Source organism: Lactuca sativa, chromosome 6 (genome assembly GCF_002870075.4).
Source record: "Lactuca sativa cultivar Salinas chromosome 6, Lsat_Salinas_v11, whole genome shotgun sequence".
Lineage (NCBI taxonomy): Eukaryota > Viridiplantae > Streptophyta > Magnoliopsida > Asterales > Asteraceae > Lactuca > Lactuca sativa.
Window position 1 is genome coordinate 183138542 of NC_056628.2, and position 72089 is coordinate 183210630.

General features: G+C 34.0%; 3 protein-coding genes and 1 pseudogene across 3 annotated transcripts; 3 read left to right on the forward strand and 1 right to left on the reverse strand.

The window, feature by feature from the left end:
• Positions 1-6178: 6178 nt before the first annotated feature.
• On the forward strand, positions 6179-13274 carry LOC111878268 (F-box/LRR-repeat protein 3-like; annotated as a pseudogene).
• A 6010-nt stretch (positions 13275-19284) lies between these two features.
• On the forward strand, positions 19285-20421 carry LOC111878269 (uncharacterized). Its single transcript, XM_023874770.3, has one exon. The coding sequence runs from the start codon at positions 19486-19488 to the stop codon at positions 20266-20268; it is 783 nt and encodes a 260-aa protein (XP_023730538.1). The 5' UTR covers positions 19285-19485; the 3' UTR covers positions 20269-20421.
• A 4386-nt stretch (positions 20422-24807) lies between these two features.
• Positions 24808-26885, reverse strand: LOC111878282 (5'-adenylylsulfate reductase-like 4). The gene is made up of 4 exons (XM_023874786.2): positions 26382-26885; positions 25734-25921; positions 25430-25554; positions 24808-25335 (listed from the first exon to the last, which is right to left on the reverse strand). Exons 1-4 carry the CDS (start codon positions 26598-26600, stop codon positions 24977-24979), a joined length of 891 nt encoding a protein of 296 aa, XP_023730554.1. The 5' UTR covers positions 26601-26885; the 3' UTR covers positions 24808-24976.
• A 37462-nt stretch (positions 26886-64347) lies between these two features.
• On the forward strand, positions 64348-67394 carry LOC111878281 (uncharacterized). The gene is made up of 4 exons (XM_023874785.3): positions 64348-64851; positions 65012-66200; positions 66295-66441; positions 66724-67394. The coding sequence occupies exons 1-4, from the start codon at positions 64798-64800 to the stop codon at positions 67227-67229; spliced, it is 1896 nt and encodes a 631-aa protein (XP_023730553.1). The 5' UTR covers positions 64348-64797; the 3' UTR covers positions 67230-67394.
• The last annotated feature ends 4695 nt before the right edge of the window (positions 67395-72089 follow it).

The following is a 72089-nucleotide window of genomic DNA, read 5'->3' on the forward strand; positions in this document are numbered from 1 at the left end:
ACAATAGCTCATTGCACTAATGGCCTATATTCTTTGAATCTCTCAGTGGATTGTACCTTCGTATCATTACCCGTGATACAAAGAAACTGAGTGGGTCGGGTTGGGAAACCTGATGAGTACATAGGGTTTTTAACCTACAATGTTTTAATATATATATATATATATATATATATATATATATATATATATATATATCTTAAAACCTGCAAGATCATTAACACAAATACATTCCATATAAGCAATCTACACCATCCCATCGATCTTCACATATTGATCGTTTATAATGACCTAATCTATACACTCGGATTAACAAATGAATGGCTTTACCTAATCCATACTCTCAGATATGGAATAAATGACTATACCTAATCCATACATCTTGGATCAGGAATGAATAATTGTACCTAATCCATACTCTCAGATCGGTAATGAATGACTATATTTAATCCATACTCTCGGATCAGAAATGAATGACTAAATATAATCCGTACTCTAAATTAGGAATGAATGACTAAATCTAATCCATACTCTTAGATCAGGAATGAATGACTAAATCTAATCCATACTCTCTGATTAGGAATGAATGACTAAATCTAATCCATACTCTCGGATCAGGAATGTCAGGGTTTTACTCTCTACTCATGTCTCACACGTACTCATAAGAAGATGTTACCCAATATACAAATTAATTAAACTTATGCCTCATTTGCAAGTCTTATATTATCTCTTGTAAGACTACAATGCTCAACTCCTAGTGTCAACTCCGCTTAGGCAACACTATCCTACTTTAGTGTATATTTAATGCAGAGTATTCAGGTATTAATAAACCTTTATCCTTCTCTCTAATGATACTCCTATTATTACTATCATGAAATAGTATATATATATATATATATATATATATATATATATATATATATATATATTAACACATATAGAACCATATCTGGTTTGCATATCATATATCGTTAAATACGTTTTTAACACATATTCCAGACAATAAGCAGATAGCTCACATATAAACTCTTCTACAAATATTCAATACTTTTATTAATACTTGTATTAAAATTATGTTTATGAAAGGGACAATGTACTCACTTAATATAATTGGATGCCTCGAAATTTGGGCAAACTTCGCCTTGGTACTTTAGCTTTTCCTCTGACATGACAGAGATTTTCCTAACAAAAGTCTGGAAATTGTGTTGTCAGAACTTCGGTCTGGTAGCTACTAGATGTCGGTCTCTTAGGGACCTCAAAACTAACCAAAAGACCCTTAATATTAAAAAAAAATTGGTTTCTTAGGAGAGAAACTCGAGAGAGATGAATTGAAGGGGTGAGGAGACTGAATGAGGCATTTCTGGTATTTATACAGCTGGAAAGGCATCTACGCTCCACGCCCTAGCTTGGTCGGCCCTCTCAGGTGTTGTCACGTGGCATGTGATGGCTGGAGGAGCATGGCAGGGGGTAGGTATGAGCTGAAACTTCAAAAATTCATATCTCGTCCATAGGAACTCCGTTTTCAAAGTTCTCTATATCCACATGTATGTATTTCCATGTACTACAACTTTCATTTAGATTTTGTCGGCTAATTCTCAGCCGATCATAATTTTAATAGTCTACGAAGATTACGTTGTTAACGACTGTGTAAAACTCATAACTTTTACATATGGACTCCATTTTTGACTGTATTTATATCGTTGGGCTCCTATTAATGAGATCTTTGATTCTCATTTAGATTGTTTTGGCTTAAAATTGACCGATCTAAAATCCAATTTATGTGCTAACACAACTGCACTAAAATTTCGAAAAATCATAACTTCCTCGTATGAAGTCAGATTTTGATGTTCTTTGTATGCACAATCTCGGTTTTACGAATACTAAGATTTTTGTTTATTTTAATTAGGCTAAAATTAATTTATCAAAATTCCACTTTTTACGATACGTAGAGTCGTGTCGGTTTAATCGCGAAACTTCAAAGAAGCATAACTTCTTCATTCGAAGTCATATTTCAGAGTTGTAACATCCCAAGATTTGTTATTTATCGTATCTGGGGATGTAAGGGTAAAGCCATGAAAAGCCTAAGGGCTAAGTTGCAATTTTGGGATTAGGAGGAGTACGTTGCGCGTACGTAAGGGTACGCTAAGCGTACTAGGCGCACCCTAGTACGTTAGGCGTATACTTGTGTATGTTGGGCATACTCATGTCAGCAGGAAACCCTAATATTTAGGGTTGGGGCTATATAAACATCCTTATGGCTCATTTTCTCTCATCATTCCTAGGCTCCATATTCCAGAAACATCCCAAACCCTAGTTTTGTGTGTGAGTGTGAGTTATTGTGTGTTTTAAGCTCTTGAAGGTGAAGGCATTGCATCAAATAGTTGGACAAGGAAGGCAAGCTTGAAGATCTGAAGTTCTCTGGTCCTCTAGAAGCTCCATGAGGTAAAAAGCTTCTAGCTTGGCAACTATTTTGAGTAGATCTTGTCTTGATTAGTTTCTTGGCACTTTTCTTGTCCCCTAAACCCCAATATGGTGCATGATGCATTTTGGTCATATTAAGTTGTCCTTCCAGACCCTAGAAAGGGTCCTAAGTGATAAAAATGATGTCCTAATAGCTGAACGTGTCCCATGCATTTAGTAGGAAGGTCTTAATGGATTAAGACCATGTGTTAAGAACTTTATGGACGTCCAAAGTCTTAAATTTCAAGACTTTGTGAGTCTTAGGCACATTTGATCGATGGATTTGAAGTTTGGGCTTAAGTGCTTAAGCCATTAAGCATTTATGAGAGTTTTGGTTCAGACTTGTGTTCGCCCTGCGTAGAGAGCAGTACGCCCTGCATACCGCGTCAACAGTCCTATTTTTTTAGTCAACACGAGATGGGGTACGCCCCGCGTACCAGAGGGGTACCCCAATCGTACTACCCCTGTTGGGCTTTTGCGATTTGGGCTTTAGGATTGGGCTACCTTTGGACTAGTTGGACTTGGGCCTTGATGGGCTCTCTGGATAAGAGTATTTTGGGCCAGTTTTGGTAGTGAGTCTTTGAATGAGGCCCAATTAGGGAGTGGGACCAATTTGGAAAATTGGGACAATAATAGGCCTTATGTATGTGGACTTGTGGATCATGGATTTGGTATTGGGCCCTGGCCCAAATTAGAGGGAAGGCAAAATGGACTATTATCATAGGTGGGACTCTTGGTAAAATTAGTATTCCCATTTATTGACTTAATATTCGTTATTTTGGATAGTTCGGGATTTTTGATGAGACATCGATTTAGGAGTTCGATTCTTCAGTTCGGATCGACATTGCAAGGTGAGTTATCCTTACTATACTCAAGGGTCTAAGGTACCAAGCCCGACCCTTTGGATTGTTATCCTAGTTATCTTGTGATTATGTGTTGTGATGCTATGTTAGATCTGTATTCTGGTTTAGGATGATGTTATGACCAGTGATTTGTTAGGTCTGTATGACTATCTTTACGTGCTAGCTTACATGGTTTAAAGGATCTTAGGTTGAAGGGTTGGGTTCTGTTTCGCAACTCTCGTCTGAGTCTAGCCGTTGTGGAATCGAATCCTTTAGCCTAATATTGTTTACCCTGTGGGCATGTATGCTTAGTGACCTGTAGTTTGGTTTGACTATCTGTATGCTGATAGGAGATTACATGTTATATGTGCACATGATTGATTGGTAGTTGAGGGTATTCCATCCCGAGGATGATAGGAGCCTAGTATGTTGTCTCTATAGACTGTTATATGATTATCCGATATAGGTGCACATGTTTGACTGGTTATAGGCATTCTAACCTGATGGTTGTGGGCGAAGAGTATTCCATCCCGAGGATGATTGGACTCGTAGTAGGTAGGCATTCCAACCCGATGGTTGAGGGCCTGGGGTGTTCCATCCCGATAGATGGTTGGACTCATAGTATCTGTTGTATATGTATTGTGTGTGGGCATTCCAACTCGATGATTGTGGGCTGAGAGTATTCCATCCCGAGGATGATTAGACTCGTAGTAGGTGGGCATTACAACCTGATGGTTGAGGTCCTGGGGTATTCCAACCCGATGGTTGATTGGACCCATAGTATGTTGGCATTCCAACCTGATGGTTGAGGGGAATGGGGTATTCCATCCCGATGGATGATTGGACCCATAGTATGCTGTTTTTTATTGTATGTGTATTGTTGTTAGTATGGGTATTTTGGGGGTAACTCACTAAGCCTTAAAGCTTACATTTGTCGATTATTATTTCAGGTACAACGGATGACCGCGAGAAGGTGAATGCATGACCGTACACTTCCTCGATTTATGATTATGATTTCCGGGAACTCTGATATGAAACTATTTTGAAAACACTTTGTAATAATCAATGTTTTTTAAATGTTTTAAAAAAGTTTTAAATTTTCATGAATTTTAATGGATGTTACAAGAGTTTTTTTTATATGTATGGAATCATTGTCACATATACTATAACGTTGGTTAAGATTATTCATTCTAAATAATATTCTATCAAAAAGTCATATTTATCCCTTATTATATCTTAATTTTCTAGTCCGAATGCGCAAGTGTTATAGATTTTAGGTATGATCCCTCAAGTATAAATCGAGATGCATGCTAAGTCGTTTGTCTTGTATTTTGTATTCTTTATGAGTAGGACGAATCTCTGTTGGTTGTACTTATAATATATGTTTGAGAACTTTGTGAATAAAGAATACTCATCTCTTGCCCATGCACGTAGGTCACCTTGACCGAACCACGTAAATACTATGTCTTTGTGTACTTTTAGTTTCGTGTGTTATCCATACTACTTCCTAACAAGGGTCATCAGAGCTTGGAAAGTGGCATCAGATATATTCTGAGTCTTGACAAATATCGTTTGTTTTCTTAAACAACACTTAATTTATACTCCCTCCGTCCCAAAATTATAGTTCATCTTTTCTTTTTGGTTTGTCCCAAAATAATAGTCAACTTCTAAAAATAAATAACATTTTTACCAAAATACTCCCTCATTATAACTTAACCAACTAAGCATTTAATAGAACATTAAATGCAAGTAAGGACAAAACTGTCATTTTATTAAATAAAGTTAGTGGTAATTAATGTTTTTCTTAATCTGTGTGTTTTTTGTCTGTAGACAATAATATTGGGACGGAAGGAGTAATATTTTTTCCGCCTTATTTCGCGGCGCGACAAGTTATTCACGACACGAATTTATTAAATCTTATGAATTTTCTAAATCTTCTGTCATTTTGGTGATATTTTCAATTTAAATTATATTTAATCTTTAAGCTACATATTTCTTTCATAAAATGCTTTAAATATCTTTTTTAATCTTTTAGTCCTTATAATTTGTAAAATATAAATTTATATCTTTTAAGTACCAAATATCTATAAAAACATATAATGAAGTATTAAATATGACTCTAAAAATATGTATAATGAATCACATATCAAAATACTCTGACTTATATTTTGCTATTCCTCGAGCAAATTATAATTAAATCAACTAATATTTCAAGATAATCCTTAATATAAATCTTCAAAATATATTCAACTTCAATGCGTATATTTGTGTCTAATCCTAAATAAATTTCTCAACTTTAAATACTCATAATCTTCATAAATTCCTACTCCTTAGTACGAACAATATGTACTTCTACATTCATCAAGTATACCATTTTAATAAGGACATTCAATCTCAAGATATTTCTGTCAAGTTCCCATATTTTTTTCTATTCCAATGGACATTTCTTTTTGGAATACCACCCTCCACAATCCTTTGGTATATACTTTTCATAATACATTTCTACATATCATACTAGATTTATCTCATGACTTTTTATGAGAGATTTTTGGATACTTGTTATTGTTCATCCCAAAGGCCATTAAAAGAAGTCCATGACTTTCTATGAAATATTGAGTGTAAAATCGTATGTAATTAATAAATTGGTTTTCGACAGAGTTGATCTACCAAATAGTTAATAGAAATTTATATTTTGTTACTATTATTTAATTTATTAGTAATCTTGTGATAATGATAGGTAATAATAATATACTTCAAAAAAATAAAAGACGACAACAAAAAAAACATAACGAACTAAAAACAACAAAAAAAACAATTCTTTTTAACAAAATAACAAAAAAAAACATAAAAAACTCTCCTATTTGATTTCTCTTTTAATATTAGATCTCCTCGAAACTAACACATTTAATATAAAAATATTTCTCTAAAGTATCCAAATCATTATATTCAATCGAATCCCATCATCACAAAACATTAAAACTATTTCGTTATACCACTAACAATCATCATCAAGGTCTATCAAATAATCTTCTAAAAGATACCCACTTGTTACCCATATCGATCTATCTTTATGCCCACGAATCACCAATATCTGCTTGTCATACATAATTTGGTAGATATTGATTTGCCTAATGTTACATAACTGAATGTAATTGTAGTCATGACTATTGCGAGTTGCCACAACTTGGAGAGGTTATGCCTTAATCTGTGTAAGTTGTTGAATGATATCGAGATATAGTGGATTGCAATTAGGTGCCTAAATTTGAGGGTTTTATGTTGAAAGCTTTGTTGTGGTGTTGGTGATGTAATCATGTCTTTGAGTTATAGCACATGCAAGTAGATAATGAGCTTGGATCTTTCTTACTTTTTGATATATGACAACTCTCCTCTTTTCTATCTTACTGGGTTACATTTTTTGTTATATTTCTTATGGTTCATGCATTTTATAGTTATATTTTCTTCTAGTTCATGTATTTTTGTATCTTTTTGTGAAGTATTTCTTCTAGTTTGTTTTATCTTGTCAAATGAAACATTTTCTTATTTGCATTGACATAATGTAAAGGTTCTTTGTAGATTTTAATATTTAGTTAATTAAAAACACACCTTGAATCTAAATTTCATTTTGTTTTATGATGTGTGAAAAGAAATGAGAATGCATCTTTGAGTTCCATGTTATTAAGGAATTGATATGCTACCCATAAAGTGGAAAATGATTTGTAGTTATGGGTCTCTTGTACTTACTTATGGTTCCCTTAGAGAATAACAAAGTTGATTCCTTGATGATATCTTTGTAGAAAATTCCAGGGGTTATGACTTATGAGAGTTTCCTTGGTGAATACTTGTCATGTGATGCTCAAAATTAACCTTTTCAATAAGAATACACTTTCTTTTATTATGATTTGTGGTTGTTTGGTACAACAATAAATTATCATTTTTTCTTGTTTGTACAAATCTTCTACAGATCACCAAAATATGTTTACCTTTGCTTTTGAAATTACGATACCTCAATTATTTGGTTTTATAAGGAAGCTCTGCTATCAATAATGAAAGTATGGTATCCCCCAGACAAGGGTGGACGTCACTTAAGGTATTTATTCTCAAGAAAATATGGACTTTTTTAACTCATTCAAGAAACTAGTAAATACATGTGTTGTGTATACTCATGAAAAATGTTAAAAATTTCGTATTATGAGAATGTTACCCACGTAGGAGTGTCTTCATTAACAACCAACACAAGTTGTGTATACATCATTAACTTAACGTACGAGTCAACATTAATTTCTGCACTAATTTATTTAGGGTTATCTCATACATTCCACTAAAAATAACACTTCAACTATATGTCAAGTCAAAGACATACATAGGGAGTAATGACAATGAATTTTTGTATACAAGTGTAACTTCTTTTAAGAAACTTAGGCCCGTATTTCTTTTTTTTTCTCTCTCATAAACTAATTTCTAGATTGATCTGCAAAAGCATCAATTCCTTGTCAACTCATTCTTTTAGCATAAGTAGAAAAGTAACACACATATATAGCTTAACAATAAGTAATGTCCGCATTGAATCAAACAAATTCTAACATGTGGGCCATGTAACTTTTTTTTCTTTTTTAAAGGCTACAAAAGCTTTCTCAATTGCAATCCATCCAGTTAGATGGTTTCTAGGTCACATGTTCGTGACTCAAAAGCATTGGAAATTGGTATGTATCACTTAAGGAGTTAAGCTTAAGTAAGTGTTTGGGGGTGACAGCCAATGATCTTTCATCAATTGTAATGAAACCTGCCGATTTGAAAAGATAGACACCACACGCTGTAGAAAGAAACATTAATCATGTTCTGATTGCCCACATCACAAAATCATGCAAGTCCCTCGTTTATTTGAATATGGGGTCGTGCACCCTTGTTCCCTCACAAGCTTTCTTTCTGATAGGGCAAAGTTTTTTTTTCAGGAGCTTGACCTTACAATTAATGTAGTTGATGACAAAGGTATGTTTTTTTCATCCTCTTCCATTAATCAAATTGATAAGAGTGTTGTATGTATAAATGATGTTGAAAGATATTTGAGAAAATTACTGAAATGGGGAAAGCGAAATGGAATGAGGGAATTTTTTTGAGGAAAGTATGTTTTTTTACTAGATAAATGATGTTTAAAAACATATTTAGGAAAAATAATGACACATTTACGAAAAATAAAATGGAATGAAGGAAATTTTATTAGAAGTTAGGACTCTAAGAGGAAAGCCTCATATTACTGACATACTTTTTCTATTTGAATAAAAATGTAAATACCATATGTAGCTTAAGATATTTAGTCTGTCCCCATTAAGTTAAAAGGAATCAACTTAATAGTTGCTTTTGGTTGCTCCACCCTTGAAATGATCAATATTTCATATTGTGAAAACATCACAAATAGCTCGTTGATATTTAATTTTGTGCAACTATTGGAAGCTAAGTATGAATGTATGTCGAGGATGTTTTCGTACTACATCTTTAGGGCTAAAGGCCATTTCCATTGGATGCAAGAAAATCACAGAGATAGACATCAATCAATGTTGCAATGTAGATAACTCTTGTATGGTTCCACATGCTTGTTTTTCACAAAACCTAATAGGTAACCAAATTAGCCCTCACATACTTGTATATATCATGCACATTGTGATTGATTCATACAAGTATCATTTATGTTGTTCCTAATGAATACTTGCATATTTGGTCATTTTGGTGTTATCCATATTCATTTTTTGTATACCTTAGTGCAGAAGTTGGGCTGACATACATTGGTAGCTTCCAGAGTTTACAATTATAAAGATTTTTCATATTGAAAGGTTGACTCCGGTTGGACTTGTGTTTGTATTGTAGATCTATAGAAACCTAGTGGATGTGGAGCTTCAACATTGGTTTGAAACTCTGCTATTGAGATCAACTCTTAAGATCTTAGAAGTCCGTGTTTGTGTTATTCAATGGAAACATCAAGTCTATGATAACTCATTTTCATCCACAATTTCTTTCATCAAGAACAAAAAGTATGTTTTAAAATTCATTTGATGACATATGCTTAGGTGTTGTTTCTTTCATCACTTAACGAGCTTAATGGGGTTGAAAGTATAAAATAAACCTATTCCAATCTTAAAACTTGAAGAAGAAAAAGTAGGTTGCTGTACTAACATAACCTGCTTTGTGCAGGTTAAATTTATACATGTCTGTAGCCTAATTTATATTGCGAATCCATTTTATAAGTTGCATAATCCTTTGGAAAAAATTTATTTTAACTTCTTTTTCTTGTATTTATATTTTTAAAGGAAATTTCCATCAAACATTTAACCATGTTTTTTAATACGTGAAGGTCTTTTTTGCTAATATGAATTATATAAACAATCACATATGGCCTTGTTTCCTTTTTCCATATTTTTTTTGTCATTTGTTCCATAGTCAGTTATTTTTTCAGGGAGTGCAGAGATTTTCAAGAACATCTTTCTCCTTCAAGGTTGTCATGAACTTTGTCTCACTATTCTTGAGACTTTTTTTAAGTTTCAAAGTTGTAGGATTCGGGACCTAATTCTATTTATCTCCAAGGGTACATTGTGGATTATTGAACCCTTAGTGATATGCATGGTATTATCTCTCTCAAATGACCAAGTTCATACATTTTCTATGAAATTCCTATAAAGTTTTCTTACATAGAGCGTTTCCTCTTCACTATTCAACGTGATGCCTCCCATATGCTTAGCCATAGCTTCTTGGTTGGCCACCAAATTCTCAAACTCTAGAAGAGATCGACGAACCATACTTGACAAAGTTTCTATATTTTAGCCTCTATCTGTGGATGTTGATCCTCTCAATTCAAGCTTTTACAATGAGGGATTTTGCATCTAGTTCATTAATCTTCTGACATATCGACTTGACCTAGTGGAAATATCGAGAAATTGTCATGTCACATTGTAACATTGACAGTAACTCATTCTCCAAAAGTTGTAGTCGCGAATCATTTTTCTTTGAGAAAATTGTCTTAAACGTGTCCTAAGCTTCTTTTGCTGTTATCTCGCCTTGAATATGCTCTAATATCTCTTCTTCAACTGTGGCATTCAAGGAAAACATCAATTTGCTTGTTGTGATTCTCCATTTACACAAGAGGCCACTAACATCTTCCTATGGTGGCATAGTTTTGCTTCGGTCAATGACCTCTCATAGGTCTTATCCTTGTATGTAGGACATCACACATGTTGCCCACGTATCTTCGTTGTTGTTGAGTTTCTTGATCTTTCTGATGACTTGGAAATCACTCGTCGTGTTGGTCGTACCTCAGTAATACCAAACAAGTTGGTTTCGACACAAACTTGAAGAATCACAAGCTACTCACGATACAAATATAATCACTCATTAACACAATCAAGAAACATTATGCTACTACTAGATTGTTAAGCATAACTCTTTATGCTGGAAACACTAATACTTTTTATTAAGACCACTTAAGATGACCATACACTTTGAGAGACTACTACACTTTTCTTTCTCGAGGTGTTTCTTGGATAGTTTGGAGCAAATGAGCTCCACACCTATTATAGGTGTTTCTATCTACTATTGGGAAGTTTCAAGATACTACTATACACTTACTACTTACAAGATACCTCTAGAAATTTATATTATGTCGTAGAGAAGTCTATGATGTTTCCATGCCTTCAAAAATCTTCTTCCATGCTACTCTAAAATATTTTAGATTCTCTTGGTATGTTCTGGAATCCATAGTCTTCCACAATGTTCTAAATTTTTCCATTGCATTTTATTAGGCTAGCGATGATCCTTCAACTGAACGCGACTTCAAATTGGTATTCAATTACTAAATGATTAAGATTAAAGAATCTCTCAACTATGCTTACCCATTCTGGATCCTTACCATCGAAGGTCGACATTACTAATTTTCTACCTTTAATTGCAAAAAATCAAGTAGGATCTGCATTACCTTTACCGATTGATTAATCTTTGAAATTACGACTTTCTGCTACACCAACACTAGTTGGAGTCTTGATTATTTTATATATTAAAACAAATTGGCTTGTGAAAAGTGTAGTTTTATCGTTTTAAACTTTGGCCACAAAAGTTTCTTATCTTAAATTTTGGCTATAAAGTATAGTTTTAAGGTTTTAGACTTTGGCAACAAAAGTTTGTTATTTTAGACATTGATCACAACTGACCTTAAAATTTGGCACAAAAATTTCTTATTTTAAACTTTGGCCACAAAACTTTCTTATGTTGATAGATTTGGTCCTTAGTCTTTTATAGGTTCATATTTCCCACGCTTTTAGTTTTTCGAATGCCACTTTTCACCACTACTTTGTACAATGTCACTTTTACCCCTAAAAGTTCAACATCGACGTTTTCCATCCCTTTACCTTTCGTATATTTGAATGTTTGCAGGTTTGACATACAAGAACATTCCTTGTAATTTATGGAATAGGTCCATGTGTAGAATTATATTTACAAGAATGATGCATATGTTTAAAAAAAACTACATAAGTGCCCCTTCTCAATAACAAATTTACAAAAGCTAGGTTTGGTCCCTACTTAGAAAATAAAATATCAAAAATGGTCCTTATAATTTACAGTAAAGGTCCATGTGTAGTTTTTTTTATAGAAAAGGTCCATGTGCTTAAGAATTTTGTATGTTGATAGGTTTGGTCCCTATGTAGAAAATAAATTACAAAAATTGTCCCTATAATTTACAGAAAAGGTCCCTATTCATATTGTTTTAAAAAAAATGGTCCATGTGTTTAAAAAAATTACAAAAATAGTTCCATTCTAATACAAAATTTACAGATTACACCCCCACAAGGCGGAGGCAATATCGCTATAACTATTGATTATTATTGATTATTGGAGGTAATTCAATTATTTTCTTTAGTAATTGTTCCACCGCCTTCTTTAAGGATCCAATTTACGCATGATATGTTACCAATTTTTGACTGCAAACTTCCTCTTAGTGGACATATCTCCAGTTGTAACGATCACAATATGTTTGGTTCCATGTCATTAACACAATAAATTTTGCTCAGATGTAGAATACATTGTCACCATTGAGAGAAACTAAACTTACGTTGGTATCAATTTGCTATAATCTAGAGTGTTATAATAGGAATTGACTAGCTAATAGTCGAATCATTATGAATCAAAGGATTACATAGTGACTTCTAATCACCAAAAGTCCAGTAAACAAGAATTAGCTACTCATAACTAACTCATAAACTATTTTGAACAGGGTTAGCTAAAAATATATAACATTTTATCAAATAGACACCCTGATTAGTTATTCATTTTTTTATTGGATGAAATTGCATTATTTTCCGAAAAAAAACTAATTATTAGTAGTTAATCATAGCCTGAATTTTGATAAAGGATGCCCATGAAGTATTTATTTAGCAACAATTACAATCACTAATTTGGGAGAAGTCGAAGGGTCTCCATCGCCGAAACCCATCACAAGAATGACATGAGGTTAGAAACAAAAAGAAACCTAATGGTGGTAAACTTATAGATAATGCTACAACCTTCTTCATCTCTAATCTTCTACAAGTATGTTCAAACTCATTGCTTTGGAAGGTTTTTAGGTCATTTGGAACCTTAGTAGATGCCTATGTTGCTTTAAAGAAAGATAGGGTTGGGCACAAATTTGCTTCCATCCTTTTTTTAAATGCGAAAGAAAAGAAGTCATTGGAGGAAAAACTTTGCAATGTCAGGACTGATGGTGCAAAGATTACTGCTACTGTAGCCAAATTTGGTAGGAACAAGAAGATGATTCAACCCAACCAAAGGGATAACAAGTTGGTGGTGTATGATTTTAACAGTGCAGGCAGAAGTTATCTCCCTCCTTGCTCCCACCGGGCAAACTCCAACATATCTTTTAAGGATGTTACTGCTGGTAAAAAATCTCAGTCTACTGAGATTAAGTTTAACATCCCAACAATAAGGTATTTCCAAAATTAACTCTTAAGTATGAAGGTTTATGATTTTTAGCCCTTGGGTATGAGAAAGTTTGCTAAATGGTCCATAGTGGCATTTTCGTAAAATGAAGCCAGGGATTGGTACGTTGGGCGTACGTTGTTTACGTTGGGTGTATGTTGTGTACAATAGGGCATATACGCGTGGGCCTTAATATGTTGGGTGTACAACAGAGTAAGGGGTGGCGAAAGTAACAGTGTTTGTGGATGGAGTCATGTGTGAAGTTGCGCCAGAGTCCATATACCAATCTGGATTGCCTTGCATAACATGACACTGGGAGTGAAATGCTTGTGCCAAGTTTGCATCAGTAGTGTTGGAGTTTGTAGCATAGGTGTGAAGATTAGGACAATAGGAGGCGTAATGGCCATTAGTGCGACATAACTGACAGTTTGGAGGACGAAGACCCCCACGACCACGACCACCACCTCTTGAACTACCCCCTCCTCGAGAAAAGGAGCGTCCCTTGCCTTGAGTACTACCGTGAGAACGATTCTGTGAAAAGAAGGAAGCAGGCGGAGTGGCAGCATCATGGAGAGATTTTAGAAACAGTTCATGACTCTCTGCTTGTGACAAGAGATCACGAAAAGTAGGGGAGGATTTGTTGGTACGAATAGCTGTGGAGAAGGTCTCAAATGATGGCCCTAAGCCACAGAGAAACCAGTGAATCTTGTCCATGTCATCCACTGGTTGGCCGATTGCAGCCAGTTTATCACATACACCTTTAAAAATTCGACCATATTCAGAGATGGTGGAGGTATCTTTTGACATGGTGCGGAGAGAGTGAACTCATTCAATGGACGAGTTGCTGTAAGCACTTTCAAGAGCAATCCATATGGATTGAGCGGTAGTGAGACCAATCACTTTAGAAGCGGATTCTTCTGTTAAAGATGAATTGAGAAGGATTAAGGCCTTCTGATCAAGATCGAGCCAGGTGGTATACAGTGGATTTGTGGTCATCTTGTTATCAACCTCAATAGTCTCGGATGGCTTTTTAAAGGTACCATCAATATGAGAAGATAGCTTTTGATAGGAGACGAGAGGGAGCATCTGGTTTCTCCAGAGAAAATAATTGGTGGAACTCAGTTTGATTGGGATCATATGAAGAAGGGTATTCATAGGGAAGGTTCCATCATTAGAGGCGGACATCGTGCAGGTACCAGGAAAGAAAACAAAGCAGAGGTTCTATAGGGTTTTAGAGAAGAGAACGAGAGAAACAGAGGGAGGAAAATGAGATTCGAAATTTTAGGCTGATACCATGTGCGAATGATATTGAACGAACCACACAATAATGATGTGTGTTGTGTATATTTTTATTAAAAGATTACAATTGTATCTCCTAAAATAATGAAGAGATAATACACAATAATACATTTGAATATAATTCTAGATTATTATCTAATAGGATGTATCAATTCGATTCGATCCTTTTCAAGTGAATCCAAATTAATTTTGGTTTTCAAAACATGAATCTAAATAGTCCGGTCTAAACATAACATTGTTTATTAGGATGAAAGGTATATCTTTTTCATTCATCCTAATCAATTTGTCACATTCTCATCCCACAAGATATCCAAACCTATATTTCTCATCCCTCAAAATGCAATCATTTTATTTTATTATTTATTTTTTTTAAAATTAACTTTTACTAATTTAAAACTAAAAATATTAAAATAAAATTAAAAATAACATTTAATTAAAAAAACACACTACAACAAAAAGTAAGGTAAATCCTAAAATGAAAAATAAATGAAAAGAGATACTTTGAACATGCTAAACAACAAAATTAAATCTAACTACAATCACTATTTTTTTTTAAACGTAGGGTGATTTTTTAAAATATTCTAGATCACCTTGTAACGAAAATCGTTAATGTTATAGTATTCGTGACACTCATTTTTTGTTGCGTTTAAAACTTATTCGTCGAAAACTATGAGCTCCTGGGTAATCATCTTGTGAGTGAAAATAACATTAAACTCCTTAGTTTTTTCTTGCATATTCCATTTGATGTGTTGTACGATCTAAACCCTCAAATTGTTGTGCAAAATGATCCCTATATGTTCCAAAAAAATGACAATCTTTATGGATTTATCTGGTTATTTTCAAAATTGTCGATGTAAGCTTTCGTCAACGCCCCTTGTTATTGTTCATACCATTCTATGCATCTTTCGACCTATGAATAACATTTGTTTCAAATCAAATTGAATTGAAATTGGAGAAAGTGAGAAAAATTTAAGATAATTGGAATTGAATGGAAGAGGTGTGGTTTTGAAATGATATAAATTTCTTTCAGTTAACTATTTTAATTCTTTTTTTTGGGATTAATTCTTTTTTATTGGAATATTACTTTTAATTTATTGTTTTATATAATAAATTATAACCAAACTTCTAATGGCCATATCCAAGTCCAAGAAGGTGGTCTTAACCATAAAGTTTCCAACTTTATGGTTATGCATGCATCATTAAGACCCAAAACCAACTTCCTAGTTGGTCTTAACCATTAAGGACCTCCACACTTTGCATCCAAGCACTAAATAAGTCAAGAAAAGCATTTTTTATGACTTAACACAACTCAAATCTTCTGAAAAGTTAGCTCTTTTGTCTTAGAGCAACATTTACTCATTAAGACCAAGAAAAGGGGACAAACCTCATAAAACTCCATATGGCTAGATCTCTAAGGAATACAAGTAAAGTTCAAGACTTTATACCTTCTGGAGCTTCCCAAAGAGATGAAGATCTCAGATCTACAAGCTTGAATCCCACACTAAAGCTTCTCAAAGAATCCTTTTTTCTTTCTTCAACACTAAGAACACACACATACACACACACTCAAGCTCAATACACACAAGGACTAGGGCTTGCAAAATCGACTCAAAGAGGGTGGAGGCTGAAAGGGTGAGGGAAATAAGGTTATAAGGGGGATTATATAGGGCTCAACCCTAAGAATTAGGGTTTTCAATGTCTGATGAGTATGCCCCGCGTACGTATACGTACGCCCCACATACTAGGGCGCACCCTAGTACGCTAAGCGTACACACATACGCATGGCGTACTCTCATTCCTTCCAAATTATGATTTTGCCATTAGGGCTTCTCTTATAGGGACCAAAATGACATAAATTAAAACCATAAGGATAAATTTGAAAGTACCTAAATACCGGGTTGTTACATTGATACAGTTGAATATTTATTAGAAATTAATTTTAATAATTATTCATAAACTCTTATAATTAATTGGAAATTATTTATTTGATGGAAATAAGAATTTTCAATGGCAAGTAAAATAATATATATTATTTATTAGAAATTGATTTTAATAAATATTCCTTCTAAAAATCGTAGACATGTTAAAGGAGTTGGGATGACCTTTTGATTTGTCTAATAAAAAACATGCCTCTTGAAAGCATGCTTGGACCATATGATGGAGTATGAGTGACTAGGGACATGGTAGGTCTTAAAGTGCTAAGATCTTATGGTTAATAAGATTAGCTTAAAGACTTAGATAAGGCTTTCATTCATTCACTCTTGCATGCTCAAAACTGTAGACTTTCTTCCTCACTCTCTCATTCCTCTCTTGCATGAAGTGTTAGAGTTTTCGTTAGTTGCTTTTGCTCTCTTTGAGTTATACTTGGGTTTGACTCAAAGCTTAAGAGTTTACAAGACTAACATCTTCTTCAAGTTGGCTTCTTATTGACGTCCACTAAGGAAATGATTTTATCCATATTCTTCTACAGCTTTCATGCCTCCCCTTGAGGAACCAAAGAACTACAAAGGTTGCTATTTTCTTATAACTTCTATGGTGGTTGTTTTTCTTTCTCTTCCTTGCAAGATGATCCTTGGTGGGTGTAAACTTGTTTATGTTTATTTTGAAATTTCAAGTCTTTTGTTGTTATTATCTTGAGTTTTTAAAACTGTTTTTAAATAAAAACCCAACAGGACCATCTAAAAAGAGAGGGGATAAAAGAGATATATAGTAGACAATACGAAATCGGAAAAAAAATGGATGACAGTAGAGAGGATGAGATGGGAGAGAAGAGAATATTAATGAAGCGATGGAATCAAGAAGATTATTAAAGCAATCCAAGCAGAGTGATCATAAATTTTGAGGAGTCGCTAGCGGAGGCGTGACAACCGGTGGTGGCGGAGGCGTGATGTGTCGTCGGTGAATGTGGAGGAAAGGTTGGCGAGGTGGTGTGTAGAAGCTAAAGTCGTGATGAGTGAAAGGATTAAAGGTGTTTTTTTTTAATTTAGAAAATGCCTGCTAAATTTATAAGTGATTTTCTATTTATTCTATAAGAAAAGGACATCCAAACCTTTTTAGGTTTGTAATTCTTTTTTAAACAAACAGTTTTGATTAAAAGGTTTGTCCTCCCTACAAAGAGTAGACCTGACAATTTGATATACGACACGATTAACACAACACGAACACTATACGAGTTTTCCGTGTATGTGTTTTAGAAATTCGTGTTTCGTGTCTTACACGAGTCAAACACGAATTTACCTATTTAAACACATACAAGACACAATATAAATTCGTGCTGACACGTGAGACGTACAAACACGTATATACACATATATACTTTAGGGTTGAATTTTATATTTATAATATATTAGGGACCAATTTCGTAAAAGTCAATAATTAGTTTATAGCACTAGCTTAAAAAAATCATTAAATACGTGTCTATTCAAGTTTTTTCGTGTTTTCGTGTAACACGGCTAAAAAATGTGTCTATTCGTGTCGTGTCACGTGTCACACGAATTTTTTACGTGTCGTTTTCGTGTTTGATACCCCAAACACGTTTTATAATTCGTGTCGTGTTCGTGTTTAACAAATACATGTCGTATAATTTCGTGTCTGACATGAATACACGACACGCATACATGGATTGTCAGGTCTAACAAAGAGGTTAAAAAGAGATTTTGAAAAAAAAAACACCAACATGATGAGGGAGATAGAGGTGGAGGCATATATTTGTTTTTTAATATTATAAATAATAAACCTAGAATAAATTAATTTAAATTAATGTCTTAAGGGTAAATAGTATTTTTCATATATGATTGGAGAGCTGATCTATACACAACAAATTTTCTTCATACACAACAATTGATGTTTTAAAATGTTGTATTATATAATTATATAATGCATGAATTGTTGTGTATGACAAAATTTTGTTGTGTACGAATCACTTCCCGTATGATTGAGATAAAAAAGAAACGCAATAAAAACAAACAATACGAATGATCTGATGTTAAAATAGTTTAGTAACCAAATACATATATTATCAAAAACAACAAGGAACATTTGTGTAATTTACTTAAAAAATGGGGAAAAGGTATTGATTTTCCTTTTATAAAATTAACCACAAGAACAGTAACTTAGTCAATATATTACTTTTATGAAAAATGAATAAATCATTCTTAATAAATGAAGATTTTTTTTTTGTCACGTGTCAATCTCTCATGAGTTTTGACACTTATCATTTTGTGGTATTTTTGAAATAAATATTATGTATTTGTCAATTTTTGATTTGTTTCAATTTTTAAAATTATAATCATATATTCATATATGTAAAGTATTAAATATCATATATATATATATATATATATATATATATATATATATATATATATATATATATATATATATATATATATATATATATATATATAATATTAAATTGCAATAAATACATTTTTCCTTTCTTATTTTAAAATTGTTCATTAAAAAATATTTTATGTTTACATTTTAATTTAATGTTTAATTTTTTTTTAAATCAACCCGTATAATATACGATTCTCACACCTACTTCTAGATATTAAAAAAAATAAAAAAAAAAAAAAAAAAAAAAAGAAAACTTTTACTTAATTTAATGGAGTAAAAACGGATAGATATACGATTTTTGAATTTTGATTAAGCCCTATGATTTTCGTACGGAAAAAATGGATTTACAATTTATATTTGATTACAAATTTGCGTGTTGCACAAACCAAACCTTATTCTTATATATTATTATATTTAGTACAGCCGCATACAAACCTTGGCTCTCAAGTTTCAACCCTCGTTTCAGTGAGTCACTGAGTCAGTCCCAAGTTTTGGTTATCGATCGTCGCTGTCTTCCCACACCGTAGAGAAACCATCAATATCTTCTTGGTTCTCCATAGTGGCTGCTGTCCTTCGCCTCAGAAAGAGATATATAGAGATGGCAGAGAGAAAGGTTTTGAATAAATACCATCCGGCTGATTTTGATCCTGCGAAGATTCCGAGAAGGAGAATTCCGATTAACCAACAAATTAATGTTAGAATGATGCTTCCGATGAGCATTCAGTGCAAGAATTCTGGGAACTACATGTCCAGAGGCACCAAGTTCAACTCGCGTAAAGAAGAAGTCAAAGGAGAGACGTATCTTGGGATGAAGATATTCATATTGTATTTCAAGTGCTCCAAATGCTCAGCGGAGATTACGATAAAGACAGACCCACAAAACTCAGATTATTTTGTGGAGTCTGGAGCCCATAGAAATTTTGAGCCAATTGAGAAGAAGCAACAATGCACCAAGTCCTTGGAGAATAAAAGGCAGATGGAGATTCTTTCTGGACTTGAGGAAATGAAGTCACTGAAGTCAAGACATGCAAGTGTGAGTGTAGATGCAATGCTTGAAGCTTTGCAACAACGATCAACTCCTATGGTGCAGCAGGAGGAAAAGCTTGAAGAGGAGGTTATTAAATCCATCTTTCAAAAGAGGAGGAAGGTTTCTCAACATGTTTCTGATCATAGCCCAACCTTCCAGTACTTCAAAAGATCAAAAACAAAAACAAAAACAGTGTCGGATAGTAGAGTTGATGCTCCCAAGTCTATGACCATGAAGTTGTTGTGTTTTTGGAAAGAGCAATTAGAGGCTGAATATGATCAAGAGACCAGTAATGGACTACAACTGTTATGCCAACACTATGACAATGGACAAGAAGAAGAAGAAAAAGAGTAATCGTATCGGGTTCAAAGTTGAAAACTAATACTATTTTATTATACTTTTATCCCTAGTAGATTAATGTATGTATATATAATTGCTTGTTATTGATTTTAGAGTTGGGAAGACAAATCTACTATGGTTTGTGAACACATATACATCTCATTTGCCGCATCTACAATACACTAAACTTCATAAAATTGAATGGATTGTCACATCATCTTTCTATAATCCATACAACTTTATCATTTTTTTCCCTACAACGGATTAAACTCTACAAAATAGATTGTTACGAAATATATTTATAGTAAATATTTAAAAATTAAAAACTTTTTTTCCCATTGAAAAGTTCAATGGTCATTGAACTTCAAATCCATTGAATGTCAACGTGACATCTCACAATGATGAAGTTTCATCCATTCAATGACACATGAAGTTGTCACCTCATTCAACTCTCCCATTGAACTCACCATTATGAATACTCTTAAGGTTGCATGTTTGTTTGGGATCGGATGGAATGAAATTGCAATGTAGTTATTTGTGCTCTTGATCAATTTTTGCTTTTAATTACTTTTTTAATTTATTATTTTGCTTTTGGATTTTTAAAGGTTTAAAGAAAGTAGGGTGCACGTGGTGCAATTTGGTGTGGTTTAGAGTTAAAACCGCACCGCATATGCGGCTTGATATTTTTGGAAACCACAAACTGCAACGAAAAAACTCTTAACAACATTATGTAGTACAGTTTGGTGCGACAATTTATGCAGTTTAGGTGCGGTTTGTACGGTTTAATGAGTCCAATGTTAATCGTTAAATAAATGTGTATATATATATATATATATATATATATATATATATATATATATATATATATATATATATATATATATATAATTTTGTTTGCCAATTTACACATCTTTTACTTTCATTGTGTATTTGGCTATGACATTTAGTTTCTTGTGATATTATCACCGGCATACATCAAAGCATATTATTAAAAGAAACAACTATCATATTTGAAAAAATTAAAACGATTAAAATAAATGTTGAAACTATATGAAAAACAAGTAAAACAATCATAGAATGAAATAAATGGTGCAATAACGACTAAAGTTTAAATTTTAAGTGGTATTTGATAGTTTTTATTGGATTTAGGTCTCGTTTGATACACATCTTTTCAGGTTCAAACAAATCTTTCTGGCTGAATGGACCGGAAAGACTGTTTGATTTGCACAAAAGAATGAGTTTTTCTCGGTAAGATATGTCTTTCCCAGAAAGCCCCAAAATCATATCTTTCTGGCTGAATGGGCTGGAAAGACAATTATACACCAAACTCCGCCTCTTTCTTTCTTTATTGGATTATTAATTTTTTAAAATAACTTTTTTTAAATTTAATTTTTATTGAATTATTACTTTTTTTCATCATTCAGCACAGTCAATCAGATGTACAATCAAACAGCATGGTTTCTTTCCCAGTCAGAAGACTTTCCCAGACAACACTTTACCAGACAACATTTTTCCAAACAGAAACTATCAAACGGGACCTTAGTATATGACAATGTTTATTTTTATATTAAAAATGTTATACAGATAGTTAATTAACCAATATTAACAACATTTATGGGTAGGAATGTAAATTGGTCCGGAACCGGAATCGAAAAAACCGAAACCGAATTAGTCGTAAACTAAGAACCGAAAACTAGATCAAATATCACTAACTGGTTTCAATCGATTCCAGTTCTGGTTCAGTACCGGTTGAGGTTCAGTTCTACTAAAAATGTGCTATCTAAGAAGGTGTTCAGAACCGGAACTGACCCGACCAGGATCGGAACCGAAAAATCAAAAATCAAATAAGCCGTAAACTAAAAACCGATAACTGTATCTCATACCACCAACCGATTCCAAACAATTCCAAATAGGGTTCCGGATGATATTATGTGATTATATGACAAAAGATTGTATTTGGTTTATGTAGCAACAATGGCAGTAGAAATACCCAAGTTTTAACAGTGTGGAACATTAGTCCGGAATAACTGTATTTTCCATACAAAGATTCAGAATATACTTTTCCAGTTCGAAATGTATGAGTCAGATTCTGGAAAAATCTTCTACCAACCACCGGAAATGACCATGGTCGTGTTTGACACAGAGCGTTTAAGAGCTTTTAGCTTCTAACGTTTGACAAAACGCTTCGTTTTGAACAAAAAGCCTCGTTTGGCATTACAAGTTGCTAGCGTTTCCAAATCCAAATGTTATTTTATATAGCGTTTAACAAAACGCTGTCACCTACAAGTTACCCGCTACCAACTAGTTTTGTCGAACATCCCCATAACTACTCGTGAATACGGTATTCCGGATTAAGTTGTCATTTTTCAAAAAACTTTAAAAAGGTGATTATTTTCTTCAAATACTTCACATCTAATGGTTCGTTTAATAAATTTCGCTTATAAATATGATCTTTTGATGTTTCTTGATACCATGCAATCTGCAAAATCAATATTAATATCACCTTTGCATAGTATTAATACCAATATTAATGTGCCTAATGGAATCCTCATCTAAATAGTCCACTTAGATGACTCATAAAATATTTTGATGATATGATGAATGATAGGTCTCCTTTAATTGTAAACTCTTGCTAAACTTTAGAGAAGACTTTGCAAAGTGAGGTGACTTGATAAGAAAAAAGAAAATGAAAAATATAAAAGTTGAATTTTCTTGTCTGACACAAAACTAAATGTATACAATAGCTGCTTTGGATAGGGGTCGTTGGAGCATGTTCATGAAACCAACTTGTAGTGAATCTAAACTCGAATATCGACGTGGTGTAGTGTCCGAGGAAAACTATTTGTCCACATTTTGGATTTGTTTGTGAGGTGTTGGGATTTGTTCCATGTATATGTGTGTAATAGAGAAAAAAATGGTGTAAAAAGTAGCATAATAATGTAATTAATTTATAAAAAAATTGAATTTGATTTTTTTACATTAATGTTGTTCAAATAGCTAGTCAAAGAATTAGAAGTAGCCAAACCATCTCATTAGTTGTGCTCCCTTATGGTAAACATAACAAACCAACTCGACCGTTGCAATAAATGTTGAAATCGTATTTTCAAGAATGAAATTGATAAAGACTGATGCGTGCAACAAAACAGATGATCAATTTTTAAGTAATAGTTTAGTATCATATATTAAAATAAACGTTTTAGAAAGTATCGATAATTGATACAATTACTAAAATATTTCATGATAAAAATCACATCTGTAAAAACTTTAATATAACTAGTGAAAAATAGGAGATGGAAATGCAAAAAGGAAAAAAAGGAAATACCGGATTTGAGAGGTGGAATGAAAAAATTCATAGTAATTTTAGAAGACAAAATGAAAAAAAAATAAGAGTTTTGAGCAAAAAAGATAGATGATGAGGAGGAAGATAATTAAGTCACTTTGAAAGTTTGAAATATTTTCATACTTTTTCGTTTCCCCTAATTTGATTTAAGCTTATTCCATCCTAACTTTTCATTTTAATTTTAATCTTTGAGTTTGACCCACTAAAAGTCAATATATATATATATATATATATATATATATATATATATATATATATATATATATATATATATATATATATATATATATATATATATATATATATATATATATATATATATTAAACGGATCATATTCGAATTGAAAGTCTCGACTAGGGCTGTAAATGAACTGAATAGCTCAACGAACTATTCGTAAACCGTTCGACGAGAAGTTCATTTATGTTCGTTTATTTAATAAATGAATGTATATGAACACAGTTTCACGTTCATTTAGCTAAACGAACGAATGTGAACAATATTCACGTTCATTCAATTATGTCCGTGAACGTTTGTTTATGTTGTTCGTTTAAGATTATTTAATGTTTATATGTGCTCAATTTTATTTGATTATATTACTATATTATATGTTCATCTATATTCATATATGTTCAGTTATGTTTGTTTATCTCCGTTCATTTATGTTCGTTTAGGATGTTAATGAACAAACCCTCATTCGTGTTTGTCAATCTAGTCTCGATCCTAACCCATCCGTTTAATTTTTATGTTATATCGTGTCAGCCCGTTATTTAAACGTGTTGAAATCGTTTACTCAAACCCGTTAATTTCGTATCGGGTTGTCATGTCGTTTTATTTTTTGTCACGTTTAATATAAACCGACCTGCCATTAGTATTTTTGTACTTTTTTATTTTCAGTTTCAATTAAATAGAGAACACATAATTTTTTTTTCTAAATTTGCCATTACATTCTTTCTGATTTGCTCCAAAAATTATGAATACAGACAGATACAAGAATTTTTTTGATATAACTTGCAAGGAGCACTACCTTTTATTCTTTTCAGAGGTCAATATTAGGTTCATTAAATTAATATGGCCGATCGAAATCTCTAAGGTCAAAACCAAATTCTATAATTTGTTTTATTCAAAAATTAAAATTATTATTTTACTAATACAGATTTGACTGTATTTAACTAAAACTAAACCTAAAAGTTCCCCCGAATGCAAATACAAATCCTTCACAAAAGCATCTCTCATTTTTTTTAATCAGTACATACACTTGTAAGTTGTACCCTATAATTATAATACATAAACCCGAAGCAAGTTACTTAAAACACCAATTAGAACAAAACTTTGGTATATTAAAAAAAAAAAGATCAAATTAATCACGTTATAAAAACCCAAATCTAATGCTTCCTTCCATTAAAGAAATCAACACCCATACAACCTGTAAGCGAACTAAAAAACTGTATAGCCCGATTCAAATACGTAACCGGGTGGTCCCACAAGCTCCATATATTCAAAAACCGTGTCCTTCGGGCATATCGGGCAGATGTCACAATGAACGGGTAGGTCAGATAAACTGACCGGAAAACAACAAATACAGTCGCCAGAAATAGATACGTCTCTTGCCGGAGTAAATTTTCCGGCGACTTTGCCCATGAAAACGGGCAGAATTCCGGCTCACTGCTGTTGTTACTTTTATTGTGCACAAATGTATCCATTTTGTCTAGAGATTTTTTATCCATTGATTCAGCTTTAACACCTATATACCCATTAAAAAAAATTATTACTTTTTCATAATTTTTTTTTTATTATGTTTTCTTTCAATTTGGAGAAAATAAGGAAGCTGAATATACCTGTAACATCCGTGTAGAAAGTCATAAGAGAACTCAAAGTCCGTGGGCCATGATAACGCACACGCATTGTTGAGTTTAGAATAAATAGTGTAGGAAACCCATTAACTCCGTATTTCGAGAGTAAACTACACAAAAAAAATATATATATATTTTAAGTATTATGTGTACTTTATTTGTTACATATTGTTGTTATCGATAAAGAAATGTAAATATGTTGCTATTTTGGGTGAAAAAATGTAAGTACGTTGTTGTTGTTATGTAATGGGTAAGATAATAAAGTAGAATGCTATTATAGGTGACAAACCTCGGCTTTACGCGGGATTCTTCGATTGCAAAATGAGGGATGGAAGGATAGAATGAAGACATCAATGATAAACTTGGTTTAAAGATTGTGGAGAATGGGCACCATGATGCATAGAAAAGTACAACTATGTAATTATGGGTGTTTGCATCAATCATACTCAATGCCTTTTGGATCGATGTGTCGTCTCCCTTCATAAAAAGACGTGAAAATCAAAATTAGTATCATTATCAGTATCAGAATCAGGTAATTAGGTAATTGGTTGATTAGAGAAAGGGATAAGTATGTAATGTTACATTATAAATCGATTTTGTTGTATAAAGTTGTGCTTACAACTTATTCTATGTATGTGTACTACCAAATTCACAAATTCTATGAATGTAAGCAAATCGCAAAACAGATGAGTATACTCATAGATATATCCAATTATGCATTGAGCACAACAAATTCATGAATTAATATGATGAAACTAAAAATCCCCAAATAAGAAGCAATGGTTATTAGTTATTACCCTAATTTTATATGAGCATAGAATTTGACTTCTTCAAAGCCACTCAAGATTGACTTTACCTAGAGGATTGCTAGATTGAAACGCCTAGTTGATATAACTTCAAGAGCAATTATTACATGTAATCATAAGCGTGTAAATACCTCAATAACACCGATGGAATAACCAATTCCACTTGATGGACAGATGGAATCACCAATTCCAAGGATCGAAGCTTTGATCGATTTTGTAGGGCAGACAGGATTGGAAACCCTAGAGAGCTCATCGGCGCACGTTAGCCTACCAAGAATCGCCAATAGAATAAACCCAGTTCGCAAAACCCTCGTTGGACTCATAGTTATGGTTGATCTCGATATATACATACGGATACAAAGAGATCAATCAAATTCATAAAGAGATGAATCACGAATAAAAAAGCCCCAAAATTTGATGGATCGAGTGAGCCTGGGGCTCCGATAAACTGCAATTAATCTGCATATGAACAAATTTCTATAAAAAAATCTTAGCTTCTTCAGAACCCAGATCGGGAAGCCAAACAATTTGGACTTTAAAAGACTTTAGTTTGATGAACGCATAAAATTCGATGGTTTTACTTCCTTTTTTTTTGGTTTTCAGGAGTCCAAAGAGAAAGATGATGATTACACAGTGTTTTCTGTTTTTATGATAATCGACACCCACTATCTTAAGTTATCAGATAGGCCCCTCAACTTTACAAGAACAACTTTTCAGTCAAATTATGTTTTAATAGTATATATAATTTTCAATATTTATCAAATTATAATTGAAAATTTCAATATCTTGTTATTTTCTCCCATTTTAGATATTTTTGTTTATATCCATTCATTTATATATTCATCGAACAATCATTGTCGTTTTTCTTTTGTTATGTATTTTAGTTTTTCTTGTTAGATTTTGATCATACCCATATCTAAAATCTAGAATGCTATAAAAGTCAAAATATAACAAATCGTTTGTTTTGTCCTTTATTAAGCATGTCATGTTCATACAATCGGTTATGGTAATGACGAATTTGGTTGATACAAGTCTCCATCGACAATTATTATGTTTGCAATATTTTGTTTTACACACAAACTTTAAACAAAGTTGTTTGATCATTGATGTTTATAAATATAAAATCCCATAGCTTAATTAAAACATGTTAACAATGAATCTATCTCGGTTTTGTCGCTAAGAGTGAATGTCTTGCATTCCTTTGTTAGTTTGGATATTGACGAATACAAAAAACAATAAGAAAAAGAACTTGGTATAATGGACCAAAGAAGAAAATATGCTTATAACGGAGAGACTGAAAAGAAATATACGTTTTTTTGTCTATGCAGAATAAACATTTTGATTTTGAATGTAGTTTTAACTTCTAATATAGCCTAATATATTCTTTAGTGATACAAAACTTTGAAAACTTATGAATAAAATCAACCATTAAATATTGTTCAAAATAATCCTTAATGCTAGGTTTTTCTTTTGAACGTCAACAAACTTGTATAAAATAACCAGCAAGAAACTAATAAAAGAAATACAACATCAATCATTTTTAAAAGCCAAAATTAGGTTGGTAAATGAAGCTAACTAATCTAATTCATGTCCATGTGATGTGAGTCTAGTGGTTGAAATATAAATTTTTGTAAAATTATTCATGATTTAAACTTTGCATGCTCAAAATATTATTACTGCTAGACAGTTTACCCTTACATGATGGGTCGTGGATCGAGTTCGGTGTGAGTCATCCAGATGGTGTTGTTTACTTTTTTCAAGTTAAGCAATTTAGTTCTAGTCGACCTTAATAATACATGAAAACAAATATTAAAATATTATGAAAAAGAGCATCCTTCCTCGGTGAGAAGATGCGAGAAGAACCTTCTTCCGAAATCTTCAGAACACCCAAAAGAATAAGAAAGTAACATGCTTAGTATTGTGCAATTAATATGATGTCTTCATTTGATTTAATAATCAGATACTATTGTAATTGTGTGGTGTCGAAGAATTTTATACCATAACTCTATAGTAATGATACAATGAATAAATAAATTATCACTTTGTCTCAACCTCCAAATCACAAATACGACAAAGTGTGAAAACAATATCCATTCCACGATTCTTCAAGTTTTCTCACTTAGGCAAGTGATCCAAGTCGATTCTACATGCTAAATATAAACCTTTATTGGAGCTAGTTTTTTTAACATCTAAAACAACCAAATTCCCCAAAGATTGACAACTTAGTACATACGTCGTTGATTGAAGAAACATTAAACTCGTGAAGAAAATTAGTTAGGGTAGTGATATGTGTATTTTATTTACTTTTTTTTTATAGTTTGTTTTAGCATATTTTATTTTATTTTGAGTTAATCACCATGCATATTTTTATTATATTTATTTTATATCCGTATCATAAACTTTCTAGAGTGTGTGTGCTTAATTTTAGGTTTTCGAAGACTATTGAGAGCGGGGATGATCAAGAGATTAGTTGGATTGAATTGGACTTGAAGATTTATGCATTTTGGGCTTGATGAAGTGGATTAGTGGTTTCGGTTTATGAGAGTTGATGGAGGTGATTAGGTTAAATGTTAGGTCTTCTAAAAGGAATTTGTGCCTTTATACTCGGGTATGGAATGTTGGAACAAAGTGAAAACAAAGATCTTGGTGAAAAGGACATGTGTTGGAAGTCAAAAAGAAATCATACATATTCACTCGGTCCGCGTAAGAATCCAAATGGTTCGCGTTAAAGTTGTAGGGACCATTTTATTATTTCATGTTTGACAGCTATTGTGTGGATGGTTGGTGAGCTTCTTTAGACAACTTTGAACCATGCATAAAGGAGTATTCTCTTTGGAGTTTTTGAAATATCTGAAGAGGGTTTTGAAAGGTTTCTTTCATCTAGTTAATTGGATTGATGTTTGGTATTTTTGAACTTTTATTTTTAATCTTAATCATGCTTAGCTAAAGTAATATTTGGTTGATGTTGGTATAATCCACTAAGGTTTCTTATGAACTTGTGATGAACATTAATGAAAGTATTTTCTAGTTAAATATCTCTTCTATTCATATATCTTTATTCATGAGTTTAGATGTGTGAAAGTTTATTAGTTGATTAATTTCTTGATTAAGTAATAGATTTTCAAATTAACAAACAACAAATGTTTTTGGTGTTTGTGTTTGTGTTCATTTCATCTAAGTCATAAAAGTATTTTCTCCAACATAGTAATGAAAGCATTTTGACTTGACTTGGATTTGGTGGCACTTAAATCTTAATGCTAGTTGATTTTTATAAATTACATATTTCATTGATTTATGAATTTAACTAATAAAATATGTTATGAGCTTCTCTAACATTTATACTAATTAAAAAGGGTCTAGGTGACTTAATCTTTTAAGTCACTATAGCGAAGTTAAAGTCACAAGTATTATACCATAACACCTAATGATAAATTAGTTAAATATTTATGGGATAAAATCCACTGTCAACCATTTCTTCTCTATTTATTTACATCAACCCTTACTTGTTTTTATTTAAATTTTCTAGTTCTTGTTTAACTTAGATTTTAAAACAACCAAAACCAAAAGTCCATATTTTTATTCTTATTGTCCTTTTACAAGTATCTTTATAAAGAGATTTATATAAGTTTACAAATTGAACAAATCCCCATTGATTCGATCTCTTTACCACTATACACTATCAAGTGTGTACGAGTTGAAGTTATTTATTTGTTGGCGTGGACAATCACCTGGTAACCACTTTTGTTTCATCTCTACCCCTTTGCAAAGGTCGAAAACCACTCTCAAACCCAATTTCTCACACTAAGACAATCAGATACCTAACATCCTTTAATAATCTCAAGAGCGCAAAGCCTATTAAACATCATAAATAATTATCACCAACCCTCCCAAAAACACATACCAGTATTCTAAAATTAATAAATATTAAATATAATGTAAAAACTAAATCATAATGGTAAAGAGTCTTTTCAATTTTGAGAGGGACCGATTTCAAAATAAAACTTGCTAAATATGGTCTTTCTCGAAAGACAAAACTGTAAATTTGGTCCTTGTGGTTTTCAAAAACCTTTGGATGGGGTCCAAAAAGTTTCCAACTTGCATAGAAGGTCCAAAATCAAGGTTTTTCTGGGTTTTTGGTCCAAAAAAACTTAAAAAGACGATTATGCCCTTTTATTTTCTTTTTTGTATTCTTTATAACTATTCTAATGTTGTTTTAATTAAAAAAATAAAGAAAAAAGAAAAAAAGTATCCCCACCCCACCCTCTCTCTCTGTCTCTCTCGCTTCGTCTCTCTCTCTCTCTCTCTCTCTCACGTCTTTGTTTCTATGGATCACTAACTTTCTCTTTCTGCACAATTAATATGGAAATAAATTATAATTAAGATTGTTCTGAAGTGTAATTCGTTCTTCAACTGGATCAAAATCAATTGTCGGTCCACTGAAGAAGGTTTCGGAAAAAGAAAAAAATACGATACCCACTTCTTCTTCTTAATCATATCATAAGTGGAAATCAAAATCAAACCTTCAACAAATCAAAATCAAACCTCACCATCCCACTGGTCAATACAACCACCAAAAATTTGTTGGCTCCACCTCGAGGTTCTTACCCACCTGCTCCAAGCCTTGAGGTGTTGATTTATAGTCCCAATCTGAACTGAAACAAAAGTTCATACAGAGGTCGTCGATCAAAGAGGAGAGATTCAGAAGGTGCTTGAAATTAAAGTGGATCGAATTTATAGATAAAACGAGCTCATATCTATTCTCTCTGTACCACCGGCGGCGACGCCTTGCGAGAGAAGATGAATACCACTGGTCGTCAGAGCTCTCAATACACTCAGATGCAGGTTTGAGGGCATAGATCTATGCCACACATTCTCCCCACGACCTTCAACGAGCACCTTTGATCGCGTTTTGTAACGAACACCCATTTCAGATGGAGAACGAGATGAGAGAGGGACAGGAAGAAAGTGGAGAAGATTAGAGTTGGAATTTTGGGTGTCGGAAATGCAAATGTGTAGTGGTCGTTGAAGAGGGGTATAACGAAGATGAAATGCATCGATTAAGATGGAGTTACAGTTCCGAAAGTAGGGTTATTGACGGCTCCGGTGGTTTCGGTGGCGGCGAGAATGAATCCACATGTGGTTCAATTTTGAATATCAATTTTCTTTTGAGAGATGGCGTTCAGGAGAGAGGGAGAGAGAGAGAGAGAGAGAGAGAGAGAAAGAGAGAGAGAGAGAGAAAGAAAGACGAAGAGAGAGAAAGAGAGAGAGACAGACAGACAGAGAGGGTGGGGTGGGGGATACTTTTTTCTTTTTTCTTTATTTTTAATTAAAACAACATTAGAATAGTTATAAAAAATACAAAAAAGAAAATAAAAGGGCATAATCGTCTTTTTAAGTTTTTTGGACCAAAAACCCAGAAAAACCTTGATTTTGGACCTTCCATGCAAGTTGGAAACTTTTTGGACCCTATCCAAAGGTTTTTGAAAACCACAAGGACCAAATTTGCAGTTTTGTCTTTTCGAAAACATTTAAAAGTTTGGATTTGACTCCTGAAAAAAAAAAACGCAAACCATAAATAACATTTTTGTAGTAATAATCATCAAGATAGTTTTAACACCTCAAATTGACAAAGATACATACATTTTAAAATAAAAATGTACATATACCATGCATGTATGTGGACATTCTATGTTATGGATTCTTGCTTTTACCCTATTGGTTCTATGTTAAAATTGCATGAGAAATGTATTATTCCTTTGTCCACTCTTAAGAATTCGGTTAGTGATGGTAAAGATACTCGATTTTGGAGAGATGTGTGGATTGTTGTAACATCCAGTTTCGAGACGTCTCTTATTTTAGAATGGAAGACTTTAATTTAGCCATGGGAAGGTCTTGGTATTTAAAGGCATTGCTTCCAAGGTTTAGGTCATTTTCAACCCCAATCACCTCAAATAGCCTCCTTGGAGTAATCCCGGACCTCCATATTGTCCTTCTTTATTTGCTTGAAAGTTTTGATGATCTTTGAAGCTTTATTTGGAAGGTTATAGAAGAATAAAGATAATTTGGTGTTTGGCAGTTGTTTTCCCTAGAGTTCATCTTCACCCAATCAACTTCTAAACCTTGGTATGATACAAAGTTTCCACATTTATGCTTATTTGATGCTAGATCTAGGTTTTGGATTGTTTTATGGTGTCATATTGGTCCCTTTAATGGTGTTCTTGGAGTTTTGAGAACTTCATAACCATTTGAGCAAATTAATCAACTTCCCAACTTGCTTAGTGTTTGAAAAGTGTTTGTGAACGCTTGTCCTTAAACCATGCACTGATTTTTGGCGTTACAAGTAGACTCTTAGACTTAGGGCTTGAGACTTAGAGTTATTAAGCCCTTGGTATAGATAAAGTTGGAAACATTATCCATTAAGTCATTGTGGAGTATTAGATCTAAGAATTATAACTTCTGAAGCAAAGGATTAAGATCCTAATAAGATAAGTTGTCTAGAAGAAAATCATGACACGACATCCTAAAGGTTACTATGAGATTTTGAGTGAATTCCTAACTATTTTGTCATTTAGTGCTTCACGACGCTACTAGTCAAGGTCCATGGAGTGATTGGTCGTTGATGTGTATTTTAACGCACTAGTTTTTCATTTATAATCCTAGTATATCTCATCTAAACCAACACCTTATAGGCAGTGAACATAACCGAGTGTAGTATAGTTTTGATAAGAAAGGGTGTCAAACTCAAGGGGAACAGTAGTGAATTAACATTATAGGTTATACTAAATAACATGAAGCATTGAAAGGGGGTTTTTATTATAATATCCCAAACAAATCAATAACTAAACTAACTAGATAAAGTGATTGGAAACGAATCACTTTAGGTACTTTGATTCAAATAGGATTACATCTCAAAATCATGGATAATTACTTTAGTGCAATAGTCATTTATTCATTATTCACCAATTCCTAAATTGATTTATGTATTTGGTCCATACACAAATGCTAATGACTCTAAGGACTTTTAATGCCATCGTCATGCTATTAATTATCCCTAAAATCATTGTTTATGCAAAATTCGATTTTTATCAATCCTAATGATTATTAGAATTAAATCATGTTAAGAATGGTCATCTAAAACATGCACACACATTAAAGTTCATAACTTTATTAACATAACCCTAGGTTTTGATCCAACACTAGTTTCTATTATTTTACTATAATAAACCACCTATGATTCAAGAATATATAATTAGATTGGTCTTCTAATCACATAGACTTGGCAATAGGTAATAAAGTAACGACCATTAATACATAGGGATCTTCAATCAAACTTGACACAATAAATTAAATAGGAATAAACAAACCAAATTTAATTTTGACCTATAATCTCATGATCCATCTATTCTTAAACTCAAAGCAAAAGGTTTTAACACCTAAATTCAAAAAGTATAAAAAATAGAAAATCAATTGGATTACTAATCATGATTAGAAAAGTGAACCGAATTATTCCTGGCATGAATCCGCTCTCGAATCCTTCAGATCTTTTCTTCATATCATCTTAATGGCCTTCCGGTTGCCTTCTAGACTCTCAAAATCGCAAATATGAGGTTTATTTTTGTAGAAAACGAAGTGGATAAAAGATCTCTCTTTAGGGTTAATTTCCGGCTTTATTTATAGGTTTCAGCATTGCCACAGAGTGGTAATGCATGTTCTGCAACATTGTATTAGGTTTCCATATCGCAAAGAAGTTGTAAACTCCCTTGGAAAAAAAAGAGAAAATATCATAATTTTAAACCGGCGTGACGTGGCTTTTGAGCTTGATTCATGGATGTTGTCGTTTCAGCTATGTTTTCTTCCTTTTTCATCCCAGCTCTGTATGGGGACTAAGGGTTTGCTTTCTTTGAAATCAGATATGTTATATTCATGTTGATTGTCCCAGGTGACCAGGAGGGGTAATGTAAAGGCCAACAACCATCGTTGTCATTGGTATGTTTTAGTTATGTTAATGATGCCTTTTGTATTCTAAGGATTCCCGTGATGATTTATTTGATGGGATCTATGGACAATTTGTGTGGGTAAACCAACAGTTGTTAGCTAAAGAATTGGTGTTATGATGAGTCTTCCAATCTTATTTCTTGAGCATCAGCAGAATGTTATTGAAGTGTTGAGGAAGGAGAGGTCATATGCCAATTCTTTGGGTGCAAGTTTTTGTTGCGCAAATTTTGATTTTTGGATACCTCATCAATCAAAACAGTATCTTGGTCAGCCCTGTCAAGATCGAGGCAACGGTGCAGTGGGAAGTTCCAAGGTCTCCATCTGAGATTTTAAGTTTCCTTAGGGTCGGTTAGTTGTTATCGGAAGGTTTGTCTTTTCCATTTTATGCACTTTGGAAATCAATGATTTTATGTATAAGTTGGGTAGGTTTGGGACTCCAATTATTGTGGACGACATTTGGTGGTAATTCGAACCATAAGTGGGACAGAACCGGTATAATTAGAGGTTCATGGATTGACTTTGCGTCACAGTTCAGAAGAATCTACAGCTTGGGCATGTGGGGTTATTGGTTCATTATTATTGTTGAATGAAGGGTAACATGCTTTCGTTAGAGTGTACACGGTTACAAATTTTTCTTGTTAGGTTTCTTTTGTATTAGTCAAATTTTCTTCGGGTGATAGCAAGAACTCATGGATTGGTTAGGTCGTGGATACGACATGGGTAGCTATCAGGTTTATGTCTTTAGGAAAGTATGAGTTATCCTCGCATCAGGGAGTTTCTGGATAAGGAATTCACAATGGCATGAAGTTTCCTTTCGTAGCATCAAATATGTTCGTAAGAAAGAACTAGATCACCTAGGATGGGTATTGGGTTTCACGGACATGGTTAGCTAACAAATGATATATGTTATCAGTTATCAAGGACCAGCATATGATGAGTAGTTCTGAGTGGGGTATGAGTGATGTACTTATATGGGCTCGTTCAGGTTATCCTCAATTGTGAGAGTAAGAAAAAGGGTTGTCGGGAAGGCAACCTTCGAGATGGATTGTGGTTGTTAAGGTAAGATTAATAACTTTTGGGGATGCTTAAGTCAGTAGTATATGGGACTTATGGATTTTAATGGTTGACTCATTTTCAATTGTTTTTTACTATTATAGTTTTCTTTGTCACTGAGGTTGTTTAAGAATCTTCATCGGGAATCAATGGAGGTTCAGGTAAGGTGATAGACTTTTACCAAATTTGGCCGGTTATGTTCATCTAGGCTCTTGGATTAGTGTACCCTCGATTTTTTTTATTGTGGAATTAATGCTTCTAGCGATTAGCATTTGGTTGTTGTTTTGAAGTAATAGAAGCTCATATGTAGAGTGACGCTTGTCAAAGTTTCTTATGCGTGACGTTGTGTTTTCATGACGTACAGTGTTGAGATGTCACGCCATCGGGGCAGAAGTTTGGGTCGATTCGACCTAGGGTTTAGTCTGCATTATGATAGGTAACTTTGGAGTTTTTCCTTCGAATTTGGGGATTTCTATGAGTTAGTTAGGAATTTTTGGAAACATGTTTAGATTGTCCAAAGTTTGAAATCTTATTTCGGTTGTCTGTGAGAATAGTTTGAAATCTTACCGGATTGAGTTGTGCTTCAGTCTCTGGGTAGAATGCAAAGGCAGGAAATGCTAAGGATCATCGTGATAGGTGTATTTTCTTAGTGAAATATATTGTGGAGGCATGTGAAATGATAGAATATGTAAAAAGGGTCATGGTCAGTCCTTGCTAACTGCCTGGATGTCTGGATGTCTGGGATAGCTTCCAAGATATGTTGGATAGTTGGTAGGATGTGTTCGGTTATTTGGCAAGGGTAGTAAAGGATGTTGACTAGGTTCCTGTAGGTCAGTAAGATGAAGGTCGAGTGCCTATAGGTCCACTGATTTGCTGGTCGTAAGTCTTTAGGCCCATGGAGGAATGATGGCAAGATCAATGTTACACCGTGAGTTTATCATTCCAATGTTTAGATGATGTCATGACATATCGTGTGTAACATCCATAAAATTTTGAAAATTTTAAAACTTTTATATAAATCCAAACACCATCATTTATTACATATTGTTTTCAAAATAGGTTTCACAACAGAGTTTTTCCCATAAATCATAACATAAAATACGAGGAGGTGCACGATCAAGCCTTCGCCTTTCCACGATCATTTGAAGTACCTGAAACACAACCAAACACTTTAAGCCCAAAGCTTAATGAGTCTTCCCTAAAATACCAACACATAAACATAACCAACAATAACATGCACATACGAGCCTTCAGCCTGATCGGACCATCTCACAAGCCTTCAACCTATCTGGACCGCTTACGAGCCTTCGACATGACTGGACCGCCAAATAGGGCCTACAACTTATCTTGCCCGCTCGCCGAGCCTTCAGCCTGACTGGACCACCTCGCAGGCCTACAGTCTATCCAAGATGCCCTAGGTCTGTTGGCCTTCAGCACAAAGCAGGACCGCCTCAACCCAACCACACATACACACTTCGACATATACATAACTCATAAACACATAATCAATCAACAGGCAAGCACATATCATACATATCAATAATCATAACATCATCCTATCTACTAGGATACCAATCTAACAGATCGTAACAACATATTAGCATCCTAAGATAACCAGGATAACAATCCAAAATGGTCGGCATTGGTGCCTTCCACCTATAAGTATAGTGAGGAAACTCACCTCACAAGCAGCACTGACTGATAAGATGCAAATCTCAAATCTCAGCTCCTGACTCGAATGCCTATAAACAACATGTGAGCAATCTATCAAAACCCCAAAATACCCAAAATGCCCCCAAAGTCAAGATTGGTCAACCATGGTCAAAGTCAAAGTCAACGGTCAAGATCAACAGTCCATGTTGACCCAACTCGTCGAGTGCACCTAGAAACTCGTTGAGTTCCCTCAGAACTTAGAAAGTTGGGAAAACCCTAGCCAACTCGTCGAGTTGGCTAGACAACTCGACGAGTTTTCCCCCTGTTAAACACATTCAAATGATCCTTTGATTCCAGGGACTCTAAGGCTCATATCTGAACTCCAAATGTGTCTTAAAGGATAAAGTTTCCAACTTTATCCTTTGGGACTACCCCAAATGCTCAAAAAGCTCCTATCAAGGCTTGGAACTCAAAGGCTTAACCATTAAGCCCAAAACCCTAGAGCTCTAAGACCCATCCTTTCCAGAAGAGATCCTCACTTCAAAAACATCCCAAAGATTGATGCTTTATAGACATGCATGTCCAATGCATGTCTTGAAGCCAAAATGGGGCAAAAAGGGAAAATGTGCCGTAAAATCCATGCATGGCATCAAAGCTTGACAAAAACCCAGATCTAGCCCACTATGGGGCCATCTTGCCCTAGAGATTCTTAAAGTTGCAACCTTTATGATGCCCATGCATGCAACAACCAAGAATAAAGAGGAAAAAGGAAAAAACTTAAGATCTAGCTACACATATAGATAAAAATCGGATCTTGAATACTCACAATAGTCCACAAGAGTGCCAAGTTGGAAACTAAAGGCTTTACTTGCTAGATCCTTGCTTCTTTCACACAATCTTCTCCTTCTTTTCTCCAAAATGCTACATTAAGTCATACTATGAGAAGAAATGAAGATTAAAGCTCATAAGGTCGATATTAGGGTTTGGGAGGCTGATAAGAGATCAGCATCAAAGACTTAAGGAGGTTATATAGGGTGCAAACCCTAAAATTTAGGGTTTCTCATCCAGCCTCCAACTTGTTGAGTTCTTCCATACTAACTCGTCGAGTTGGTCCAAAAAAGTTTGCGGCACAATAGCTTTCTACACGTCAAGTTAAGGCCATCAACTCGGCAAGTTCCAAGGGGATTTTGCCTTTCAAGAAATAAATCATATACCTGGAAGTCGGGATGTTACCTCGTGAGCTAGTGTGTGTATGCCTTATACGGGTTGGACCATGTAACAATTAGTAAAATAAGTCAACAATTGTCTATCTGTCGCGGTGAACGTTACTATAATTATACCTATTGTACAATATATCAATGTTTATTAAGCAAATTTAAGTGGTATTATACTTAATTGTTTAAGAAGTAATTTAGTTTGAACTCAAATACTTTTGATTATCATACGAGTTCATTTTAAATGTTATTCTATTCTGGAATGTCAAACCTTAGAATCTAATGATACAAAACCATGTCATGTTGTCTCCTATCAACACCGGTGTCTGACTAGTGCCAACATAAAGATCCGTTATATTGGTAATTAGTTTTCGGATCTGTTATCTTAGGAATATCGGATATTCTATTGTTTTCATAGATTAAGTGAGATCCCAAGAATGTAGGGATTCTCAAAATATTGCTTTACTATAAAACCATGTACCAGGGTTCATATCATTTGTTGATTGTCAAACCCTAAAAAGCTTTGTGCTTGTTCTCTTTGTGAGAACATTTTATTAGTGAAAAAACCTTTGTGATATATCTTTATGTTTTTTTAGTTATCTTTTCTATTAATTGATGACAATCAAGGGAACCTACAACTGGTATCAAAGCAGGTTACTTTGATCAATTAACAATGTCTTCTTCATCTTCATCAAATCTCTCTAAAACTACTTTTGGCCACAAAATCCCATGGTTTGATGAGAAGAGCTTCATCATATGGAAGTCAAAGGTCATGATGGTGTTTGAAACCATGGACTATTCCATGTTGGGCATTATCAATGATGGTTCTCACGTTCCTATGCACCAGCCCATGAAGAAAAATATCAAGGATGGTAATCCAATAGAAAAACATGCTCATGAATTCAATGATGAAGATAGGAGTCTTGTTGCTCTTGATGTCATAGCACTATAGGAAACTCTCTTCCCTATGATATTTAACACTTTGTTTAGAACTGTCGATCAGCTAAGGGGATGATGGATACACTGATTGTTGCCTATGAGGATACTGATGAAGTAAAGTTTGTTAACAAGCAGGGCCGGTCCAAACGTATATGGGAGCCGGGGCAAAAAAAAGACCCCTCAAATACAAATATAATAAAGTTTCAAAAAAATATCATTTATTCTTCATTATAGACGTCTTCAATTAACAATAACAAGCAATCCAAATTGTTTATCTTTTGAGCTAATTTGAACTTGAACCAACTTTAGGCCCTAACAATCATTTAGACAATAATTATATATATATATATATATATATATATATATATATATATATATATAGGGGGTGAGGTTCAATAGAGAACCATAATTAACCAAGGAACCAATCTTTTTTTCAACTTTTAGAACTTAATTTTTATCAAAAAAAAAACGAAAAATAGAGAAATTCATAACTTTTTATCCTTTTTCCAATGATATAAAATTCGAATTTTTTTTACGTCAAATTCACAATGTGAATCTTCAAAAATTCATGTAACGCCTATGTTTCCGGGCTTGCCATTTTTAGCAATGTAATAGTCTAGGTTAACCTTTGTAACCCGTTTTGAAATAATAGAAGTGTATTATTTGAGTATTATGTGTTTTGTGCTTAATTGCTTAATTATGTGGTTTGATTAATTAAGAATAAAAATAAGCGTCAAAATTAAAGTGTAAAATAAACTTGATATCTTTGGTTAATGTTGTAGTAGTTGAAACGAGGTTTCCGAATATATATAGAACGCCCAAATCTGACTTCGTATGAGAAAGTTATGATTTATCGAAGTTTCGGCTTAGCTGTGTGCAGCCCGAAATACTCGATTTGAGATCGAGCAGTTTTTAGCCGAAGCAATCTAAACGAGGATCGAAGGTCTCGTTGTTGGTATCGAAGCGATAAAAAGTTAGGCAAGAACGGACGTCAAACGAAGAAGTTATGAATTTATAACGAAGTTTTTCTGTCCCGGCCTATTAAAAATAATTAATAAAAAATAAAGTTAAAATTAGCCGAAGGAGTCTAAACGAAAGTTGTAGAGCGTAGTCTCACCTTCGCGTGGATATAAAGAACGTCGAAAACGAAGTTCGTATGAAGAAGATATCAATTTCCGAAGTTTATTAAATATTTTGTATTTAAATTAAATCTTTAATTCGGATGTATATCCGAAGGAGTCACCGATCTGATCCGAAGTACGCCCCGCGTACAGCAAAGCATGACACACCTCGCACTCGAGTTCTTCGGATGACGAACGCCATGACGTTTCGGAACAGTACGCCCCGCGTACTCTGAGGCTCTAGCCTCCTATAAATAGGATGCGAGGGCAGCCGAGTTCTTTTGCTATTTTCTCTCTTCTCTCTCCCGTTTTGCATCGATTTGCGTGCCAGAAATACTCCGAAGCCCCGATATTATTCTCGAGCCCCGAGGCAAGTCCCGAAATCCCGAAGATCCCGAGAAGTGCGGTTCCCGAGCCGAAGCTCTGCCCGCGAGAAGTCCGATTTTTGTGAAGATCTTCCAGATCTGCTGAGGATTACTACTTCTGCAAGTCGTAGTGCTGTCCGATCATCTTCTGATCAAGTGGGTGTATACTACCTTTCATAAACACGATAATAATACAGGTATGGTTTGAGTGTATTAAGTATATTGTTGTTTATATGTGTGAATGTGTATTCACTTTTTTCTATCTCATAGATATGATTATTCTCTATGAAATACGTGTTATGTGTGTGTGTGTGCCTCATCTGTTATGTGAAATAGGTATTGATTAAAGCATGTTATACAAGTTTTTAAACTATGTATAAAAATGTATATTTTTATCTACTAATATGTTGGGTAGAACATGGGTAGATAGGTTGTGTGTAATAAACAGATGAGAGGCCTCGTTGTTGTTTGATTTAGTCATCTAGCGGAGTTTAGATGACGACCACGGACTTTTCTAGACAGTCTTGTGGAAACATTAGCAGGTTCGCCACCTGTAGGTGTTAATGAACTTGGGTGTTCATTCGTTGTACTCCATCCCCCTCATGGTTGCCTTATTTGACTTATATTGCTGAGGAACCCCCGAAGCATGTGTTGTCGCCCCGATGAAATATTCTTAGACTAGGTCCCTTATGTTGGTTGTTTTAGGGACATAAAGTGAGAATAACGGGAATGGGTAATTGGGTTATTGTTGGTTGGTGGAAATTAAATATGATTATTTATTGTGGGTTGAAAACCCTATATGCTCACCAGGCTCCCAAGCCTGACCCACTCAGTTTTAATTTGTATTACAGGAAGTGGCGTGAGGGCATAAGATGGATGAACCATCAAGTTGTTTTGTTTACAAGTCTGTATATGTATATATTTGTTGAATGACTTGTAATGTTATTGTTTATGCTTATTGGTCTGTATCGGAACATGACACCCCGAGTTTTGATTATATAATGAAAAATACATTTCTTTTATGAAATGCTTTGGTAAACATTGTTTTATCATGTTTTGTTTTTGGGAACAAATTCCGCAACTCTTTCAAATCAAAAGGATTTACTCTTAAATTATTTTAAAAGCATAAATGAAAATCGGTCTTTTTCTGGCCGAGATTTTGGGGATGTCACAGTTGGTATCAGAGCATTAGTTTAAGCGAACTAGGAATTTGTAGGATTTCCAGACTTAAACTTAGAATGCTAAGTGAAATTTTGAGATGTGTGTCTGTTATGTTTTAGACACGAGCACTAGTTTATTTTAGGAAAGTTGCCTAAAATGCTTTTATGTGCTAAATGTTATATGTTTCCATATATGATATTATTTGTTCGGATCTATGGTCTGTTGCCGACCGGATCTAGAAACCTTATGTGTGTAGGATTCTAAGCGTACGTCTACAATATTAGAACTAGCATGTAAACGTTTCGGAGTGATAAGGATGATTTGAATATCTATCATGATTAAGGATCTAATTTCACCTTATTCGGTGTGCAAATCAAAATGGTGAGAACAAGAAGTGGAGTTGGAAATGCTGATGAAAACAGGAATCAACCACCAGTGATTGAACAAGTACCTGTCGTAGCAGCAGCACCTGAGCCAATAACCATGGCTGGTGTGCAAATGATGATTCAGACAATGTTGGATCGTCAGATGGATGAAACTAGACGGTTGCTTCAACAAAATCGTGAAGAACTGTCAATTCGTGTGGAAGAGCCTGAATTAAATGAAGGGCACTCGGAAGGTGGAAACTTCAGTGGGTCTGTTGGTCAAGCCAACCCACCGATAGTTAGGCAAAACAACCATGATGGAAGGAATGATGGAATGGGATGCAAGTACAAAGACTTTCTAACTTGCAAACCATCGACCTTCAATGGAAAGGAGGATCCGATTGGAGTTATGGATTGGATCTCCGAAATGGAGTTAGCCTTCATGACTTGTGGCTGCAGAGGCAAGTTGCGGACTATCTATGCAGTGCGTCAATTCCGAGGTGGAGCCGTTCGTTGGTGGAACACTCTAGGGAAGACGTTGAGCCCTAATGAGCCGTTGCAGTTGTCATGGGCAGAGTTCTTGGTGCAGTTCAAGCACAGGTTCTGCTCGGCTCAAAATCTGTTGGAACTAGAGAACAAGTTTCTGACATTGACGAAAGGCAGCATGTCAGTTGATGAATACACCAATAACTTCACCGATAAGATGGAGTTTGCCTTGCGTATCGTTCCAGATGAGCTGACAAAGGGGGACCGGTATGCGAAGGGACTCCCATGGGAGTATGAGGTGCCAGTACGTCAGGCACATACTCTAGAGGCAGCTATCTGGGCTGCCAAGTCTGTTGAGAACATGATTAAGGGAAGAACCACCGACAAGGTTGAGGTTGGTGAGAAAAGAAAGTTTGAGGGAATAGCTGGTTCTGGTAAGAAAAGCAAATTTTCGAAATCTGATTCGAAAAAGTTTGGAGGAAAAGGAGGCGAAGCAAAGTGGTGTGATAAGTGTAAGAAAAAGCACTTTGGGAAATGTAGCGAGGATGTAACCTGCTACAAGTGTTGAAAAGTTGAACATTTTGCCAATGAGTGTCCGAACAACAAAAGGATGTGTTTTGGTTGCAATGAAGAGGGGCACATTTTGAAAGACTGTCCGAAGAAGAAGGAGGCAGCTAGGCCCAACATTCCACCAAAGTCGAAGGCGAGAGCCTTCCAGATGACACTTGAGGCTGCGAAAGATGAAGTTGATGTCGCTTCAGGTACCTTTCTCGTAAACGAATTACCTGCTCAAATTTTGTTTGATTCTGGAGCCAACTACTCCTTTATTTCGCATGAGTTTGGTAGAAAGCTAGCTTTGCCTGTTGATAGACTAGATAATGCTTTATTAGTCGAAGCTGCTAGTGGAAAGTTTGTACCTGTTAGCCATCGTATGAAAAACATCTTAATCGACCTTAATGGGAATAAGTTTCCCGAGGAATTATTGTCTATCGAGCTTAATGGTTTCGACATCGTGTTGGGAATGGATTGGCTTAGCGCCAATGATGCCGAAATTTTATGCAAGAAGAAGATAGTTAAAGTAAACCCGCCTGGGAAGGATTCATTTATGGTGTATGGGGACAAACGTAGAGTAAATTCTAGAATCATTTCTCTAATGAAAGCCAGAAAGTGTTTGACCAAGGGATGTACATCATATTTAGCATTCGTGATCGATGCTAAGAAGGAAAAGAAGGTGATGCAGAGTATTCCAGTGGTGTGTGAGTATCCAAAAGTATTTCCCGAAGATCTTCCTGGATTACCACCTGATAGACAAGTGGAGTTCAGAATAGACTTGTTACCAGGAACCACGCCAATAGGAAAAGCACCTTACCGATTAGCACCGACGGAGATGAAGGAGCTGATGATGCAACTTCAGGAGTTATTGGACAAAGGTTTCATTAGACCTAGTTCATCGCCCTGGGGTGCTCCGGTGTTATTCGTGAAGAAGAAAGATGGAAGTATGAGAATGTGCATCGATTACAGAGAGCTGAACAAGGCAACAATAAAGAATAGATATCCGTTGCCGAGGATTGATGACCTATTTGATCAATTGCAAGGTTCGAGCTATTTCTCAAAGATCGATCTTAGGTCAGGATATCATCAGCTAAAAGTAAGAGAGCAAGATATCGAGAAGACTGCATTCAGAACTAGATATGGACACTACGAGTTCTTGGTTATGTCGTTTGGACTAACCAATGCTCCGACAGCATTCATGGATTTAATGAATAGGGTTTGTAATCCGTTCCTTGATAAATCCGTGATAGTGTTCATAGACGACATTCTTATTTACTCGAAAAGCCATGAGGAACATGGCAGACATTTGCGAGAGGTGTTAGAAGTTTTGAAGAAGGAAGTTGTATGCAAAGTTCTCCAAATGTTATTTTTGGATTCGTGAAGTCCAATTCTTGGGTCACGTGGTTAACCAAGAAGGGATAATGGTTGATCCGACAAAGATTGAAGCTGTGGCAAAGTGGGAGCAACCGAAAAGTCCCACGGAGATTCGAAGCTTTTTAGGATTAGCCGGATATTACCGAAGGTTTATCCAAGGTTTTTCTTCGATTTCTACTCCATTAACAGCTTTGACCCACAAAGGAGCTACTTATGCTTGGATTGATAAGCATAAAGAGGCATTCGAGAAGCTAAAGAAGAAGCTATGCGAGGCACCGATACTTTCTCTACCCGATGGAGTTGAAGACTTCGCTGTTTATAGCGATGCGTCTGGTGTTGGATTGGGTTGTGTTTTGACCCAAAGAGAAAAGGTGATAGCATATGTGTCTCGACAGTTGAAAGAGCATGAAAAGAATTACCCGACTCATGATTTGGAGTTGGCAGCGGTAGTCTTCGCTCTGAAAATATGGAGGCATTACCTCTATGGCACGAAGTGCAAACTTTTTACTGATCATAAGAGTCTCCAATATCTCTTTAATCAGAAAGAATTGAATATGAGGCAACGACGCTGGCTAGAGTTACTCAAGGACTACGATTGTGAGATACTTTACCATCCCGGTAAAGTTAATGTTGTTGCTGATGCTCTCAGTCGGATAGTCAATCTTGAAAGGAAAAGGCCAAGAGCATTGAGAATTGAAGTTGTCTTGACCATTTTGGAAAGTATAAAGAAAGCTCAAGGCGAAGCTTCTGAAAAGAATGACCGAAAGGAGGAACGTTTGGGCAAAACGTTAGTGTTCGGTGTAAACAGTCATGGACTGAAGGTGTTCCAAGATCGGATTTGGATACCTAAGACAGGAGGAGTCAGAGATCTTCTGATGGAAGAAGCTCACAAGACCATGTACTCGATTCATCCCAGTAGCACTAAAATGTATAGGGACCTGAAACCCTACTACTGGTGGCCGACGATGAAGCTTGATGTTGCAAAGTATGTGGCCGAGTGTGTGACTTGTGCGAGAGTCAAGACACAACATCAGAAACCATACAGGAGTTTAGAACCATTGCCTGTGCCTATGGGTAAGTGGAAAGACATTGCTATGGATTTTGTCACTAAACTGCCCAGAACAAAGAATGGTCACGACATGATTTGGGTGGTCGTTGATCGATTCACTAAGAGTGCGCATTTCATAGCAGCCAAGGAGAAATGGTCTATAGAGAAGCTTGTGAATTCTTACGTGAAGGAAATTGTGAGGCTTCACGGTGTTCCGTTAACGATTGTGTCGAATCGTGATAGCCGTTTCACCTCGAGGTTTTGGAAAAGTCTACAAGAGGAATTGGGTACCAAGTTGTGTTTAAGTACAGCTTACCATCCGCAGACTGATGGTCAGAGTGAAAGAACGATACAAACACTTGAAGATATGCTAAGAGCATGTACCTTGGAATTCCTAGGTAATTGGGATGAACATTTACCTTTGGTAGAATTTTCCTATAATAATAGTTTTCACTCGAGCATTAAGATGGCACCTTATCAAGCTTTGTATGGACAGAAGTGTCGTACACCGTCTTGTTGGCTTGAGGCTGGGGAAAAGCAGTTTATGGGACCGGAGATGGTCCATCAGACTGCTGAGAAGTTGAAAATAATTATGGAAAGAATGTTAGCATCTCAAGATCATCAAAAGAGCTATGCTGACAAGAAGCGAAGACCGATGGCTTTTGAGTTTGGAGATTCGGTTTTGCTTAAAGTCTCGCCGTGGAAGGGACTTATAAGACTTGGTAAAAGGGGAAAGTTGAGTCCAAGGTTTATTGGACCGTTTAAAGTTCTTCAGAGGATTGGGAACCAAGCTTACAAGCTCGAATTACCCGAAGAACTGAATGGAATTCACAACACTTTTCATGTGTGTTATTTGAGGAAGTTCACGGGAGAAGTTCCCGACATAATTCCAATTTCTGAATTGGGAATTGATGAAAACAAAAGGTTGATTGAAGAACCAGAGGCAATTGTTGACCGAAAGACTAAGAAGTTGCGACGCAAAATGGTTGGGTTAGTGCTTGTCCGGTGGAAACACACGAATGGGCCGAATCTCACCTGGGAGACGGAGAGTGACATGTTGAGTCGCTATCTGCATTTGTTTGTTGATGTGTGATTCCGGGGACGGAATCATTCTAAGGTGGAGAGAATTGTAACGCATGTGTTTCCAGGCTTGCCATTTTTAGCAATGTAATAGTCTAGGTTAACCTTTGTAACCCGTTTTGAAATAATAGAAGTGTATTATTTGAGTATTATGTGTTTTGTGCTTAATTGCTTAATTATGTGGTTTGATTAATTAAGAATAAAAATAAGCGTCAAAATTAAAGTGTAAAATAAACTTGATATCTTTGGTTAATGTTGTAGTAGTTGAAACGAGGTTTCCGAATATATATAGAACGCCAAAATCTGACTTCGTATAAGAAAGTTATGATTTATCGAAGTTTCGGCTTAGCGGTGTGCAGCCCGAAATACTTGATTTGAGATCGAGCGGTTTTTAGCCGAAGCAATCTAAACGAGGATCGAAGGTCTCGTTGTTGGTATCGAAGCGATAAAAAGTTAGGCGAGAACGGACGTCAAACGAAGAAGTTATGAATTTATAACGAAGTTTTTCTATCCCGGCCTATTAAAAATAATTAATAAAAAAAGTTAAAATTAGCCGACGGAGTCTAAACGAAAGTTGTAGAGCGTAGTCTCACCTTCTCGTAGATATAAAGAACGTCGAAAACGGAGTTCGTATGAAGAAGATATGAATTTCCGAAGTTTATTAAATATTTTGTATTTAAATTAAATCTTTAATTCAGATGTATATCCGAAGGAGTCACCGATCTGATCCGAAGTAAGCCCCACGTAGCCCCACGTATAGCGAAGCATGACGCACCTCGCACTCGAGTTCTTCGGATGACGAACGCCATGACGTTTCGGAGCAGTAGGCCCCGCGTACTCCGAGGCTCCAACCTCCTATAAATAGGATGCGAGGGCAACCGAGTTCTTTTGCTATTTTCTCTCTTCTCTCTCCCGTTTTGCATCGATTTGCGTGCCAGAAATACCACGAATCCCCGGTATTATTCTCGAGCCCCGAGGCAAGTCCCGAGATCCCGAGAAGTGCGGTTCCCGAGCCGAAGCTCTGCCCGCGAGAAGTCCGATTTTTGTGAAGATCTTCCAGATCTGCTGAGGATTACTACTTCTGCAAGTCGTAGTGCTGTCCGATCATCTTCTGATCAAGTGAGTGTATACTACCTTTCATAAACACGATAATAATACAGGTATGGTTTGAGTGTATTAAGTATATTGTTGTTTATATGTGTGAATGTGTATTCACTTTCTTCTATCTCATAGATATGATTATTCTCTATGAAATACGTGTTATGTGTGTGTGTGTGCCTCATCTGTTATGTGAAATAGGTATTGATTAAAGCATGCTATACAGGTTTTTAAACTATGTATAAAAATGTATATTTTTATCTACTAATATGTTGGGTAGAACATGGGTAGATAGGTTGTGTGTAATAAACAGATGAGAGGCCTCGTTGTTGTTTGATTTAGTCATCTAGCGGAGTTTAGATGACGACCACGGACTTTTCTAGACAGTCTTGTGGAAACATTAGCAGGTTCGCCACCTGTAGGTGTTAATGAACTTGGGTGTTCATTCGTTGTACTCCATCCCCCTCATGGTTGCCTTATTTGACTTATATTGCTGAGGAACCCCCGAAGCATGTGTTGTCGCCCCGATGAAATATTCTTAGACTAGGTCCCTTATGTTGGTTGTTTTAGGGACATAAAGTGAGAATAACGGGAATGGGTAATTGGGTTATTGTTGGTTGGTGGAAATTAAATATGATTATTTATTTTGGGTTGAAAACCCTATATGCTCACCAGGCTCCCAAGCCTGACCCACTCAGTTTTAATTTGTATTACAGGAAGTGGCGTGAGGGCATAAGATGGATGAACCATCAAGTTGTTTTGTTTACAAGTCTGTATATGTATATATTTGTTGAATGACTTGTAATGTTATTGTTTATGCTTATTGGTCTGTATCGGAACATGACACCCCGAGTTTTGATTATATAATGAAAAATACATTTCTTTTATGAAATGCTTTGGTAAACATTGTTTTATCATGTTTTGTTTTTGGGAACAAATTCCGCAACTCTTTCAAATCAAAAGGATTTACTCTTAAATTATTTTAAAAGCATAAATGAAAATCGGTCTTTTTCTGGCCGAGATTTTGGGGATGTCACAATTCACAACGTGAATCCGAAAAATATTTTTCACATTCACAAGGTTAATATATGAATTTAGATATTTTTAGATTTTTTTTCGATAGAGAATAAGCTCTAGAAATTGAAAAAAAGATTTGGTTCCTTAAAGAACCCATAATTATGGTTCTCTATTGAACTTTTCCCATATATATATATATATATATATATATATATATATATATATATATATATATATATATATATATATATATATATATATAGCCCATAAAATTTGGGCCCCGACCGGCCCTGTTAACAAGAACAATCTAAATCAACGACCTGAGCATTTTTTTTCAGCAAAAGAATGAGACTCTTAATCGGATCTTCAATCTTTTTAATTGATTAGTGAAGGATATGTGTCGACTTAATATGAACAAGACTAGAAACTCCTTGGTTCTCCAGTTTCTTGATTCATTGAACAATAGTTGGGAACATCATGTATATGTTTTGAAGAACAGTGGGACAATCATAACCATGGATTTAGCTTCTTTATTTGGCAATCTTCGTAATCATGAAGAGAAAAATATTTTGAAAAAGGAAATCATGAGAGATACTCATGGGGATAGATATGTGGCACTCTATTCCAAGAAGTCCCCTCAAAATAGTGATATCGACTTCTCTGATGAATTTGAAGGTGAATCCTTGATAGTTAAGTGTTATATTAGCCGAACTGATAAGAAACTATATGGACCCATAAGGTTTTAATCAATGTTGGACCCATCAGTGTTGAAGGGCTATGACGCTGGAAAAAAAATATGTTGGTGAAAAGAAAGATGGTCCTAAGTGTTTCAACTGTGGAGGGGCTGCTCATTTTATCAAGGAATGTAAGTCTAAGATGGTAGACACTAATGAAGATTATTAGGTGAGGTACAAAAAGTTTTTCGCCTCTCTAAAGAGATATAATATTGATGTGAAGATCCTGGTATTTGAAGTTGAGAACTTGGTTGATAATGAAGAATCGTCTTATGAGGATTAAGGAAATGACAAGTGTTTAATGGTACACATTGACACGCTTTTCATTGATGAAGAGAGCAGAAAATTGAGTTCCTTTAAAGCCGATATAGCTAAATTTGATAAGCATTTAAAAAATGATGGGCTGGGACTCGAAATCTGTGTATCAAGTAAGTAAATTTGCCAACTATTCTCATAATGAGAAATGCATGATGTTTGATTTCTTCTTTCTTAAAATGTCTAACATTAACCAAGAAAAACACTCTCTTAGACTGAAAATTTAATTTCTTACAAATAAATTGAGTGACACTGAGGAAAATATTGCTCAAGTAAACATCAAGGTCGCTAATTTGTCTTTTACCAATATTTCCCTTCACTCTAAAAAGGATACCGCTAAACTGCATGCAAATAAATTACAAGGCATTGTAAAAAATTGGGCTCGCTCTTATTATACGCTAAATAAGATAATAGATGCCTAAATTCCATATCAGTGTGAGAAGATTCTCGATAGAAACATAGATGATGTTGTAGAAATCTATAAACATGTTGAAACTAAACCAAATTTCTTCACTCCTAGTGAACTTGAAGAAGATTTTAAGTCAAGGTTTGTCAGTACTACTTACATAAATCAATCTCTCATTGATAAACATTGCACAACCCATCCTGATGGTCTCACTAAATGTACCACCTGTTTAACTACTTTGGATACCACCATTATACATGTACCTTAAATTTCCCATTTCAAATGGTGAATTTCATTCCACACATGAAACACTTAGTGCTTCTCCAAATTGTACTGTTAGAGGTCATGTTACTTATGACTTTTCCTCTAACACTAAGGAATCTTCATGTACATCAGCGTGTCGTCCCTTTATTTCCACACCCTGTCACGATAATAGATCATTTGTTGCTAAAGCTTTTTCAAAAATTCACAAGATACAAGAAAATATCTCAACTCCCTGGAAACCTAAGTGTTTACAAAATATCAATAAAAGTAAAAAACATGGGTTAAGGGTCTGTTATCATTTTGGAGATACTTATTATAAGTTCAGTAACTATACTTTTGGATAAAACACTAAAAGAGCTTAAAATATTCACATCAAAAAAAATGAGAAAATGGACTAAAAAGAATAACTTATTAAATTGTCTTCCTACTACTTGTTGTGATGTTTTTTCTTTATTGAAAATACCCATTGAAAAATGGGTCAATGTGTTCTAATTAATTTTCTCAACACTTCAGGGTTAGGAGCACGTATGGTATCTCTCCTGAGTAATTTTGCTGAGAAGGATGGCCCTGCAGTGTTTGGAGAAAACCACAAAGAACTTAAGTGCGTTTGGTACAGAGAAAGAGAATTGAAGTAAGAAACGGAAATGCAGAGAAAGAGAATTAAGTTGGAGAAAGAGAAATGAATCCATTGTTTGGTATAGCAGAGAATTCGTTAGATAAATGACATTGAGAATCAATTCTCTTGTTCGGTTGAATTTAGCAATGAAATGAAAATGAACTTTGTTCACAATATTTATCATTTTCAAACAACTTTATTTCATAATAATCTGATTATGTACTTTCTATATTTCAAATTAATTATTTTATCATTTCCTTTTTACAAATTATTGTAACTATCAATCAACATTTTATATATGTAACTTCAATTTTTTTTTTTAAAATATATTGTATCGGAAAACATGATTCTCATAAAAAAAAGATAATCTACAAAAAAATAAAAAATAACTATAAATAATTCTCAACATTATATTTTTAAAAGAAATACTTCATATTCCTACTTCTCTGATTCCATCTTGAGACTTTCAAGCACCTCATTTATAATTGCCATTCCACAAGCATTATCCATATGAGCATAGTATGGTCTCTTTGCCCAAGGAGGGTCCTCAAAGTCAAGATGCTATCATGTTTACAAATTAGATATATAAAAAAAGTTAAAAACAGCCAAACAGATTGAAATAAAATGGACGAAAATGACATAGCCATGCTAGGTTCACACACAAAACCATTCTTTGGTTGTTCATTTTCCCAAACAATTTATTGTTTTTTCAAGTACAGAAAGTATAAAAGGAATGGATTAATCAAAAATTGAGTAAAACAAGTATACATCATCATTCAATTCCAAAAGCATTCAGTGGCATTTCATCAAACACCTTATAGGCTATAAAATTGTCTATCAAAAAATTATGAGGAACCATTTCAGTACAACCAATCCCTCCCTCAACTAGTTCTTATTATCTTCCATCATATACTTCATAATTTTATTTATCATCGAAAGATTCAGGAACATCAAATCCCACACTATATAATCACAAAACTAATGATCTTTTGTTCATCAATCTTGTTGGCTGCCAAATCATATAAGAATATGTAAAAAACAATTGCAGATGATGAGTGTTTCAATTGGTATGTGTTATCTGTTGTATCAATAAGTAAAAAAGCAATTGTGATCGATAATTAAAAAGAAATTTCACTTGATGATTGTTCATCTTTTGAGAGGAAAGAGTTGTATGAGAATCGATAATATTCCTAAATCGATTTTCCCTTTCAAAATCAGCAAAGTAATCACCAAAATCGTAGGAATACTGAAGCGAAATGCGATGAGAGATGGAGTAGAGAGAAAGGTTCGAACTTGGAACGTGAACGAGATTGCAATCTTCAATTTAAATCTCCGCTTTTTTTTTTTCTAATTCTCGGATGTTGATAATTATCTTTTCTCCTCATTTCTTCACAAAATTTAGAGAATTAAATAGGTTGAAAGGGAATCAACTTTTTTCTCGTTTCTCACTTTTCAGTTGTAAACCAAACAAGAGAAGCGGAAATGATTCCAATTCTCTCCCTTCAATTCTCTATACCAAACAGCCCAAGGTTATATTTTCATAGTTATTATTAAAATATAAATATTTTTACTAAATTACGAATTTCGTTACATATGATATCATAATTGATTTTCAGATTTAAGAATCGTTTTTATTTTGAAATTATGTATCATATTGATTTTGTAGCTTATTAACTTTATGGAAATTGTTGGTTGCATGTTGGTTGGAACCTATAAATGGGTATAAAAGCAATCGTTATGCTGACCAAATGTGTTTACTAAACTTATAATGGAACGTTTATGACTAGGATGCCTAAACACATTGTTAGGATCTAACACACATGGATTTTCATATATGAGTTATGGTCATTTCTTAAAGCTATACGAGCTAGGTTCATTTCATAAGCTATATGAGTTGTGTTCGCTTCTCAAAATAAGATCGTAAAGCTTAGCAAAAAACCTCTATTTTATAATCGTTAATTTGTATGGAACGTGGAATGACATGTATAAGATCGGTTGTATAGATTTATACGGGTAGACATCCCACCAACGATTACTAGCTACAACCATCATGTGACGAGTCAAATTGGGTGTTGTCGTTCCTACACTACTTAATCCACAACGTTGATAAAACTTTGTTGTGGACTTTCAGCATGCTCTCTTTTGTGGTGGTGCAGAGGTCTCATGTCACAGGTCGGTTATGAGCTCATAATAGACCCCGATGTTTTCCCTATTGTCGTATAGAATTGAAATATGACTCATATGAGGAATGCTCACTCTTACAAGTTAGGATTTTAAATTGTAAGTGGTGGGAGGATTTTTGCTCTACTAATTAAGTGTGGTTTCTAAATTAAGTAATATAATACTTAATAATCAATACGACACGAAAACACAGTGTTTATGTAGGAGGATTTTTCGCTGCTGATTAGGTGTCGGTTCCCAAATTAAGTAAGATAACACTTAGCAAATACTATGACACAACCATACAAAGTTTATAAACTCAAAATTTATGAGTTATACATATAAACAATACAATCGGTAGTACGAAATTACAAGAGTGAATTTGGTTATTTTATTATTTTTACAAGGGAACTCTTGTTGTTTGATTCTATCTATCGACTAATGGGTAAATTCGTAATGGATTGCATTGAGTTGGTCTTTTGTATTTTAATCGAGATAGATTTCGAGGACGAAATCCAGTTTAAGTGGGGAAGAATTGTTACATTTGGTTTTAGGACATTTCTTATTTCAGAATAATGGACTTAATTAAAAGAATGACATTTTAGGCTAAAAGTAAAAGGATTTTGATTTAAAGGGTTAGTTTTAGACCGGGAATGATTTGGGCTTATATTGATTGGGCCTCATTGGACCAAAATAATCAGGGCACGGCACATAGAGTGTCACGACGTGAATGTTGGTGCAATCCAAGCCCATGATTTTAGGGTTGACCCCATATTTAAAGGCATTTCTTCTGAGTTTTAGGTAATTTTCAGGCCACATCTCCTAAAAGAGCATCCTTGGAGTAAACCCTAGCCTCCATATTGTCCTTCCTTCCTTCCTTGAAGGTTTTGATGATTTTGGAAGATTATAAAAGAAGAAATATCATTTGGTGTTTGGGAATTGTTTTTCCTTAGAGTCAATGATGTGTATTTATATATCACCTAGTTTTAAATTTATAATCCTAACCTACTTGGCTACTTAAATAACTAATTGCACTTAGGGGTCGTTTGATAGTTGTTAACTGGGTTAGAGCTGACTAGGTTAGAAGCTGACTGAGTTAGAACTTCTGACTGAGTTAACTTCTGACTAAAAGTTGTTTGATTTTGTATCTGATTGACTATGCAAAATGACTATATTACCCTCAAATACCATTTTTTTATAATAATTCATTGGGTTAATGGCTCAGGTAAACCACAAATGAAAAAAGATAATTCTCTCAAAAACCCTTCCAAAAAAACAAAGCAAATCAACAACACACCAATTAACTTCTAGACGTTCCATATTGCAACTGTAACTGTTTACAAAAGAAGAAGAAGAAGAAGAAGAAGAAGAAGACTATAACTTCATATATACCATGAGCCTGACCATGTCTTTGCTTTATATAAACATCTCCCCCTTTACATGCCTTCAACACCATACCCACCGTTCACCATTCTCGACTTCATACTCAATTTAACAAACCAAATTTACAAGTAAATAAATAACTATTTTCATGATGGAAAATTATACTAAATTTAGGAACTTTTGGGCTCTAACTTGAAAAACATGGTAAGAATGCCAACAGCTTTTTGAGATGGCTCATCAGGCTCTGTAGCAACAACCATAGCAGGTTTCGGTTCCCCATTGCACTTCACTAGGTTTCTTCATTTCTTCATACTTTGACAAAACTTTCTAGAATTCATCATTCACACTCAATTTAACAAACTTTCTGAAAGCCAACAATAACAAAAAATAATAGCACTCATCATCCACTCATATAAACCATCTTACAAAAAAATTAACAGGAACAACAAACAAATAACAAAACATGAACAAAAAAAAGCAACAACTAAAGCTTTTGTTGGAATGGAAAAAACGGGAATGGAAATCTCAGTTGGAGAAAATCAGAGAAATAACAAACCTCATCAAAAACGCAGAAAAAATCAATACCAATAGAAAATCTCAATTGGAATGAAAAAAAAAAAGCAGGAACAAAATTGGAAGAAACACGCACCTGGTCTTTGGAAGTGCGTTGTCTCAGGTTGCTTCATCGGAGGAAGAAGACAACTATATGCGAAAGGCGATAGCAGTGAGCAGCCCAACAATTTCAATTTGGCTATTCTTCGGTGGAGGCTTGACAAAAGAATAGGGCAATATGGGAATTGAATACTTTTCTTTCTAGTCCATCAATAAAAAGAGGGGACCGAATCTGATGAAAACCTTGGACCAACTCCACATTTTGGACTAAGTCCTTGACTTTCAAATCCTTATTAAACATGCCAATTGGCTTTTTTGGAGCTAATCTTTTTTCGACCCAGTTAAAACCTATATCAAACGACCCCTTAGGCAGTATACCTAGTCAAATTTATAGAATAGTTTAGGTAAGTCAGTTATCGAACATAGGGAATGGATTTAGCTAATAAGATAATTACTAAAAATTAATCTAAATTCAATAAGTAAAGAGGGGGTTTTATCTGATTTTGCAAGTTTAGATTAACTTAAAACTAAGCAAACACTTTAACTAAAAAACAATTGTAATCAAGATTAAGAAGACACTCATGTTTAGTTTCGAATCCCCCTTTTTCCTATGTCTAGTTTCTAAGTATGGATTTATTCGGTTGGTTACCAATTTTAATATAATTAACAATCTTGATCCAATCTTTTAATATTTTCACCAATTCATGAATTACTATGTAATGATCATACACAGGCAAACACAAAATTGGTTATTAATGATAACTGAGCTGTGTAGGATATATCCAATATAATTATTTATGCTCAAGACAAATTATCAAACACATTATGATCAAATTATGTTCTCCAACAAAGTTAAAGTTGTTACATTTATCATTTAATCTAAGATGTGATTAAATCCTAGCTCTTTTAATGATCATAAACTACTATGTAAACAAGTTCATGCAATTCAAATGGTCATTAAACTACACTTAACTTGAATCAAAGCAACAAAGATCTAAACTTTAACATGCTAGGTAATGATAATCAAGCACAAGCATTAACCAACTTCATAAAATCCATAGAAAAGCAAGAAACTAACACATAATATTAGGTTTCATCTACACCAAACGAAAGCTTAATATTTAGCTACTCGTGGTAGAAAATAATCACACAAAAACATAAGATTTAGACGTGATTGATCTAATTCAAACCGAATGTGGTGTATAATCTTCAAAATCTTTATCTTCAATCTTCTTCTCTTCCAAAGGGTTGTTTTTCGCTCTTTTTTTATCTCTAAAATCGAATATCTCTACAGAATATCAATCCAACTCTCTTATTTCGAATGTATCATAGGACATTTATAGTTTCCATAAAACGTATCTCACATCGTGAGAATTAGGGTCTCACGTCGTGCGATTAGTATAATTCGTGTCTGATAAGGAAACTGCTTCTTCGCGTAATTATCTTCTGGAACTTCCCTTCCCACGACGTGATATTATAGTGCTCACGTCATGAGCTTCAATGTTACGTACATAATCAAGATTCTTCCACTTGCCACACCATGGAACTCTGAAGCCACTCCGTGGGACTTGTATTTTCATGGTTTTTCTTCCTTTTAAGCTCCGTTAAGCTCACGGCTTCAGCTCCTGTCCTTTCAGGTTCCAATTTTTGTCATTTTTGGTCATTTTCCTTCAAGAATGTCCTATTTGGATGAAAAAATAATTTAACTCTATAAGTACCATATATCCTTTCAATTAACCAAATATTAGCTTAAAACGTATTTAAATAATGCCTAAATATATGTATAAATATAGCAATACCATTCAACTTCACCCAATCAACTTCTGCACCTTGGTATGATGCAAAACTTCCACCTTATGTTTATTTGATGCTAGATCCAGGTTTTGGATTGTTTTATGGTGTCATATTGGTCCCTTTAATGGTGTTCTTGGAGTTTGGAGAACTTCAAAACCATTTGAGCGAATTAACCAACTTATGGACTTTCTTAGTGTTGGAAAAATGTTTGTACATGCTTGCCCTTAAACCATACATTGAGTTTTGGCATTATAGGTGGATTCTTGTACTTAGGGCTTGATATATAGAGTTATTAAGCCCTTAGGATGGATAAAGTTGGAAACTTTATCCATTAAGTCGTTATGGAGTATCATATATGAATTGGAACTTATGAAGTAAATGATTAAGAGTTTAATGAGTTAAGTTTTCTAGAAGGAAATCACATCACGATTTTGAGTGACTTCCTGATTATTTTGTCATTTAGTGTTTTACGGCCCGACTGGTCAAGGTTCACATCATGATTGGTCGTTGACCGTTAACTTTGACTTTGACCATTGAGTTTTGACTTCTTGACATGTTTGACATTTGGGTCAAACTTGGAGGTTTTGATCTATTGGATGAGGTTTAGCTTGTAACTGGTTTAAGTGGTTCATCTAACTGATTCTTTTGGACTTCAAGTAGTCAAATTCATCTCTAAGATTTACGTGAGTCTTCTCACTATACTATAGGACACTAGGTATCATTGTGTGCTTGTTTTAAAGTTAACATCTTTTGTTGGAGATTAATTTTGTTAAATAATTAATTTAAATCATTTTCCTACTAAGGACAATATGGCAGCCATATGTATTGATGTTCCATGTGTTTTATGTTCGATCTGTTCGAATGAAGTGGAAATTGTGAATCATATTTTCTTCTATTATGAGGTTGCTAAGCAGCTGATGGTGAGGGTTGCTACTTGGTGTGATGTTTATCTCTCCTCCAAAACTTCCATTGGTGTTTTTTATTGTGTTATGGATTCGGTGAAGCACTTGAGTAAGAACAAAATAGTTATAGCGGCTATCATTAGCATTTCGTGGTGGTTGATTTGGAGATTCTGAAATAAATGTATGTTCGATCAGGTGAAACCCAGGAAGGATATGTTTTTTAGGATATTGTTGTTTTTTCTTTTAATTAGGTGATCCATAAAAAACATAAACTCCAAATAGCTTGGAATTTATGACTTCAAAACCCTATTCTTAACATTATTATTTAATGTGTGGTCTCTAGCTCCTTGCTAGGTTCTTTTTTATTTTTATTGTTTTGTTTTTTATTTAAATTTAGCCGTTCTAAAAAAAATTATTAAATAAACAAACCTTCAAAATATAATTGTGCAAAGAGACATAACTACAATTAATTAGTTAAAGACAATGGCACGAGACTAAAGGGTGTCATGTCACTGGTAGTATTTGCCATCTAGACTGATAGAGACATATTTGCCATTTTTGCCCTTTTTAAAAATGGGTAAGGTGTGGTGCATATGTTTACCACTGGCAAAACAAAAAGAATGAGAGGATAAATTTAAATGGTAAAAGGGGGGAGAGAGAGAGAGATCAAAAAATATGTCACGAATATGCCACATTGGTTTACCGGTGGCAAAAAGACTACGATACCGTTTAGCCTAAATATGTGATATGATATAAGAAACAATTTTACAAATAGATTTATATCTCGACTAATATTGATAATTTTATGTTGAATGAGTTGATTATAAATAAACAAAATGATGTAAATTGAAATAGATATAAACGTACACATAACTAATACGATTTTTTTTGTTTAAATACATGAAAAAATATGAAACTATAAAGACTTCTCCAAAATATGAAACTACCACTTTAAATTTTCGTTTTTTTATTTGTTTATCATAATTAACCTTAATACATTTTGATCTATTAATATTCATCCAATCGGATTAAAACGTCTACTTTACCTCTTTCACCCTATAAAGATGTTTGAGCCATCACCTTTAGCACTATCATTAAAATTTCTTAGGATAAAAAGTAAAAAGTGGCTCTTATATTCTATGGCCTTTTGAACTTTTGTTTCAAACTAGTAATAAGATATAATTACATTATTATTTTATTTTGCAATAATACATGCAAATAGAACCAAAAACACTGGTTAATTTTTCTTAAGATGTGGTGCTATTGACATCACATATCTAGCATTGGAACGTCTTGTGGTCACCAGATCACTACCTTTCTATACCAATACATGCAGATCCATGTGGTGAAGGCCCCATAAAATAACAATATTTTCAATGAATAATTGATTTTGTTGTCTTCTTAACTTTTCATTTTAATATTATTCCACTGTCAATTTCACATATCATACCTTACTCCTTCGAATCCATTATGGTTATAGTTAAGGACAAAATAAACAAAAATATATTGCTTTATTTGAAAATCATTAAAATAATATATCTATTTTAAAACAAGTATAATATGATATAGCTGTTTGGCATTTGAGAGAAAATATATGGTTCTTAAAATGTTATTTGAATGATTGTGATTGAATTGTATGTAGACAATTAAGTCATTTAGGAATTTTTAGGTGACATTTCTAGGTTTGTGTTTTTCTTTATTATTTATATTACCTAAAAGTTAAGATATAATTATATTAAATATTTATTAGTGAAATAATAAGTATTCAAACATTGAGAGTTAACATAAAGCTATATTATTTTTTATATATTGTTTTCCTATTTTATTAGCAGCAGTTATTTAAAAGTTATGACTGATAATCACTACACGACAACAATATACAATACAAAACAAAACGAAATTTGAATGAAATTAAATTTCAAATTCATGTTCGTGTCAAGCCTAAAAAATATAATGTTGTGTTCATGTTCAAAATTTGACACAATATTAACATATGTTTGTTGTGTTTATCGTGTTTTGTGTGATTAACTGTGAACTAAATAAACTGAAGTTTTTTTCCGCATTTATCGTGTTGATCGTTTTTATCATGTTTTCGTTAGGTCCTTTTTGTGTTGCTAAAAGAAGTAAAAGATGATGTCATGTCATGCTGCCCATCCCAGGGGGTAGGGGGTGGACGATAGGGGTGATCTTCCAAGACTCATCTTTTTAAGGACTCAAAATTTTTATGAATTTTATTAATGGATATTAGACAATATCGATTTTGAAAATATCATTAATAATTTTACATCTCAAAAAGTTAGAAGACATATATATATATATATATATATATATATATATATATATATATATATATATATATATATATATATATATATATATATATATATATAATCGAAAATGTTATATTTAAAAGCTGGATAAATGTTTTTTCTCAATTATTCAGTTATTATAAAAAGTTGATGAAATTTGTGTGTTCTAAAAATCTATTGTTTCTTCTCTCATCCTAGCCCTAAAAAGATATGTTTGAAACGACTCTAACGTAATGTTCATATTATATAAAAAATTATTGTGTAATGTGATGTGAGTTTAAAACAAAAGACTGCGGTTTACAACACCTATTTTATTTTAAGTCGTGGAATTACAAATGAAATATGTTTTTAATTTTTTTTCGATTAATCCGTCGTGCTTCATGAAAAATAAAAGAAATAAATTTAATGACTGAAAAACAATTAATAATAATTCCATATTTAATAAAGAAAAAGAGAATCAAATCAATTAATCAAACGTTCGAGAGCCGTGTACGATGCGCGTACAACTTTTTTGGATTATGCTTCTGACATTTAACCATGATAATAATCTTTAAATTTGTTACAATATATTCTTAACGGATAAAAGGATAAAAGTAATATATAGCTTTACTTATTTTTATCTTATTGAGAAAAGATAACCTTGTATATAAAACCGATTGGCTGATAACGTATTTTTGAATTAAGAAACAGAAAATAATTGTTTTCACTGAGAAAATCAGTGAAAACAAAAGACTGTCAGGTTGGTTTACCACACCTTTTTCACTTATACTAAGTACAAATAAGAATATATCACTTAACTCATCCTACTTTTACTAGTGGATGAGAATTGCTTTTTTTTTTTTAATTTTAAAATAACTTGATATGGTAAGATACTTTTTAAAATGTATATACTTAGTTATTATTCTTTTTTTATTGTAAAATAAACTCTTATATTTTATTTTTTGTAACAATGCAATCCTTGTGACCGGCTATACCCGGTATACCGGTCATATACGAATTTTCTTTTAAGGAAAATGATTTGATATGGTAAGATACTTTTTGAATTGTACACATTTAGTCTTTATTCTTTTTTTTTTGTAAAATAAACCCTTATATTTTATTAATATATACACATTAGGTCCTTTTCACCGGATTCTACAGGTTTTGCTGATGTGGAAACATAAGTGACACTAAATAGCAATTAATTAGCTTAGTCACCAGAGGTGGGTGATCCTCCAGCAACAAGAATAGGGCGGTGACTCTTCTTTTTCTCGTCTCTCTTCCTTCCGGTCGAACAGCAATAGCCAAACACCATTTACCTGCTGTGTTTCTCCGATCTGTCTTTCTTTGTCTCCATCTTTGAGATATGTTGCCAGAAAAAGAAGAAAGAATCGACGAGGGGGTTAGCAGAGCAGCTCCTCGCCGCCAACTACCGGCTCTACTTCCTCCTACCTCCCCCCTCGACCTTGTTGTTTTTGCCATCATTCCTCCTTGTTACCAGTGATGTGTAAGAACACACAAATGAGTCGTCGGAGATCGGGGTTCTCCCTCTTTTCATGATGAATAAAAGTTGGAAAAATCTCGTTGTGGATATGTGGATGCCACCTGGGTATTTTATTTCAACAAAATAAAAGAAAGGGAAAATGACTTGATAGGGTAAGATACTTTTTGAAATGTACACATTTAGTCCTTATTTTTTTTTTTTGTAAAATAAACCCTTCCACGTCAGCAAAAACTGTAGAATTCGGTGAAAATGACCTAATGTGTACATATTAATAAAGTATAAGGGTTTATTTTACAAGAAAAAAAAGAATAAGGACTAAATGTGTACATTTCAAAAAATATCTTACCCTATCAAGTCATTTTCCCTACTTTTAATGGAAAGTGACTTATAAGAATAATTATGTTTGAAAATCGTTCAAAAAACATCATTCAAGTTTAATTTGTTCAAAAAACACCATCTAGGTAAGACTTTTGTACAAAAAAACACCAACCCAGTACATAATTTTTTCAAATTTCATCTTATGGTAATCGATATTTACGGTAAAAATTTATTAAGGGAAAAAAACAAAAGAAATTGACAAGAGAGTAACTATGTTTCAAAATCGTTCAAAAAACACCTTCAAAATAAGGTTTTTGTACAAAAAACACCAACAAACTATACGTTTTGTTCGGATGTTACCCACTAGTAACTAGCTCTTGTAGGTTACATTATAGGATTCCTTAGTCTAGTTATTGATGACATGACATTAGTTGATATATTCATCTTTTAAAAATTGATATAGGGCTTCTTCATGAACGAAGAATTTGTGAAAACAGGGGGATAAATGTCCATAAGTAATTTAACGGACAAAATTTGTGAAAACTAGAAGATGCATGAGAGTTTGCAATCCATTATAGTTTAGTTATGACCTTTAGTTAGGTAAGATGCTAACAACAAGTAGATTTCACCACACTACAAATTGACATAAATATTCATCAAGGCATTGTTGTAATCACATTACAAATTGGCATACATATTCAAAAAATATTGCTCAAGATTGTTATACTACCCATAGCAAATTGGCATACATTATTGTGACATAGCATGATAATTAGTGACATGACATTGATTAATATATTCATCCTTTATAAATCGATTCAGGGCTTCTTCTCCTTTTATTGCTTATTCTTCTACTAAATCAAGGATCTCTAACTCAAGCTCACGCATTTAAAAGACACATAAGACATTTGATGATAAAAACTCTTGTGCCTGTAAGCATCTTCTCTAATTTAGACATCAACCACGAAGATTAATCCTGATAAAAACATTAAGGTTTGTCCCAACCGAATGTTAACTTTATCGAAATCTTTATCATGTCATGTCGCCAATAATTACATCAAATCATCTTTTAACATAAAAGAGCTAGTTATCGATGATAACATTTGAACAAAATGTATAGTTTGTTGGTGTCCTTTTTGTACAAAAACCTTACCTAGATGGCGTTTTTTTAACAGACCAACTTTGATGATGTTTTTTGAACGATTTTGAAACATAATTATCTTTCTAAGTCATTTTCTCTTGTTTTTTCCGTTAATTGATTTTTACCGGTAAATATCGGTTACCACAAGGTGAAATTTGAACAAAATATGTAGTTTGTTGGTGTTTTTGTACGGAGGACTTACTTTGATGGTGTTTTTTAAACATACCTAACTTGAATGGTGTTTTTACGATTTACTATAATTTATAATTTTATATATTCATTAAAACTGAATTTCAGTTATTATACGTTATATTTTTTATTAACTTGCTAATTGATATTTGAAATTTGTGACCTGGTAAATTTCAGAAAACAAAAATTGTATGCTTACTATTAGGGGTGAGCGTAGTACGGTTCGGTGCGGTTATTAGCTAAAACCTCACCACTAACCGCAAATGCGGTTAATCCATTTTCAAAACCACATGGTGCGGTTATTTTTGCGGTGCGGTTAGGCGGTTATTTTTGCGGTGCGGTTTTGTTTTTTCTGTGTTGCGGTTATTAACCACATGGATTTGGTGCAGTTATTTTCTGTGATTTTTAACCACAGTTTAGAACTCAAACGATTTTAAGAGTTCAAACATATTACTTGTAATAATAAAAAAAACCCATAAAGTATAAGATAATTAACTTAATTTACAAACAACTAATATCTTAAAAACGTCAAATCAATAATAATTAACAAGAAATATCTTAAAATTGTCTAATTTCACCATTTTTTAAAGTTAAACATAACAAAACACCAATACTTTGGTCTTATAGTATTTTATCCATCTTTCATCCATGAAACTTGTGTTATTTTTAATATTTAGTATATTAATAATTAATTAAAAAAATTATATATAATATATGCGGTGCGGTGCGGTTTTTGAAAACTAATAACCACACCGCACCGCAAATTTGCGGTTTTTGAAAAACAAAAAACCTAACCATCGGTTTTAATTGCGGTTTTTACGGTTAATTTTAGTTGCGGTGCGGTTTTTGCTCACCCCTACTTACTATTTATCTATAAAAACATATATTCGAATAATGCACGAATAAATCGTTGGTTAATGAACTTATCACATCAAATATTAAGTTTCGTCGATATACACAACAAGTGGGCCATCGTGTCCTCCCTTCATATATGATGAATCACTTCTCATTGTTTCTTCCGCCCTAAACCACCGCTCCCACAACGTACACCACCACCGCAGCTGGCAAGCTTCTCGACAGAAGCTCTAATTATTCATCACTCTGGCCGCTGTCACGGTGGTGAACCCTGGTTATTCTTCCAAAAGACTTGGCGGCTACGCGTCTGAAACCACCGCTTTTTCAATCTCCGGCAACCGTCTTTTTCTCTTTTCACCATATTCACCTCTATCTCTTCTTCGCCAATTGCCGATCGATTATGGCTAATATTGATTGATTCTATATCGAATTTATTCCTCCATCAAACATAAATCTGTTTTTCTTCTGGGATTCTTTTTATTGTTTAATTGCTCTCTCTCTCTCTCTCTCTCTCTCTCTCTCTCTCTCTCTCTCAATAAAAATCCATGCCGATTATCTGTTGCTTTCCTTCGTTAACAGGGAGGAATAAGAAAAACAAGGTTAGATTTTATTTATTCAATTCTTATTTTTGTTGAAATTAAATTGTTTTTTAATATCTAATCATCGTTTTCTTGGTAGGTTACAAACTTTCAATCTAAATTCTGTAATTTGACTATAGTTTTGACTTTTATTGACTCTGTATGTTCTTTGTGTTCTTAGGAGGAGAATGATAATAATAAAATTATGCAAGTGAAATTACAACACTTGGAGAAGCCTGTAGATATAAAGGATTTTGACCAAAAGTCAAAGTCAAAGTCAACTTTCAGTGTAGATGTACCCTTCTCTGTACCAAAGACTTCAACCTGCAACGTGAAGGTTGTCAGCCATGAAAGCCCTGTAAAAGCTCAGCTTCAAGAAGAAGAAGAAGAAGCATATGAAGGGGAAGATGAATACGAAAGGGATTATTTTAACTCCGATCACCATCGCAGCTGCGAAATTTCCATCTGTAAAACGCCGATTCAAGAACCAGAAGAATACAGAGACACGGATATCGATAATCATCAAAACAATTCATCGGATATAGAGATGGATGAAGATGGACATTTAAGTGATCCTGGAGCTTCTAAAACGCCATTTTTAGCGTCTCCGAAGCTGAAACGATCGTGTTCGAATCTAGAAACGAAAAGGGTATTGCCGATGAATCGGATCGCTCCTTGCGAGTCGTTTGAAGATTTGCAGAAATTGGGAGACGGTTGTATAAGTCCTGTTTCGGTAACGAGTAATTACAGCGCAGATAAAGTGATTTTACGAAAGTGTTCTTCAAGTCAGATCTTACCATCGAAAAGCAGAAAGCTATGGTGGAAGTTGTTATTATGGAGTCACCGGAATCTTCATGAACCGATTAAAGGCGTTCAAAACATGCTTCTCCTAACCAACCAACAAGGTGGATACTCATCGGATCTGGAACCAAACAGACGACTCGAAAAGTCAAAATCAAAGCTTCCAAAATCAGAAAATATCAACAACGTCGGAGATCTCCGGTGGAATTCGTTTCATCAAGGCTCTGGTTTCTGGCCGCAGAACCAGTGGATGGCGTTTCCGGCGGGATCACCATCATCGTCATTGACGAGAGTAGATGAATGGGTTCAGGAAATTCCAACAGAGCCTGGTAACAAAGAAGAAGAAGAGAATGAAATTACCTTTCCACCCTCGCCGGAAAACGGAAAAGCACCAGCGACATCCAGAAACAACGATCTTCCTGAAGAGATTGCATATGCGAACAGAGTGATACAGTCTTTAAATTCTTCTTCAACAGTCGCTTACATTTCTGGTATAGGATTAAAAGTGATCCCAACAATTTCCGTATTTTCATCTCTCCGATCAGTCAACTTATCTGGGAATTCAATAGGTTTATAAATTATACTCCATTATCCACCCAAAAAAAAAAATTCTTTTAGTTCTTTATATCATCTTATAGTTAATCTTCTTTAATCTTCTTGCAGTTCATATAACACCAGGATCCTTACCAAAGGGTCTTCACATTCTTGATATTTCAAGAAACAAGATCAGTGCCATTGAAGGCCTTCGAGAGCTAACACGTTTGAGGATTCTTGATTTGAGCTACAATAGGATTTCACGAATTGGACAAGGTAAGTAACTCATTTAATCCAAATATTCTATAATTCAATAGATTTTATAAAACAAGATAGATTTTATAAAACAAATAAATGATCGGATGTTGCTATTTCTTGATAGTTGTTGATTGAGTCGACATCTGATTGAGTCAGATACATATTGATTGTGGTATTAAACAGTCTGAATCTGACTAAGACCGGTCAATAAAAAAATGGAATTGAAAAAACAATGTTGCAATAGAAGGAAATGGAAGTACGTTTTTATTTGTTATTAATAATAATTATGCATGTTTTTAGGGTTATCGAATTGTACATTGATTAAGGAGTTGTACCTTGCGGGAAACAAGATAAGCAATGTGGAGGGGCTACATAGGCTAAGGAAGCTAACGATTGTGGACTTGAGCTTCAACAAAATAACAACATCAAAAGCACTTGGACAACTTGTGGCAAATTATAACTCATTGCAAGCTTTGAATCTATTAGGGAACCCAAGTCAAAGCAATATGAGTGATGATCAAATGAGAAAAACACTTTGTGGGCTTCTTCCAAAACTAGCGTACCTCAACAAACAGCCCGTGAATCCACAAAAGGCGAGGGAAGTTGCTAGAGAAGCTGTTGTGAAAGCTGCACTTGGGAATGGTAGTTTGAGTGGTCGGAGAAGATCTGTGAAGAGAATTGGTAGTGTTGGATCGTCTTCTTCGTTTAGCAGGCATCGGGGTGGTGGTGGCGGTGGTGGTGGTCAGAAAGGAAGTGGGCGGCATGGGGTGAAACCATCTAGGGGTCGCCACCGGTCTATAAAGTAAATGTTGATCGGTGTAACCATCGAGCTTTTTGTATGTTTTGGATTGTGAAATGTGAATAATTCATTGTTGCTTTAAAAAATATTTAGATAATTAGAGAGGGAAAGATAGATGTTTCATTTATTTTCCACTAATAAGTATATTCAAAATGTTTCTAGGGTTTCATGATATCGGGTTTTTATGAGAACCAACAATCATTATGCCATCCGTTATACCCACCACTAACCACTATAGTGGTGGGTACCACGTCATCACCACTAACCACCACTAAAAGGTTGGTATACTCACCATTATATCTCTTATTTTTTGATTTTAAATAAAAATATATATATACATTTTATTGAAGAGAGAGATAGAGACAAGAAGAGAGAAAAAATGAGAAGAAGAAATTTGATTGGGCGTGCTCTTCCGTTCTTCCCACCACAAAGAACAACGACCACTAAGAACCACAAAGGTCCGGGGTGGTGTGCACTAACCATGGTCGTGGCCACCTAGACCACGACCCATTTCGTGGTATGCATACCAGAGGGTCTTAGAAACAAATAACATATGAGAAATGGAACAAGATCTATGAGAGCTCAAGGCAAAACAATTGTATGGTATATCCTATCAAGTCATTATATTTTTTAAAAAGTTGTGAAACTTTGAGATTGTTGAAAGATTGGATACGAGTTCACAAATAACAATCGATTTTGATATTTTCAACGACATATTTACATTTTCAAACAAATATTGATAGTAAGATTAGGTGTTTGTTTGTTAGTATATATACTATATAATGTGGAAAGGTATCATATGAAAGAAACATGTTAAAGAAAGTAATATCTTTTACGAATATGCTCTTTTTATTACATTATTATATAATATAAAAGAAATGATGTTAAATATTACAACTTAACCATTAACCATTAAGAAAACCCAAAAAAAAATACAGAGAAATTTCATCCAATGATCAAAGAGAAGGGGGTTTTGAACATTTTAACCATGAAAAATAGAATTTTGTAGAATGACCATGACTTCCGCATAAGGGGCTTTGCAGAAGCCTTAAACATTCCGAGGAATGTGAATAGCAATGAGAAATTGAGGTGGTAGGTGATAAAGACAAAAAAAAAAGAAGAAGAAGTAACTTTCATACTTCAACAGAAGCGGCTCTGTGGCAATGGTGTTGTCTCTGCAGATCATTAATCTCTCTGAGCAAATTGTTGCTGAAGAAATTAAATTGATTCTTGACAGTTTCGCAGAGGACTCGATTCTTCCGGAGAAGTGTCATCTGCGGATCTTTTTTTCTAATATACAACTCTCTGAGGAACTGTTCTTCAGACCATCCATGGGAAAAAAAATCTGGATTTGCTTCCTGTTTCTTATCAATTGAACTAAGATATACTCTAAATATCATATAACTAGGTGTAATACCTATGTATTACATGTATTCATTTTAAAGAAAAAAAAATATGAAATTTTAAACATTTGAAAAGTTTGAATTTATAAGAAAAATATAGAAAATATTGAATTATTAAGATTAAATTGTTTGTTTTTCTTTTAAATTAAACAAATAATTTAGATAAATAAACAAAACAAACTAATAAACTTTAATTTAGAATTTTTGAAATTAAAAGGAAGTCAATTAATGAAATTGACATGCATTTATTATTACATTTATTGTAATTATTACATTTAAATATTATATGAAAAACTAATAAAACGAAAAAAAAAAAAAAAAAAAAAACCACAAAATGTCATATGAAAAAAAATTAATTGAAAATAACCACAAAAAAAAACAACCCAATTAGAATTCAATTTTTTTGTGAATTTACAAAAATACCCCTAAAACCTCAATTCCTTAGTAAGGGTCGGATTCCTCAGAAGGTTTAAGGCTTCCGCAGAGTCCCTTCTGCGGAAGTCATGGTCATTCTACAAAACTCCATTTTCCATGGTTAAAATGTTGTAACGCCCCTTCCCTTTGATCATTTGATAAAATTTCTCAAAAATACGACCCTTCATTAAGAAAACCCAAAACATACGACCCTTCAACAAGAAACATCATTAACGATTTCATTGATTATCAAGTAAGAAAAAGAAATTTCTTTGATTACACATATTCAACAAATGGGTTTGGGTGATCGTCTATACCTTGTAGTCTTGTACCTGTAGAGGATATGCACCATTAATGATAGAGCCGGTTTTATTTTAGTAAAAAAATTGACAATAATTGCCATTTTTTCCTAAGTTTTTCCCATAAAATAGTTCTAAATCAGAAAAATACCCATAAAACCATAAACATTTACAAATGAAATGAGGCTGCAAAAATCCAATTTTTAGAACTTTAAACATTTACAAGTCTTTCATATAAAGCGTCTGTTGAATTTGTTTTCTTTATGTTTTTTTATCCATGGATATATCACACTTCTACTATCAAGGTCGGGAATTCATACTTATTTAGCTCCAAAGTAGGGCACCCGGTAAAAATATGAAGAAAAAAATTAGCTTTAATACTTCGTAAATTTCACATACGAACTACGTTTGACATGATTTTTTTTTCATTGTACTTTTTTAAACAAGGCAATCCATGAAAAATATACACTCCAAATTTGGTGGTGGAAAAGTCATACTTGTTTAGCTTCAAAGAATGGTACATTTTGAATCTTAAAAATTTTCAAATATCATCATTATCATGGATCTACACTTTAGAATATGAATTCAACACTTTGACTATGAAATTCATATATGTATTATAAATTGTCATTTAAGGAGGAAATAGATAAATTAAAAAATGTTTTATATGAGCTTTTAGATTTATTTAGTGATACATGTAATACCCCACCTTCCAATATCATAAAACTTATATGTACATAACATAAAACCATAACAATTTCATATCATTCTATCTTACCTCAATTGTAAGAAATATTCATATGTATGCAAAATGTTTTATGTTTAATTATATGTTATCAAACATTATCATTGTCTTAAACCCTATGCATGTATTTCAACCTTTAAGATGAAATGGTTCGGTACTCTCGAAAATGAAAAATAACATGAATCACCTTGATGTTAGACAATAGGATCTTGTTAATAACACTGCATTACGATTTATTGATGATTAAGTTTGGTTAAAAAATATGGAAGCTACCATAACTTTCATATGTTTTTTTGAAACCGTCAAATAATTTTATAAAGACAAAATTGCAAGAATGGTCCCTGTAGTTAGGTTGAATTTGCCACTTTGGGCCAAACAGGTTTGGACTAGCACTCATGGTCCACAAGTATTCATTTTCTTGTCACTTTGGTCCAATTTACTTTCAATTCTTTTATAATGACCATTTTGCCCTTTGTTTTTATTTTTTTTAGTTTATTTATTTATTTAAATAGTTTCATAATTAAAAGAAAAAGAAAAAAATCCCTCTCTCTCTCTCTTAAACTCTCTCTCTCTCCCACCCGTCTCTCTCTCTCTCTCTCTCTCTCTCTCTCTCTCTCTTCATTGCAGACCCCATATCTTCATCGTCCTCTTCTTCTTAAGGATATGCAGAAAAAAGAAACCCTAATTGTAATCTCCATTATCAAAAGCAACTTTGCCCATTAATCTGTATCTCAGGAAGATCTAATGGTTTTCAGACGAGCTTCTGTGAGATAGAGAGGGGAGAACCCTAATTGTTGTTCTAACTCTGAAACGAAGATTTGTAAATGGGGGTTTCAGATCCGCCTCCTCCTGAGAATCAAAGAGCTTCATCTTTACAGACCAAAGCACAACGATGAAGACCAAACCATCAGCAACCCCTGAAAACACCTACTGCCACCCCTCTTCACCACCATTTCCAAACATCCCCACCGTCTCTCGACTCTCCTGGCTCCGTCAAATTACCCTCAGGTGAGCTTTAATCGAGTTTGAAGAAGGAAAGAACGCCAAATGACCCTCGGGTGAGCTTCAATCGAGTTTGAAGAAGGAAAGAAGGAGACCCTATGGTTTTTAGAGGTTATTGTCATTCTCTTTTCTTTAAATCTTAGGGTTTTTAGAGGCCGACGCTGCTAGAAACCTTAGTTTCGACCTGTATGCCGCCACCTGAAACCTTTAGGGTTAGGGTTTTGCTGCCAAAGCTTCAATATGGTGTCGTTTATCTTTTTCCGGCGGTAGTGTTCAAGCTTCCCAACGGGAGTGAAGGTTGGGGGAGGGGTGAGGACGGTGGCGTTCTTTAAATTGGAGAGAGAGAGAGAGGAGAGAGAGAGAGAGAGAGAGATTGCTTTCTTCTTTTTATTTTTTATTTTTTTGTTTGGAAAATAATTAAATAACAAAAAGAAAAGCAAAAAACAAAATAGAAAGGGGCAAATTCGTCATTTTAAATCGTTTTGGACCAAACTCACAACAAAATTGAAACTTTTGTACCATTAGTGCTAGTCAAAACATGTTTGGCCCAAAGTGGCAATTTTCACCTAACCATAGGGACCATTCTTGCAATTTTGTCTTTTATAAATAGAAATCCTCAACTAGCAAGAGACTAGAAAGGCAAGACATGATTTTCCCATGTGATGACCTATAATAAATGTGTCTATTTTGTATTTTTTTTTCTTTTTTTTTTTTTACTATGAATTGGCATCTGCATTATATCGAGCAAGAGAGCCATCTGCATTAAGTTTCTTTTTAAACAACCAAATACGATTAACAACATTAGCATTTTGAGGCCGTGGTATAAGTACCCAAGTTCCATTAGAAATAAGTGCATCATATTCGTCTTGCATGGCATTACGCCAGTTAGGGTCTTGGAAAGCTTCAGAATAGTTTCTAGGAAGAGGGGAGGGATTAGAAACTATGTCGGTATGAAGATTGAGACGGTCAATGGGTTTATGAATACCAAGTCTAGCACGAGTGGT

Coding starts and splice junctions, on each gene's coding strand:
- LOC111878281 (XM_023874785.3), top strand. CDS start 64,798: ATGCCGATTATCTGTTGCTTTCCTTCGTTAACAGGGAGGAATAAGAAA. Junction 64,852..65,011: donor GGAGGAATAAGAAAAACAAG/GTTAGATTTTAT, acceptor TTGTGTTCTTAG/GAGGAGAATGATAATAATAA. Junction 66,201..66,294: donor CTTATCTGGGAATTCAATAG/GTTTATAAATTA, acceptor ATCTTCTTGCAG/TTCATATAACACCAGGATCC.
- LOC111878269 (XM_023874770.3), top strand. CDS start 19,486: ATGGCAGAGAGAAAGGTTTTGAATAAATACCATCCGGCTGATTTTGAT.
- LOC111878282 (XM_023874786.2), bottom strand. CDS start 26,600: ATGTATATATCGAGATCAACCATAACTATGAGTCCAACGAGGGTTTTG. Junction 25,555..25,733: donor GAATCCCGCGTAAAGCCGAG/GTTTGTCACCTA, acceptor TTTTTTGTGTAG/TTTACTCTCGAAATACGGAG. Junction 25,336..25,429: donor TTTCTACACGGATGTTACAG/GTATATTCAGCT, acceptor ATGGGTATATAG/GTGTTAAAGCTGAATCAATG.